Here is a 72,089-nt window from a genome sequence, read left to right on the forward strand (position 1 = left end):
TAATACGACAACGAGACCTCCTTGACATTTGTCAGACGTTGAAACGATATCCAGAAATTTGTCACCCCAGGCGTGCCCGCCTAAATGTAGCTAGCAGTTAAGGTGTGGGATTGTCATTCCCGAATAGATCTATTCACAAATTCCTCGCTCTCCCTCCAGGAGACTCTGGTTACACTTCCGGGGAGGATTTACTGATCATACATAAAGGGTAGTGACTATCTCACAAACTAGTACTAAACTATTCACAGGGTTCTCATACGGTATCGACATACAGAAGATTATGAAACATAATACAACGAATATAGCTACATACAATGAAATTATCTGACAATACATTCAAATGTTACGGAGATAAACTGAATCAGACATAGTTTATCTAATAACTTTATATAGATATCAGTATATGATAAAACGAACTATAAAGAATCCCAAATTATTCCCATAATAATTTGATTAGTTTGGTTATTTCCTTAACTAAAATTACATTCAGTTGTAATTGATAAATCATTCCTTATGCTCAGCATAATACATAAGGAGTAAAAGAGTTTATAAGTTTGTCAGATATATTTGAAACATATCAATATTATGATTTGAAAACAGTTATAGTTTGCTTGTATTCCCCCCTGAAAACATTGAAAAACACAGAAAAAGGCGTAGGGGTATGAACTCACCGAACGAGAAATGTGACGATTTGGATGTTAAGAGTTGATCCGAGGCTTGTAAACACACGAGGTTCCTAAGTATAATGTGAAGATACACATTTGTATCTAATTAGGACTTAGATTGATTATTGGATAGGGACAATTGCTTCTAGTCGCGAAAACACTCCGATACAAGTGTTTGGAGGGACCCGGGTGGCGTTTAAGGACATGTAATGATGCGAGGGACTTAGGAAATGAGTTTACTCCCAAAGAGTAAACTTCTAAATGGTGTTTACGGCCTAAACACCCATTCCCCATGAGTTTACGACCGTAAACTCATGGTGGGTCGTTTATGGTGCAATTTGGACTTCAAACATTTAGGGGACAATTTCTAGATTTGGTTTAAGGGTTCGGAATAAATTTTAAACACCAAAATGACACATTTTAGGGAGTTTACGGCCTAGCATGGTCTCATGGCCGTAAACTCCTATAAATCCATGAAAAGTTGTGTTTTTGGATTCCAAACTAATCACATGTGATTGCTAAAATTGTTTCAAGACCTTATATGCATTTGCTTGAAGTTTCGAAGGGGTTTTTGGAGTTTACGGCCAATGAGACCCCTCTCATGGCTGTAAACTCTCTTAGAGAGTGATTCCGTGTGTTTTAAAGCCAAAAACTTGTTTGAAAGGACTTCTAAAATTCCCTTAAAGCCTTGAAATGAATTTGGGACACATTATGTTACACCCCGAAAATCGAAGGCGGAAACATTTCCGGGGTTGACTCCACGTTGAGTATCAAATCCAATGCACATAGTAAGTAAAGTAAAACAACCATTACATTACATAATAAAGTTTTACAGTTGTTTCAAAAGTAAAGTGTGTACAATTGTGATACATAGTATATATGAACAATACAAAATGAGTCTTCTGAGAACTCCGTCTTCACATAAAAGGATCTTCGGGTACCTGTCTAACTCGGACCTGAGAATACAAGCGTTTTGAAAATCAGCATAAAGCTGGTGAGTTCATAAGCGGTTAGTTTTTCTGAAAATGTACGAGTTCCTTTGTTTTCCTGAAAAGTAGTTATCCAAGAAAATCCCATATTTTCTTATGTAAAGTTAGTTTCCAAATCCGAAAGTAAAGTAAACGATGTTTAATTAAAACATGATTGTTCTTGTGAAATGTAATTCATTTGTTTAACTTATTACACTTCTCTAATTTTGTACTACTATTACTCAGGAAGAACCCCATGTTCTCCTGACTGTGTGTGTGTGAACTGTTACTAGTTTCTGACTATGTTCGGTGTCCTTCCCAGGAAAACCCCATGTTTCCCTGACTGTGTGTATATCTTTACTAGTTTTATTTATGTTCAGTGTTCTCCCCAGGAAAACCCCATGTTTCCCTGACTGTGTGTGTGTCTTTACTGGTTATGGTTATGTTCAGTGTTCTTCCCAGGAAAACCCCACGTTTTCCTGACTGTGTGTGTATCTGCAATCCCTAAATGTACATTAGCTTTACTACGTACATAAAGCTAGTAAATGAATCTGAAACGTTAATAATCTAGATTGCGAGTCCTTAACCATACTCAGACTAGATATGACTCGAACCGTGGTCAATATCCTTTTTATGACTCTCGTCACCCTTGAACCTTTCGATTCGGCTGTAGCTAGCAGCCAGGTGTGGGATTGTCAGTCCCGTATAGATCTATACACTCAAGCCACGCTCTCCTACGAACGGAGATTCTGGTTACAGGGTTAGTCCTCCACTATCTCGTGCCATGGAAGTGTTACAAGGATGTGTCTCCAATCATTAAGATTACTCTTTACTTTTCGACTAGGAAAGTAGTATTTATAACTGACTTTATTCTACGTACTTGTCCTTTACACTCGAGCCTATGTGTTTTATTAAGGACATTACACTCGAGCCTAGGTGTTATTTAATGATGGATGTCCTTTTACACTCGACCCTAGGTGTATTATTAAGGACATTACACTCGAATCTAGGTGTATTTATCTATCACACTCGAGCCTAGGTGTATTGTTAAGGACATATAGATGTTTCATGTTTTCTAATGGAGTCTGTCTTTTACACTCGAACCTTAGTGTTTTATTACAGACATTACAATGGTTTATGTATTCTATCAGTTTAAATGTGAACAATCAATTATCAAGTACACAATATAACAGTGTATAATAAGAATTGAAAATCGGGTTAAAAACAAACAACTCTGCAAGTTAAAACGGTTTGTTTAAAAGGTTTTCAATTCTTAAAGTGTACAATTATGAAACCATTTAATTGAAATCATGTTATTGAGTACAAGATATACTTGTACTTTTGCTTGTATTCCCCCCTGAAAACATTGAAAAACCATTGAAAAAGGGTAGGGGTATGAACTCACTGGACGTGGAAATGTGTCGATTTTGGGTGCGAAACGTCGAATCGAGGCCTGATAACACGCGAGGTTCCTATGTAAAATGAAATGGCATACAAATATATCTAATTAGATTTACAACTCTAATTAGATATGAAGTTACACTCCAACGAACGAAAACACCTCAAAACGGGTGTTTGGCGTGACCCGGGTGACATCTACAGACGGGAATTGAAGCGTGGGACTTGGGATTCGAGTTTACTCCCAAAAGTAAACTCCCTAATGATGTTTACGGCCTAAACACCCATTCCCCATGAGTTTACGGCCGTAAACTCATAGAGGGGTGGTTTATGGTGTTTAATGGCTCACTAATGGGTATGGACACTTGGAAATGCTTGGAATAATTTTAACTAAGGCTTGGATTGAATTAAAATCATCAAATACAACACTTAAGGGAGTTTACGGCCTAGGCATGGGTTCTATGGCCATAAACTCACATATCTCATAGAATAAGTGTTGTTAAGGTGTTAAAATTAATCACATGTGATTCTAAAAATTCCCACAAGCCTAGAAATGAGTTTGGGGCACCAATTGACACCATTTTAAGAGTTTACGGCCATGAGACATGTTCTATGGCCGTAAACTCTCAAATGTGGGATTTTGATGTGTTTAAAGTCCTTAAACTATTTTTGGTTGGTTCTATGATTTATTCCAAGGCTTTTGGTGGTGTTGGATGGCTTTCTAACACCTTAGAATTGATTTTATACCCATTTATAAGGAGTTTACGGCCCAAGCATATGCCTTGGCCGTAAACTCACATAAATCCCCCAAAAATTATGTTTAAGGTGCCCAAATGCTAAAACCAATATTCTATAATTCATATCTAAGCCTTGTTTGAGGTTTGGAAGGGTTTAAGGGCATGAAAACCCCATTTATATGAGTTTACGGCCCAAGCACATGCCTTGGCCATAAACTCCTTCAAACCTCACAAAATCCATGTTTTAAATGTTTAGAGTCCAAATCTTGAAGCCATTTAGCCATATCTAAGTCCCAAACTTGTCAAGGAGGGGTTTTGTTGCTCCAAAAACCCTCTTTATGTGAGTTTACGGCCTAGGACTGTTCTAGGGCCGTAAACTCATGTTAATGGTCCTATCCCATGGTTTGAACTCGAATTTGAGGGCTAAAGATGTTGCATAACAAATTAGGGAAGGTACCTTGGTGATTTGAAGCCCTAAACTTGAGATTTTGACCCTAAAATCTAGTTTGAGGAGAGAGGTTGGAGTGATAGTTGTAAAATGGAGCAAAAGCTTCAAAATGGAGACTTGAGTCACTTTAAATAGTGTCCAAGTTCGGGACATGGTTGAATTCTACCCGATACCGGCGTTAGACGAGGCTTTTGGTCGTACCCGGCCAAATTGCCGTAACCCGATATGGTTGGTTCTAAAAATGTTCCGATCATTAATATGAGACGTTAGAATGAGTTCTAAGGGTATTAACACACTTATTAAGTCATAAAATAAAAATCACATTAACGACTTAATAAAAGGTCGGAAACGGAAACAAAATCGGAAACGGCGATTTGATGATCGGAACGAGTCGCGAAAAGGGTTACAATCAAGGATATGAATTTCGGGTTGTTACACATTATGACACACTTTTTGGAGTTTACGGCCATGGAACACATGCTATGGCCGTAAACTCTTAAATGAAAGGGTTTTGATGTGTTTAAGGCCCTTAAACTATTTTTGGTTGGTCCTATGATTTATTCCAAGGCTTTTGGTGGTGTTGGATGGCTTTCTAACACCTTAGGAATGAATTTGCACCATGTTTCATGGAGTTTACGGCCCAAGCACAAGCCTTGGCCGTAAACTCACAATAATACCTCAAAAATTATGTTTCAAGTGTCCAAATGCTAATACCAATATTCTATAATTCATATCTAAGCCATATTAGTGATTTGGAAGGGTTTAAGGTCATGAAAACCCCTTATACATGAGTTTACGGCCCAAGCAAGTGCCTTGGCCGTAAACTCCTTCAAAATTCCTCAAAATACATGTTTTAAATGTTATATGTCCATTCCATGAAGCCATCTAGCCATATCCAAGGTCCAAATGTGTTTAGGAAGGGTTTTTGTGCTCCAAAACCCATTATATATGAGTTTACGGACTAAGAGGGTTCCAGGGCCGTAAACTCATGAATGATGTCTTAATCCATTCTTTGAACTCGAATTTGAAGGCTAATAAGGTTACATCACAAGCTAGGGAAAGTACCTTATAGACTTGAGGCCTTAAATTTGAGTTTTGGACCCTTAATCTTGGATTTTAGGAGAGAGGTTAGAGAGAGAGTAGAGAGAGGAAGAAAAAGCTTCAAATTAGTGCTTAAACACGTTTCTATAGGTCCTAAAACTTGGATATGGTGGAATTCTACCCAATACCGGCCTTAAACGAAGCTTTAGGTCGCACCCGATTAAGTTTCCGTCACCCGGCGGGGACGTTTTTAAAACTTATGAAATAAATATCTTGGGCTAATTACATGAGTTCCTAAGTGGTTTAGACACTCATTAAATTAAAATGAACATATAAGTTTAAATAATTTAACCCAAAGTGAAAACGGAACGAATTTGGTAACGGCGAATTTTTCGGGTAGAACGGGTTTTGGCGATGAACAACTTCGGGTTGTTACAGGTAGTGGTATGAACTCACCGGACTCGGAAATGCGTCGATTTTGGATACTAAACGTTGGTTCGGGGTTTGATTACTCGCGATGTCCCTATGCGAAATGAAATAATGTCCATATATATTCAATTAGGGATACATTCACTAATTACATGGAACATTACACTCCAACGAGGTGAAACACCTCAAAACAAGCATTTGGAGTGACACGGGTGACATCTTCGGACGTGTAATGGCACTAGGGACTTGGAACTTGAGTTTACTCCCCAAGAGTAAACATTTTAAAGAGTTTACAGCCACATAACACACTCACACATGAGTTTACGGCCGTAAACTTATGTTGGTGTGATTTTGAGTGTTTAATGGCTTAAATGGACATGGGGATTGTTGGAATGGATTTCTAAAATGCCTTGGAATGGATTACATGGAATTATATCACTTAAAAGGGAGTTTACGGCCACACCATAAGAGTTTACGGCCGTAAACTCACCCATGGCCAAGAAAAATTGATTTAAGCTACAAAGGATAATCACATGTGATTCTAGTTAATTTTCCAAGCCTTGTTATGAATTTAGAACACCTTTAAACATACTTTTAGGAGTTTATGGCCTAGAGGCATGTCTTATGGCCGTAAACTCTCTTATACTCATGAAAAATTAGTTTTTGATGCTTAAAAACAATCACATGTGATTCTAGAAATTTATGCAAGCCATTAGAGTGTATTTGATGCATCATTAACAAGGTTTTATGAGTTTACGGCCAAGGGTATGTTCCTAGGCCGTAAACTCCTATAAATGACATTTTTGATTTGTTTCAAACCCTTAAACTATTTTTAGATGCATCTAGATTTTACTACAAGGCCATTGGTTGAGTTTCAAAGCATTTTGACATGTTTAAAGGCACTTAATCCCCAATTTAATGGAGTTTACAGCCCAAGCACATTCCTTGGCCGTAAACTCTTTTTTGTCCCATATAATTCATGTTTTAGATGTTTCAAGTCCCGATTAGAAAGCCCTAAGGTCATATCTAAGTCCCAACTATGATTTGGAAGGGTAATTTGGCTCAAAAACCCCATTTTTAGGAGTTTAAGGCCCAAGCTTGATCCTTGGCCGTAAACTCATGTTCTTGGTCCCAAAACATAATTTAAACATCAATTTGAAGGCTAAAGAGGTTAAATAACAAGTTAGGGGTGTTACCTCTTTGATTGGAAGCCTGAAATCTTTGTTTTGGACCTTTGATTATGGATGAGGAGAGAGGTAGTGACACTTCTATGAGAAAATGGCCAAAGGCTTCAAATGGAGGCTTAAGACACGTTTTATAGTGTCTAAGTTTTGGACACGGTGGAATTCTACCTGATACCGGCGTTAAACGAGGCTTTTGGTCGTACCCGATTAGGTTGCCGTAACCCGATACGGTAAATTCTAGAAATATTCCGATCACTAAGGTTGGGTGTTAACATGATTTCTAAATGTATTAAGACACCCATTAAGTCATTTTAAATACATACTAGTTATTGACTTAATTATACGGAAGATCGGAAATCAAATTTGGAAACGACGTTTGGTTGCGTGAATTGTACTATGAAAGAGTTACAAGAGATGATACGGAAATTTCGGGTTGTTACATTATCCCCCCGTTAAAGGGAATTTCGTCCCGAAATTCAAGGTTTAAACACTAGACAAGATACAAATCATGGATCTGGAAAGAGTTGTGGATACTTCTGTTTCATTGAATCTTCCCGTTCCCAAGTGAATTCCGGTCCCCGCTTGGCATTCCAGCGAACCTTCACTAACGGGATGCAACTTTGTTTTGTACGTTTGACTTCTTGATCCATGATTTCGATCGGTTCCTCAACAAAGTTGAGGTTTTCATTGATCTTAATCTCGTCTATGGGAATCGTTAGGGTTTCATCGGATAAGCACTTTTTGAGATTTGAAACATGGAAGACAGGATGAATGTTACTGAGTTCGTGAGGTAAACAAAGTTTATAGGCAACTGGACCGATCCTGGAGAGGATCTCGAAGGGTCCAATGTACCTTGGATTAAGTTTCCCACGCTTACGAAAGCGTACAGTGCCTTTCCAGGGCGAGACTTTCAATAGGACACAGTCTCCAACCTGGAATTGTAGTGGTTTCCGATGATTATCAGCGTAACTCTTTTGGCGATCACGTGAAGCTTTCAATCGGTTACGGATTTGAATGATCTTTTTGGTGGTTTCGCGGATGATTTCAAGACCAGTGAGAGCACTATCGGGGACTCGACTCCTGGCTAACTGTGTATCCCCCACCTCGGCCCAGCACAGAGGGGATCTGCACTTACGACCGTATAGGGCTTGAAACGGAGCAGCCCTAATGCTGGTGTGGTAACTGTTGTTGTATGAGAATTCGATCAAGGATAGATGTGTGTCCCACGACTTTCCAAAGTCAATGACACATGCCCTAAGCATGTCCTCCAGGGTTTGGATTGTTCTCTCACTCTATCCATCGGTCTGGGAATGATACGCTGTGCTCATATCTAGTTTGGTTCCAAGGGCTTGTTGAAGGGACTGCCAGAATCTGGAGGTAAACCTGCTATCTCGATCAGAGATAATGGATACAGGTACACCGTGCAGATGTACTACCTCCTGAATGTAGATTCGTGCGAGTCTTTCCATCTTGTATGACTCTTTGATCGGAATGAAGTGAGCGGATTTTGTTAAACGATCGACAATTACCCAAATGGTATCATACCCACTAGAACACTTGGGCAGTTTGGTGATGAAGTCCATGGTAATCATCTCCCATTTCCACTCGGGGATATCGGGCTGTTGGAGCAGACCTGAGGGTTTCTGATGTTCAACTTTGACTTTGGCGCAAGTCAGACACTTGCCCACGAATGTAGCTATCTCAGCTTTCATGTTTGGTCACCAGTATTGCTTCTTGAGATCCAGGTACATCTTGTCAGAACCTGGGTGAACAGAGTATTTGGTTCTGTGCGCTTCCTCCATGACTATTTCCCTGAATCCTCCGGACTTGGGAATCCAGATTCGATCCATGAAACAGTGAACTCTATCACCTCTGATCTCATGTTTCTTTTCCATTCCTCTCAAGGTTTCATTCGACATGTTCTCGGGTTTGAGGGCTGTTAACTGAGCTTCTCGGATTTGCATGGGTAAGTTGGAATGGATGGTCATCGTTTGGTTCTTCACTTTGTGGCATGCACTATCCTTTCGGCTAAGGGCATCTGCTACCACATTGGCCTTGCCGGGGTGGTAACGGATTTCACACTCATAATCACTGAGTAGTTCTACCCATCGCCGTTGCCTCATGTTTAAGTCTTTCTGATTAAAGACGTGCTGCAGGCACTTGTGATCAGTGAAGATTGTGCACTTGGTTCCGTAGAGATAATGTCTCCAAATCTTCAATGCAAAGTAGCTCCTAGTTCCAAGTAATGTGTAGTATAGTTGACCTCATGTGCTTTCAACTGTCTTGAGGCATAAGCAATCACCTTTCCTCTTTGCATAAGCACACAGCCTAAACCTTGATTAGACGCATCGCAGTAGACAACGAAGTCCTCTGTTCCTTCGGGCAAAGACAGAACAGGCGCGCTACATAGGGCTCTCTTCAACGTTTGGAATGCAGTTTCTTGTTTATCACTCCAACAAAAGGGTACACCTTTTTGTGTTAGAGTGGTTAAAGGTTTGACGATTTTGGAAAAGTTCTGAATGAATCGTCGATAGTAGCTGGCAAGACCCAAGAATTGACGAATTTCTGTGGGTGTCTTCGGTGCTGACCAATTCTCTATCGCTTTAATCTTGGAAGGATCTACGTGAATACCCTCCTCGCTTACTACGTGACCAAGGAAAATTACCTTCCGTATCCAGAACTCGCACTTGGAAAATTTCGCGTAAAGCTTTTCGGATCTGAGGGTCTCCAACACTAACCTCAAGTGTTGCTTGTGGTCTTCTTCGCTTCGGGAGTAGACTAGGATGTCGTCAATGAACACAATGACGAATTTGTCTAAGAAGGGACAGCACACCCGGTTCATCAGGTCCATGAACACAGCCGGTGCATTGGTTATACCGAAGGGCATCACTACAAACTCATAGTGTCCATACCGAGTCCTAAAAGCTGTTTTGAAAACATCATTTTCCCGGACTCGTAACTGATGGTACCCTGACCGAAGGTCTATCTTTGAAAAGTAGCTGGCTCCCTGGAGTTGATCGAAGAGGTCATCAATTCGTGGAAGAGGATATCGGTTCTTAACGGTCAACTTGTTCAGTTCTCGGTAGTCAATACACATTCGAAAGGATCCATCTTTCTTCTTGACAAACAGTACCGGAGCTCCCCAGGGTGAGGAACTTGGTCTAATGAATCCTTTACTGAGCAACTCATTGAGTTGACTAGATAACTCCTGCATTTCTGCCGGAGCTAATCAATACGGAGACTTTGCTACGGGGGTAGCTCCAGGAATTAGGTCTATACGAAACTCGACCTGACGTTCGGGAGGAATTCCTGGAAGCTCTTCGAGAAACACATCAGGAAAGTTACAGACTTCGGGGATGCTCGCGAGGTCTCTAACTTCTTGTTTCTCGTTGATCACATGGGCTAAGAATGCAATGCACTCCTTTCGTAGGAGCTTTCGAGCTTTGATGCAAGAAATGATACGAAGATTGGAACTGGGTTTATCGCCATAGATTATGAGAGTTTGATCCGAAGGAAGATTGAGACGGATGGCTTTTTCGTAACAAAGAATATCAGCATGATTGGGACTCAACCAATCAATGCCAATGATGACATCAAAGCTCTTAATGGAAACGGGCATGAGATCTATAGGGAATGAGTGGTCGTTTAGAGTAAGCGTACAGCCTATGAATACATCGTTAGCGCTTTCTTTCTCACCGTTAGCCATCTCGACAGTAAATGTTTCAGTTAGTGGTTGAGGATTAGGTTTTAGATTATGTTTGAATGCATGACTAACAAAACTCCTTTCAGCACCCGAATCGAAAAGAATACTAGCATATGAGTTTTCGAGAAGGAACGTACCCGAAACAACAGTGGGATCAGCGACTGCTTCCTCCCGTCCCATGGTTAGAACCCTTCCAGTGTTATCAGCAGTTGACTTCTTGGGATAGTTCCTTTTAAAGTGCCCAACTTCTCCACAGTTGTAGCAGGCTTGACTAACACCTGCTCCAGATGATTGGTTGGCCGATTAGGTAGGACTTTTGCAGAATCGAACTGTGTGCCCTTTCTTACCACAGTTGGTACAGGATAGTTCTCGGCAGGGACCAGGATGATGATGGTATTTACACTTGTTACACAGAGGAAGATTACCAGCATATTTATTGGTAGGAGTTGGAGCTATGGATCCCACGACAGAAGCAACAGCAACAGGGGCAGTAGCAACATGAACCGCCACAATCTGCTATTACTTGGAAGATCCTTGAGAAGATTGACCCTTCTTCTTCTTCCAGAATTTTCTCTTTTCGCCACTCCTTTGAGTCGGCTCAGAAGTTGTAGTGATTTCCTTAACGTCATCGTTGTGATCAATCAGGGTTTGAGCTAAAGTCTTGGCACTATCATAGGTATCCGGACGGGTAGCCAAGACATGACTCTTTGTTGGTTGGGATAACCCCCAAATGAACCTTTCGATCTTTTTGTTTTCAGGAGTGACTAATCCCGGGTAGAGAAGTGCGAGATCATCGAATCGGGAAGTGTATGCAACAATTTCGGAACCTTTCATCTTCAGGTTCCAGAGCTCGTGCTCTAGTTTCTGCATTTCACCACGGGGGCAGTACTCAGCAATGAGGAGTTCTTTCATGGCTTCCCAGCCCATGGCATTGGCTACGGGTAAGGTTAGAGATTTGACCCGGCCATTCCTCCAAGTCAAGGCTGTATCAACGAAGGTACAAGCCGCAAATTTAACCTTATTAGATTCCGCGCAAGCACAGATTTCGAAAATGGATTCGATTTTCTCGAACCATCGGGATAAAGAGATGACACCTCCAACGCCATTGAAGGATGTTGGTTTCACGTTCATGAAATCCTTATAGGAACCCCCTCTTTGGTGTCCCTGGCTATCTTCGGGGTTCTGAGATTGGGGACCACCTCCTGAACCACTAGGGTTCATTTGTGACATGGCTACCACCATTGCAGCTGTCATGACCGTCTGGAGTGACGCTAGGTCAAATTGGGGAGGAGGTGGCGGCGAAGAAGGATTGTTGTTGTTCTTTGAGTTGGGTCTCTTTCTGGGAGGCATCTTGATCTAATAAGATCAAGAAAGAGAGGATGGTAAGTCCTTTACATTGAATCGATGGATATGGCATTTATATGATTTGAATAAGCGATAAAGCAGGAAAAAGTTATCGAAACAGCTAATTTATCGCTAAGAATAATCACAGAAAGCCACTCGAATAAGGATTTCTACAGAGGATTGGAATCGAGAAATACTCCCATAGTATTTCATGAATTGATTACGACAACGGTTCGATATTTGGGATATTAGGGTAAGTTTTAGGCATGCCGTATACCACAGTTACTCCCAAGCACATGTTCGCTGTGTCTCGAATGAATATAGTTGGCAGGCTATATTGACCCTAGACACGACTACATAACTGCCCACGTTTAACCATAGTACACAACACCCAATTACTTATGTTCTGTTCTACTTGCGGTTACGGATGATGACGGTTCGGTATACTTGTATACTTTTGAAAATACTTGTAGTTTGAAGATACTTTTAATTCAGAGCACTTAGGCCCTTTAGTGTTTATAGTTTTATACCATGTAAGGTTTGGTATACTTCATTCACTATAAACAAGGGCTCTGATACCAATCTGTCACACCCCGAAAACCGAAGGCGGAAACATTTCTGGGGTTGACTCCACGTTGAGTATCAAATCCAATGCACATAGTAAGTAAAGTAAAACAACCATTACATTACATAAGAAAAGTTTTACAGTTGTTTCAAAAGTAAAGTTTGTACAGTTGTGATACATACTATATATATAAAAAAACTGAAACGGGTCTTCATGTACTCCGTCTTCTGATCAAAAGGGATCTTCGGGTACCTGTTCTAACGCTGACCTGAGAACACAACTTGTTTAAAAATTAGCATAAAGCTGGTGAGTTAATAAGCAGTCTTTGTTTGTGAAAATGTTTCAAGTTTCCTTTTTGTTTCTGAAATGTTATGTATACCAAGAAAATCCCGTATTTTCTTAATAGTTGGTTGTTGTTTCACAAATGTAAAGTATAGTAAGTTTGTACACTGAAAACATGTCTGCTCATATGAAAATGTATAATTTGGTTATCCGACTTGTTAAACTGTTCTGTTTACTTATCATGTATTCCCAGGAAAGTCCCATACTTTCCTTATTGTATATTACTAATTGTAAAAGATGTAATGTTATCCAGTTTGTTACTCTTTCTAGTTATGTAAGTGCTACCCAGGAAAGCCCCATGCTTTCCTGCTTATTGATTTTCAATGTGAACGATGTAAAAGATGTAAAAGATGTAAACGTGGTTAGATTTCATGCTTTCCCCCAGGAAAGTCCCATACTTTCCTGAATGTTAATTACCGTACGTGAAAGATGTAAAAGATGTAAAAGATGTATACAATGGTTCATTATTACTATAAGTAAATCTCTGTTATCCTAATTACGAGTTCCATAACCATACAATAGACTAAAACCTGTGGCAATAAGTAGTCCACATGTGGCAATAAGTAGTCCACATACTTATGACTTTCGTCACCCTTGAACCATTTCGGTTCGGCTGTAGCTAGCAGCCAGGTGTGGGGTAGTCAGCCCCGTATAGATCATACACTCAAGTCACGCTCTCTAAATACCAGAGATTCTGGTTACGGGTGTAGTCCTCCACTCGCGTATCTCTGTGGAGTGTTCGCCGAGGACGTGTCTCCAATCATACAGGATTAACAAATTTACTAGTAACAACGTGATAGTCCTCTACTCGTGTATATATGTGGAGTGTTACCGAGGACAAAACAGTGTACAGGTATTATATTCAAATGTCTAATGTCATGCTTTTAACTGATATAGTGTGGAAAACCATTTGTGAAATATATGTAAAACATAACAGTTTAAAGACCTATTTCACAAATATATGTTACGTGATCTGCCTGTACAAATGGTTATCAGTTGTGGTAATCAGTAATAAAAGCATATGAAATATGACACACACATTTGAAAACATGTTTTGAGTACAAGAATTCCCTTGTACTTTGCTTGTGTTCCCCCCTGAAAACAGTGAAAACAGTGAAAAAGGGTAGGGGTATGAACTCACCGGACTCGGAAATGCGTCGGTTTTGGATACTAAATGTTGGTTCAGGGTTTGATTACTCGCGATGTCCCTATGTGAAATGAAATAATGTCCATATATATTCAATTAGGGATACATTCACTAATTACATGGAACATTACACTCCAACGAGGTTAAACACCTCAAAACGAGCGTTTGGAGTGATCCGGGTGACATCTTCGGACGTGTAATGGCACTAGGGACTTGGGACTTGAGTTTACTCCCCAAGAGTAAACATTTTAAAGAGTTTACAGCCACATAACACACTCATACATGAGTTTACGGCCGTAAACTCATGTTGGTGTGATTTTGAGTGTTTAATGGCTTAAATGGACATGGGGATTGTTGGAATGGATTTCTAAAATGCCTTGGAATGGATTACATGGAATTATATCAATTAAAAGGGAGTTTACGGCCACACCATAAGAGTTTACGGCCGTAAACTCACCCATGGACAAGAAAATTTGATTTAAGCTACAAAGGATAATCACATGTGATTCTAGTTAATTTTCCAAGCCTTGTTATGAATTTAGAACACCTTTAAACATACTTTTAGGAGTTTACGGCCTAGAGGCATGTTCTATGGCCGTAAACTCACTTATACCCATGAAAAGTTAGTTTTTGATGCTTAAAAACAATCACTTGTGATTCTAGAAATTTATGCAAGCCATTAGAGTGTATTTGATGCATCATTAATAAGGTTTTATGATTTTACAGCCAAGGGTATGTTCCTAGGCCGTAAACTCCTATAAATGACATTTTTGATGTGTTTCAAACCCTTAAACTATTTTTAGATGCATCTAGATTTTACTACAAGGCCATTGGTTGAGTTTCAAAGCATTTTGACATGTTTAAAGGCACTTAATCCCCAATTTAATGGAGTTTACGGCCCAAGCACATGCCTTGGCCGTAAACTCTTGTTTGTTCCATATAATTCATGTTTTAGATGTTTCAAGTCCCGATTAGCAAGCCTTAAGGTCATATCTAAGTCCCAACTATGATTTGGAAGGGTAATTTGGCTCAAAACCCCCATTTTTAGGAGTTTACGGCCCAAGCTTGATCCTTGGCCGTAAACTCATGTTCTTGGTCCCAAAACATAATTTAAACATCAATTTGAAGGCTAAAGAGGTTGAATAACAAGTTAGGGGTGTTACCTCTTTGATTGGAAGCCTTAAATCTTTGTTTTGGACCTTTGATTATGGATGAGGAGAGAGGTTGTGAGAGTTTTATGAGAAAATGGCCAAAGGCTTCAAATGGAGGCTTAAGACACATTTTATAGTGTCTAAGTTTTGGACACGGTTGAATTCTACCTGATACCGGCGTTAAACGAGGCTTTTGGTCGTACCCGATTAGGTTGCCGTAACCCGATACGGTAAATTCTAGAAATATTCCGATCACTAAGGTTGGGTGTTAAAATGATTTCTAAATGTATTAAGACACCCATTAAGTCATTTTAAATACATATCAGTTAATGACTTAATTAAACGGAAGATCGGAAATCGAATTTGGAAACGATGTTTGGTTGCGTGAATTGTACTATGAAAGAGTTACAAGAGATGTTACGGAAATTTCGGGTTGTTACACTACGTGTCCCTTACCTCGGCCCAACATAGAGAGGATCTGCACTTGTGGCTGTAGAGGGCTTCGAACAGGGCAACCTTGATACTGGTGTGGTTTTGTGTATTATACGAGAATTCGATCAAAGGCAAATGTGTATCCAACGACTTTCCAAAATCGATGACACATGCTCTAAGCATGTCTTCCAGGGTTTGGATAGTTCTCTCACTTTGTCCATCTGACTGAGGATGATAGGCCGTGCTCATGTCTAGTTTAGTTCCAAGAGCCTTTTGGAGAGACTGCCAAAATCGGGAGGTACACCTGCTATCTCTATCAGAGATAATGGACAGAGGTACACCATGTAGTTGAACTATCTCTTGAATGTAGATACACGCAAGTCTTTCCATCTTGAACGACCCTTTAATCGGAAGGAAGTGAGCGGACTTTGTCAGACGATCGACAATTACCCAAATGGTATCGTACCCACTCGGACACTTGGGTAACATGGTGATGAAATACTTGGTAATCATCTCCTATTTCCACTCAGGTATCTCGGGCTACTGGTGTAGACCCAAGGGTTTCTGGTACTCGACTTTTACCTTGGCGCAATTCAGGCACTTGCCCACGAAGGTTGCTATCTCGACTTTCATGTTCGGCCACTAGTATTGTTTCTTGAGATCCAGGTACATCTTGTCCAAACCTGGGTGAACAGAGTATTTGGTCTTGTGAGCTTCATGAGGACGTCTCTGAAACCTCTGAACTTTGGGGTAAAGATTCTATCCATGAAACAGTAAACTCTGTCACCTCTGATCTCAAGTTTCTTCTCCATTCCTCTCAAGGCTTCAATCAATACGTTTTCTGGCTTTAGTGCTTCCAACTGAGCTTCTCGGATCTGCGCGGATAAGTGAGAATGGATGGTCATTGTCAATGTCTTCGCCTTGCGACTTGAACTCTCCTTTTGACTCAAGGCATCTGCTACCACATTGGCCTTACCGGGATGGTAGCGGATTTCGCGCTCATAATCATTGAGTAGTTCTACCCATCGTCGCTGCCTCATGTTTAAGTCTTTCTGATTGAAGATGTGTTGCAGACTTTTATGGTCAGTGAAGATCGTGCACTTAGTTCTGTAGAGATAATGTCCCCAAATCTTCAATGCGAAGATCACTGCTCCGAACTCCAGGTCAGGAGCCGTATAGTTGACTTCGTGTGCCTTTAGCTGTCTCGAGGCATAAGCAATAACTTTTCCTCTCTGCATAAGCACACAACCTAATCCTTGATTGGATGCATCGCAATAAACTAGAAGTCTTCTGTCCCTTTGGGCAAGGACGGGATGGGTGCGCTGCACAAGGCTTGATTTAATGTTTGGAACACAGTCTCTTGCTTTTCACTCCAACAAAAGGGTACGCCTTTTTGTGTCAGAGTGGTTAGGGGTTTGGTGACTCTAGAAAAATTATGGATGAACCTGCGATAGTAGCCAACGAGACCCAAGAATTGACGGATTTATGTGGGTATCTTCGGTGCTGACCAATTCTCTATCGCCTTGATCTTGGGTCCACGTGTATACCCTCCTTGCTTCCCACGTGACCAAGGAAAGCTACCTTCCGAATCCAGAACTCGCACTTAGAGAACTTTGCGTACAGTTTCTCCATCCTAAGTGTTTCCAACACTAACCTCAAGTGTTGTTTGTGATCTTCTTCGCTTCGGGAATAGATAAGTATGTCGTCAATGAATACGATGACGAACTTGTCCAGGAAAGGATGACACACTCGGTTCATCAGGTCCATGAACACAGTCTGTGCATTGGTTAGACCGAAGGGGATTACTACGAACTCGTAGTGTCCATATCGAGTCCTGAATGTTGTCTTGGAAACATCATTCTCGTGGACTCAAAGCTGATGGTACCCTGATCTGAGGTCTATCTTTGAGAAGTAACTGACTCCCTGAAGTTGATCGAAGAGGTCGTCTATTCGAGGAGAGGATAGCGGTTTTTGACTATCAATTTATTCAGCTCACGGTAGTCGATACACATCCGGAAGGATCCATCTTTCTACTTTACAAACAATACCTGAGCTCCCCAGGGTGAGGAACTCGGTCTGATGAACCCTTTGTCGAGCAGCTCATTAAGCTGACTGGATAACTCCTGCATTTCTGCTAGAGCTAAGTGATACGGAGATTTGGCTATGGGGGTTGCTCCAAGAATTAGGTCGATGCGAAACTCAACCTGTCGTTCAGGAGGAATTCCCGAGAGTTCTTTGGGAAAGACATCGAGAAAGTTGCAGACTTCGGGGATGCTCTCGAGGTCTTTAACTTCTTGGTTCTCGTTAATGACATGGGCTAGGTGCTTGGCACTCCTTCCGCAGAAGCTTTTGAGCTTTGATGCAAGATATGATACGAAGACTGGAACTGAGTTTATCGCCATAGATTATGAGAGTATGGCCAGAGGGGAGATTGAGACGGATGGCTTTTTCATAACAAAGGATATCAGCATGATTGGGACTCAACCAATCCATGCCAATAATAACATCAAAGCTCTTAATGGAAATTTGCATTAGGTTGATGTGGAAGGAATGATCGTTTAGGGTAAGGGTACAACCCATGAATATGTCTCTAGCGTTTTCTTTCTCTCCCTTAGCCATCTCGACGGTAAATATTTTGATTAATCGTTGGAGATTTCTTTTAAGAAGACGTTTGAATGAATGGCTAACAAAACTACGTTCAGCACCAGAATCGAAAAGGATACTAGCATAAGAGTTGTCGAGGAGGAATGTACCCGAGACAACGGTGGGGTCGGTGACTGCCTCTTCTCGTCCCACAGCTAGAACTCTCCCAGTGTTGCCCGTTGTAGCCGCCTTGGGGCAGTTTCTCTTGAAATGCACAACTTCCCCACATCCGTAGCAGGCCTGACCGATACCCGCTCCGAAAGATTGTTCTGTTGATTGGGTTGGTTTTCTGCAGTTTTGAGCAAGGTGACCCTTCTTGCCACAGCTGTTGCAGAGTCTTTCCCGACAGCGCCCGGGAGTACGATGATGATAGATGCACTTACTGCACCAAGGAAGAGTACCAGTATATCCAATGGTAGGAGTCTGAGTTGTGGATCCTTGTGAACCTTGGGCCTTCCGTTTGTTCCTGAATTTCTTTTTACTACCACCACTACTTTTAACCGGCTCGAAAGTGGTGACCTTCTCATCAGGATTCTCTTCATGATCTATCAGGGTTTGCACCAAACATTTTGCATTCTCAAACGTTGTGACAACCCGAAGTTGTTCCATCGCCGCAACCCGTTCCGTCCGTAAAACTCATCTTAAGCGAATTGTTCGATTTTGTTTTCGGATTAGGTCATTTAAGTTAAGACTTTTATTCTGACCTCGTAAGTATCCAAACAACGTTAGAAACACATGAAAACGCCCCAAACTAGTAATTACAAAAATTTTAGTTTCGGCTATATCGGGTTACGACAATTTAATCGGGTGCGACCAAAAGCCTCGGTTAACGTTAGTATCGGGTAGAATTCGACCGTGTATCAAATCAAAACCATATTTAAAGTGGTTTAAGCCTCATTTGAAGCCTTTTCACTCTCTCTCTAACCTCTCTCCTCAATCCAAGATCTAGGTCCAAAAATCACTCATTTGAAGCTTCAAATCACCAAGGTAACTATCCTAGCTTCTAGAATAACATCCTTAGCCTTCATTTTCATGCTCAAATCATGGAATAGGACCATAAACATGTTCTTATGGCCCTGGAACACTCTTGGGCCGTGAACACACATAAAGGGGGGTTTTTGAGCCTTAAAACCCTTCCAAACCACCATTGGAGCTTAGATATGGCTTAAGGTCTTATTGGATTGGACTTAGAACACCTTAAACTCATCATTTGGGGAGTAAACATGAGTTTACTACCCAAGAAGATGCTTGGGCCGTAAACACCCTTTCATGGGTAGTAAACTCCTTTTTAGGTGTTAAAATGCCATGTACACACCTCCTAAGCCTTGAACTAATAACTAGAAGCAACCACAAACAAATTAGAAGCCTTAAACTTGATGAAAACCCTTCCTTTAAGAGTTCACGGCCATAAACCCCCCAAGAATGGGTTCTTGGGCCGTAAACTCCTATAAATGGGTTAAATGGTGCCCTAAATTCACCCCTTGGCTTGTAAAAATGAGTTGAATCACATGTGATTAACCTAGGACCTTCAAAGCACATAAGAATTTAGTGGGTGGGAGTTTACGGCCGTAAACTCATCAAATGGTCCATATGATTGATTTAATCCCTTTCTAATGTCCTAGAACCAAACCTAGCATCATCCCTCAAATGATATAAGACCATTTAGCACTTAAGAACACCACCCATGATTTTACGGCCGTAAAATCATGGGGACATGGTGTTTAGGGCCTAAAAATCTTCTAATAGTTTACTCTTGAAGAGTAAACTCCATGCCCAAGTCATATAGTCCATAAAAGTCACCCGGGTCACTTCAAACACTTAATTTGAAGTGTTTTCGCGTCTTGGAGTGTATAATCATATCTGATTAGTGATTTAAAGTCTAATTAGATACATTTTTGTATCATTTTATATTACATAGGAACCTCGCACGTTTTCAAGCCTCGATCCGACGTTTAGCATCCTAGTCGACACGTTCCTCGTCCGGTGAGTTCATACCCCTACCTTTTTTCAATGTTTTTCAATGTTTTCAAGGGGGGGGGGTGGAATACAAGCAAAAGTACAAGAATATCTTGTGCTTAAACTTATTATTTCAATTGAAATGTTTCATATTCCACTTGCTTTTAATAATTAAAACCGTATTAACCAACAATTTGACTTGGAGAGTTAGTTTACAAACTGATTTCATATCTTATTATATAATGCTATATTATATATTTCACAAATGATTTTCCACTTATTTATTGTTAAAAGCAATAGATTAGTACATTTGTTTTGTCCTCGGTAACACTCCACAGAGATACGCGAGTGGAGGATCGTTTTTGTAAATAGAATTTAAAACAGGATATTTCCGCATTATTACTTGTAGATTTGTTATTCCTATAAATTGGAGACACGTCCTCGGAGAACACTCCACAGAGATACGCGAGTGGAGGACCGCCTCTGTAACCAGAATCTCTATGTGAGGGAGCGTGACTTGAGTGTATAGATCTATACAGCGCTGACTACCCCCCACCTGGTTGCTAGCTACAGCCGAACCAAAAGGTTCAAGGGTGACAAAAGTCATAAATGATACTGGCCTTCCTTTGCCATATCTAGTCTATAGTCTGGTTATAGAACTCGATAACAGAGATTTACTTATTAGTAATAATGGATATAGTAAATTAATAACCTTAAGAATTAGTTTACTATGTTGATAAGTTTTATATACGTGTTAAAACTAACATACATTTCACAAGGATAATCAGGCTTTCAGTATACATCTTTTACATTACATTTCGGATTGGTAAACTAACATACACTTCACAAGGATAATCAGGTTTTTAGTATACCTCTTTTACATTACATTTCGGATTGGTAATCTAACATACACTTCACAAGGATAATCAGGTTTTCAGTATACATCTTTTACATTACATTTCGGATTGGTAAACTAACATACACTTCACAAGGATAATCCAGTTTTCAGTATACATCTTTTACATTACATTTCGGATTGGTAACCAACTTTTAGGAAAATATAGGATTTTCCTGGGGTAATAACTATTCATAACCAGAATTGTGTAACACAACAGAAAACTAAATATTACTTTTAAGAAAATATGGGATTTTGTTGGATAACCACTTTTCAGAAAACAAAAGGAATCTTGTTCATTTTCATAAAACAAACCGCTTATGAACTCACCAGCTTTATGCTGATTTTTAAAATGCTTATATTCTCAGGTTCTCCTTAGACAGATATCCCGCGTTCTTTTGCAGAAGACGGAGCATATGAAAGTCACGTCTTTCTTTTGTTTAAACTTATGTATCTATGAAATGTAATATTTTGTATTTTACTTCGCTTACTATGTACATTGGTTATGATACTTAACATGAAGTCACCTCCGCCCCAGAACGTTTCCGCCCTCGGTTTCGGGGTGTGACAGATTCGTATCAGAGCCCTTGTTTATAGTGAACTAAGTATACCAAACCTTACATGGTATAAGACTATAAACATTAAGGGGCCTAAGTGCTCTGAACTAAAAGTATACTTTAAAATACATGTATTTTCAAAATTATACAAGTATACCTAACCGCCGAGATCCATAACTACAAGTAGAACAAAACATAAGTAAATGGGTGTTGTACGTTGTGGTTAAACTTGGGTAGTTATTGTTGGGTTTTGAGCATTCTAACACTCCTAAGTGTACATGCAACCCTAAATACCTTGGATCTATGTTTTCTCTATTATACATGCAAATAAGAGCATCGAAGGTATTATCCTAATCTAGCATACAAAACAATGAGTGTAACAAGATAGAATACATACCTCTTTGATGTAGAAAGTCTTCATGAAGCTTGAGTGCCTAGCCCCAATAGTGTGGAAGCCTCAAATGGAATCACAATCATCAAAACACTTAGAATAACTTGAAAGAGTTCTTCACTTCATGAAATCGGCTAGCCCTCTTCTTCACTTTCTAATGTGATTCTAGTGTCCGATTTTTGTCAAGAATATGATCTTTATATAGTGTTACAATTAGGGTAAATCCTTAATTGTCATGGCTTTCCATTTCCTTGGATCCATGGGTTCAAATAGACCATGGAGCATCCATGGACCATCCTATGGGTTTTAGCCCAACTTGATTATCCATGGAGCATTAGCCCACTATATAAGTATGGATGATTTACACAATCAACCCATATATTTAATTAGTCTTCTTTTGATCACTTAATTAATCCTAGATTAATTCTTGATCAATACTAATTAAATAATCTTATTATTCTTATTATTAATATACTAGAACTTATAATATATTAATAACCATAAGTGTCTTATTTCTCTCATTATAGTCTATCCAAGTGCATGATGCCATGCAACCCAAATGGACCATGCCGGGTCGGGTCAAGTCTTACCAATTATAGTTATGGACTTAGACATTAATCCAACAGTCTCCCACTTGGATAAGTCTAAAACTATTTATTGCGTATGACTTCAGGAACCAACTGGCAATCGTAGCTCTCAAAAGCTTCTGTCGAACTCTGACCTTGTAGATGAACTCTGATCTTGTCAATGACTTATCCATTAAATAAGGGATCATATAATCCTCTGTTCTCATGATATCAGCCGGACAAATACATGGAACAACGTCGAACTTATTGTCCAGCAGTTTGTTTCCTAATTTTCGATTTGTTTGACAAAGAACTTAATCGAACACATCAATTTAGTTCTGACCGGCCAGTACATAGGTCACAACAAAATCATCGAGGGGCCCAGATATCGCTTCTATTTCTAGAAGGAACAGATAAACTTCGACTCATATACTTGTTCTACTACTTGTTGAATTGTACACAAAGGCACGTTTTATAACATCAAGTTACTGATGCGTTTACGTGCAATCAATGCACAACCAACTCATAGGTAACAACTCATATCTCTAGGTTTGAAGATTTATATGATATTATCGTCTCACGATCACTCGAGATAAATTCCATGAAGTGATACAAGTGAGCATGGGTTTATTCCAATACTTATAACTTATGAGCACTCATGAATGTTGTAGCAACCATTGCCATGACTAAACCCATTTAGCCATCTACAAACCCGATTCATGACAGTCTTGATTCATACCTACTTCCAACATATGAACGACTGTGGAGTGTTTAAATAACTTAGTCATTCGAAAAGAATAACCTAGCTATTTTGGAAGTCAAAACATGCAAAGTGAAACACAATAATAATCGAATCCAATATGGTCTCAGAACCCTTTTGAATATAAATAAAACCACCTTTTATTTATCACCATATTGATTACACATTATTCAATGTTTCAAATAATCAACTTAAGACTTGAATAAAAACAACAGTCGTCCCATGCTCCTAGCATGTACACTTTGTTTTTCTAAACAATAGTTATGCCATACCCCAAGTATGCACACTATGTTTGTCTATGATCCTTACATTGTGATGTAGATCAATTGAACATGATTCCAATGATACTCATTTCATAATCCCAAATCCTTATTGTAAATGCAAGAATTCCAAATTCATGTCATTTACTGAAATCTGTTAGATTCTAAACTTATATGCATTAATCCTCTTGTAATGATTATGCACGAAGTCAGAAAGACTTGACAACAACCATTACAGAGTATTCCAAAGGAGATCAGCTCCTTGGGAACATCCTTCTTGCATTAAGTTTCCTAATCTTACATAGATTGAATAATTTCTAACTTTGAAACATTTCTAGATCCCATTTTGACTATCACTTCTGAACAAGAGTTGCCTCCTTACAGATTATGTCAATATGGTCCTTCCAGAATTATCATTATACTTCCAATTGTCCTTGAGAAACCAATCTTTGGTAAACCTTATATTATCCTCGACAATTGTTTAATCACTTAAGTCATATCAAGTTCTAGACTTTTCCCTTCTAAATGCCTTAAGCATTTGGAAAATTTAGAAAAGATGAATATTATAGCATGTGAAATCGATCCTATATCCGAAGCATATGGGACACGATTCATGATGTTTGACATAAAGACATGATACTAGACCAGTCTTTTGCTACAATATTTTTTATTTGCCAAGTTTTTCAAAATTTAACTATGAAGAGGGATGCCATAATCATAATCGAATTTTGAAAATGCAATATATATAGAATTTCTTCAAGTTGAACCATTCCAACACAAAATTCATATATATTCTTGATTAAAGATGATTAAAATCTCAATCTAAGCTTTAGAATTGAAATGAAGTATAATTTCCTCTCCCTTAATTATAGCAAAACAACTTTTCAACCCCTGTAACTTCACGAAATGAAACTTTGTTTTCTATAATTAACATTGCTATCTTGAAATACTAATCATAATAATCATGCTCCCACTAACATGATGATTATTAGCATAACACTTATGCTCCCACTAACTCTGACATATTTCCAGAAATCTGCTGGACTTCTGGAATTTAGATTCATACACCCTTTCTTAGATAGCTCACATGTGTGTCTAAACAATTTTCAAAACTATGAAAAGGGATGTCGTAATCATAGTCTCAATTGCTTAGGCATTTGCCATTTCTCACAAGTCCATGTTAGCGTGCCGGTTAACCACACGCGCTCCACTAACGACTTTTGAAAATGCAAATAACACAATTGCTATCTACGTAAAATCTACTTAGTGAAAGCGTTTCCTCACCATCATTTTCATGAATCGGAGAGAAACCTTATGACACTTAGATTTTATAGTGTATGAGTTCCTATCCATGCAAATTTGTCAAAACCATAATCACAAGATAAGGTTAGTGACAAATTTAGCCTAACATGGATTAAACTTATTCAATCTTATTTTCTTGTCACCTTGGTAGCACTAGGCCCACCAATGCTTCCAAGTTGAACTCTGATAACTCACATGCAAATTCAGCTTATTTGAAGTAGGTACAGAAATAAGAATTATGTCAACACGATAGGTTACAAACCTTAAGTCGTGTGCTAGTGATAAATTACAGGTTTCACTCTTGATTAAATCTTGAAACTCTTTCAGGATCTTTAAGGCTCCCACTGTCCTCTTGACATATAAGTTTCCCTAGTCAAGAACCATTCCTTGATAAAACAAATATTCAAGGGATAGTGTGGATTCTTATCAAGACTAACACTTCACACAATTGGTCTTAGTTGGTCTTTGTCTCATCCAAGACATCACAACTTACCAATCTCAAATGTACAAGAGTAGAAGCATTTCACACTACATTTGATAAGTGTTTTAAACCTTACTTTATGTCACTCAATGTTACAATCTTGGAGTATGACTCTAAGAATTGTTTTGGAACGAAGTATGACTCATCTCCTTGATCTTAACCAATCCAACAATTCATGACCTCTCTTCTTAGCCATAACAATGCACTAAGACGTCCTTAGAGTATGAATTTGTGATATGGTTTCTAAATCATTAAGATGATCATAAAACTGATACTAAAGTACTCTCCCGTCTTTTCAGATTTGAGAAACTTTTATCCTTCTGCCTAATTTAATTCTTCTTATTCGCTCTGCCATACATTGGAACCTTTCCAATGTTACAGAATTATACTTAACCGTATAAGTATAATCATATTTACTAATCTTTAGTAAATCATGACAAATCAATCTTTGTGGTGGACCTTGACCAGTGCACACCCAGTCTACCTAATTCCTTAGTCCTTCAATTGACTCACATATACATGTGATCAAAGAATTAGTCTTAATATTTCAAAGATGAAAATTCTCATTCATCATACAATACAACTTGTATGATTCCAAGTTTCTGTCCAATTGAAACTTGGGTGATGAAAAACTTTCTTCATTTGGTAAATTCAGACACTACCACAAATGAAAGAATCAAATCCATTTTCCAATATTGCTATTACTAGAAACATATAAGCAACAATTTTCCACAGATGCCATTGTAAGGATATTTTTAAAATAAATAAAATTAAAACCCCTTTTTTTCTTTTATTTTAAAAACTTTGCGGAAAAACTTATCCTTACAATCCACATGAAAACCTTGTTGTTATCTATTCACAAGCAATATATTATAACTCTTAAGCAACAGCTCAAAATTCTGATTACCGAACCATGCGATCGAAACCCATCTTCGCAATTAAAATCAGCATATACTTCTTTAAGCTTCCTATCTTTTCTTTGATTCTTAAAAGACATCAGCATGTGACCCATTCACATTATGTAATAAGAATCTCCAAATAGAAACTTAATAGAGTTAGACAGTGGACCTTACCCGAAGTAGAGTCAACCTCTTGACTTGATCAACCTTATGACCTTTCAGGTGAATAGGGCAGCTTCGCAACCAATGCCCCTTCCTTTGGCAACAAAACACATAGACCCTTTGGTAATGGCACATGAGACTATCTCAGACTTAGCCTTTCTCTTTATCATATGGTCAACCGAGTTGACTATGGCCGATCCCTTTCCATTGGGAAGAGAAATGCTTTTCTAGATATCCAAAGCTACCATTGCCAATGTCCATTTAAGATTTGGGAAGTTGATCTTCTAATAAAATTTGCTTTACTAGTGTTCCAAATCATTGCTGATTCCGCAACACAAAGCAAATAGATAAGATCATTAAGGCTCGTGTCATAGTCTGTCTCATAGTAGTCCCAAAGAGAGTCGCTATGTTACTAAGAAAGTGATTGAACATCCAACTTTCACGAGACTTTGACACCCAACTCTCCCGGCTTGTCAATATGTGACTTTATCTCCAAGATGTGACCACACCAAGACCTTTACTTGCCAATAGGGCTCGAGTGACTTTAAACTTTTCAAGAACTTGTGGATGAGGGAGAATAATTTGGAGGAGATAGAGGAAGTGAAGCATGATGTTGAGGAACATCATCTTCAAGAGATTTGGGAAGATCATAAATGTCTAAACCAGACATGTTTTGGGAGATATTCAAGATAGTTGATTTAAAGTCCTTAATATGACACCCAATATGAAATATTAAGGCTAGGACCCAACACAATATTTTATAATTTGGAAGACGGATGCCGTAATCCAAGCTATAAAATATTTGAAGGTAGGCGAATGACGATTCACCAATTTCCACCATGAAAAACAAAATAATTTATTAGGTTTTAATTGGATTTGAAATTCCTAGATCTTTTGAGATTCATTAAACTTTTCAATGGCATGTTTCAATCTCGAGTGTGCCCTCTCAAACTTTGTGACTGGGATGCCGAGGATCACAAAACAAGGTGTGAATAACCATACCAATTCACTTGGTACCCTTAATATTATCACCTAATCAATGTGTCGGTTAACCACACACGCTCCATTGATCTATGACAAACATTAAGTCACCCTTCGTGGTCCTTACTAGTCCAAGTTAGTGTGTCGGTTCACACGCTCCACCAACGACTTGGTAAGGTACAAAGTGTGAATTCCATGGGCTAGCACCAAATTCACATTTTTCCTAAAGTAACTAAGATTGGGAATTATTAAGATTTTAGTTACTTAGTATTTATCATTAATACTTTTAATGAAGGGAGAATTTAAAGTCATTGTCCTACCCGTTCGGCTAACGACCCTCCACCAGTCAAGCAAGCGGTGGGTGAGAGTGGACACCCATTAAGTCGCCATTTTATAGGCAACAACCTTATAACCACCTTATAGACCGGTTTCGTGAATGAGGCCTACTAACGGTAAAACGACTTGTTCTTATACACATATATAATAATTAACCATTAATGTTATAAATAGTATAAGTGTTGAATTTTAACTCTTTTAAAATTCTAAGGGCTAACTTGGAATTAAAGTATTCATAAGTGAAAACTTTTCAAATTCCAAAACTTGAGGGCAAGTTTTGAAACTATTCAAAACTAATTAATTCCATAACTTATGTGTTTAAAGTAGTTTTAATCCAAAAAACTCTTCAAGTTCCATAACTTATGGAAGACTTTAAACTAATAAGAGAATTAACTTTTCTTTATTTTTTTATAACTTATGGAATTAATTAAGGTTACACTTTATTTATTTATTTATTTATTAATGAAGTGACTCTTGAACTTCCATAACTTGAGGACAAGTTATGGAGTCATAAAAAAAATTCAATGACACAAGACTCTTCATTTTGTAACCATTACCAACTTTTATGAGTTTTATGAGTCTTTAATGTGACTATTCATGTAACTTGAGGACAAGTTACACAAACACATTTTATACTCAACTCTTAGATTAAAATGGATTGAAAGCAACTATTTCAATTAACTTTTCTATTAATCTAAGCAACTCATAAGAACAAGATAATTCATATCAAACATCTTCATGTAATTAGTCTAAACCTTAAAGTAATACAAAACATGAATCTATTGACAATTATCTTTGAAAATGGATTAGCATGAACATTACCACATTAAAAAACAATTTTATAAGTTCAAAAACAACTTAGGGTAATGTTCCTAGTCCATTTCTAGCCAAAAACCTCGAAAATATGCTGTCTGGGGTCCAACTCGTCGAGTGCATGAACCAACTCGGCGAGTTGGATCGTTTTGATCAATTTTTAGGCATGGACTCGCCGAGTCCCTTGATGGACTCGCCGAGTCTAATGATCAAACAGCAACACTTTCGATTTTTTTTAAGTAGTTTTGCAGGTATAACAAGAAAACAAGCCTAGGCTCTGATACCACTATTGGGTTTTGAGCATTCTAACACTCCTAAGTGTACATGCAACCCTAAATACCTTGGATCTATGTTTTCTCTATTATACATGCAAATAAGAACATCCAAGGTATTATCCTAATCTAGCATACAAAACAATGAGTGTAACAAGATAGAATACATACCTGTTTGATGTAGAAAGTCTTCATGAAGCTTGAGTGCCTAGCCCCAATAGTGTGGAAGCCTCAAATGGAATCACAATCATCAAAACCCTTAGAATAACTTGAGATAGTTCTACACTTCATGAAATCGGCTAGCCCTCTTCTTCACTTTCTAATGTGATTCTAGTGTCCGATTTTTGTCAAGAATAAGATCTTTATATAGTGTTACAATTAGGGTAAATCCTTAATTGTCATGGCTTTCCATTTCCTTGGATCCATGGGTTCAAATACACCATGGAGCATCCATGGACCATCCTATGGGTTTTAGTCCAACTTGATTATCCATGGAGCATTAGCCCACTATATAAGTATGGATGATTTACACAATCAACCCATATATTTAATTAGTCTTCTTTTGATCACTTAATTAATCCTAGATTAATTCTTGATCAATACTAATTAAATAATCTTATTATTCTTATTATTAATATACTAGAACTTATAATATATTAATAACCATAAGTGTCCTATTTCTCTCATTATAGTCTATCCAAGTGCATGATGGTATGCAACCCAAATGGACCATGCCGGGTCGGGTCAAGTCTTACCAATTATAGTTATGGACTTAGACATTAATCCAACAGTTATGTAGTCGTGTCTAGGGTCAATATAACCTAACAACTATATTTATTCGAGACATGGCCAACATGTGCCTGGGAGTGACTGTGGTGTTCGGCATGCCTAAAACTTACCCAAATACCCCAAACAACGAGTCGTCATCGCAGTGAATTATGAAATACTATGGGAATATTTCTAGATCCAACCCTGTTGTAGAAAATCCTCATTCGAGCGTTGCCCCTCGATCATTCCTTTAGCGATAATTTATCTGCCTTGATAATTCATTCCTGCTTTATTGCTTAATAGAATTATATGTCTGTCATAAAAGGATATCCCTAGTTTCATATCTCTTGATTTAATGCAGAGGACTTACCATCCTCTTTTTCCTAATCAATTTAGATCGAAATGTCTTCAAAGAAAGGACCCTATACAAGGAACAACAGCCCTCCGTCGCCACCTCCTTGTCAATTCGACCCTGTGATGTTCCAGTTGGCTATTTCTGCCGTAGTGACGGCTACAATGACGCTATTGTACCCTGACAGGTTCGATGGACCAAGAAGTAACACCTACCCCCAAAACCATGAAAATGTTCAGGAGCATCAGAATGAAGGTGATAAGAGTAAGAAGGTTATTTGGAAAAAGTGAAAGGGTCAGAGTTCCCAAGGACCCTCCAAGAGGCATGAAACTATGGCAGTTTAAGCTACCACTACTCATGTTGTTGTGTCTATAACTCAAGTACCTACCACTAAGTATGTTGGTAATCACCCTTGGTGCAACAGGTGCGATTATCACCATCATATCCCTGACCCATGTCATTAGTTGATCTGCAAAAAATGTGGCATAAAGGGCCACACCGCTCGAAACTGCAAAACACCAGCCCAACTAATCAATCAAGCTTCCGGATCGAGTACCGAACAGGCCTGCTATGGTTGTGTAGAAATCGGGCATTTTAAGTGAAACTGCATAAAAGCAGCAACCACCAACAACATCAGCAACGCCGAGATGGTTTTAGCTATGAAGCAAGAGGAGGCAGCCGCTGATTCCACCATCGTCGCGGGTACATTTCCTCTCGACAATTCTTATGCTCGCATCCTTTTCGAATCTAGTGTGAAGAAAGTTTTATTAGTCATTCATTCAAATATCTTTGTAAACATAGCCCTCGTCTAATAACTAAAACATTTACCATCAAGATGGTTACCGGTGAGAATGAGTGCACTAACGACTTATCCCCAAGCTGTATCCTTACCTTGAGTAATCATTCTTTCCTCATTAACCTGATGTCAGTTTCAATAAAGAGCTTTGATGTTATCTTTGGCATGTATCAATTGAGTCCTGATCATACTGATACACTTTGTTATGAAAAAGCTATTCGTCTCAATCTCCCCTCTGACCGGACCCTCATGATATATGGTGTCAAGCTTAGCTCAAATCATCGCATCATTTCCTGTATCAAAGCTCGAAAACATCTGCAAAAGGAGTGTCAGGTATTCTTAGTCCATGCAATCAGCGAGAAACAAGAAGTTAAAGACCTCTAGAGCATCCCCGAAAACTGTAATATTCCTGATATCTTCCCGAAGAGCTCCTGGGAATTCCTCCTGAACGTCAAGTCGAGTCTTGTAACAACTTAATTCCTGGAACCACCCCCGTAACCAAATCTCCGTACCATTTTGCTCCAACAAAAATGCAGGAGTATTCCAGTCGGCTTAATAAGTTGATTGTCAAAACCGATATCCTCTTTCCTTAATTAGATGACTTCTTCGATAAAATTCAGGGAGCTAGCTACTCCTCGAAGATAGATCTTAGGTCAAGACATCATCAGCTACAAATTCGCGAGGATAATGTTAGTTCGTATTGATATCATTCGGTCAAACCATTTTCCCTTGGTCATGTAGTGAGTGATGAAGACATACGCGTGAATCCTCCTAAGGTCGAAGCAATAGAAAATTGGTCGGCATCGAAGACACCCATAGAAAACCTGTCAATTCTTGGGTTTTGCCAACTGTTATCGCAGACCCATTCAGAAATTTCTTCCAAAATCATCAAATCCTTAACCACTCCGACACATAAAGGTGTACCCTTTTTGTTGGAGTAAAAAGTGAGATACATCATTCCAAGCATTGAAGTAAGACTTATGCATTACACCTAACCTGTCCCTGCCAGAAGAAACAGAGGACTTCATTGTCCTTTGCAGTATATCCAATCAGAGTTTAGATCATGTGCTTAGGTAAGAAGGAAAAGTTGTTGTTCACGCTTAAAGACAAACAAGAAGCACACAAAGTTAACTATACAACTCACGACTTGGAATTTGGAGCAGCAGTCCCTACACTGAAGAATTAGAGAGATGATCTCTATGGAACCAAGTATGCGGATTTCACTAACCTTAAGAGACTACAACATAGCTTCGATCAGAAAGACATGAACATGAGGCGCCCTTAACCGAAAGGAAAGCTTAGACAGCAAGACTAAGACATTGACAATGACTATCTGTACCGGTTTACTCGCTCAGACCTGAGAAGCCTAGTCAAAAACCCTCGAGACTGTTCTAGCAGCCTAGATACCTGAATGGGAATGGTAAATAACCAATATGGATTTCACCATCAAGTTACCCAGTTTTCCCGAGTAAGTATGATACCATTTGGAAATGGTCGATCCTTCGATAAAATCCGCTCACTTCCTTCCGATCAGAGAATCATTCAAGATGGAAAGACTCATGCGAACCCATATCCAGGAAGTAGTCCGACTGTATAGTATACCTGCGTCCATTATCTTTGGTTGAGATAGCAGGTTTACCTCAAGATTTAGTCAGATTCCTTCAGAAAACTCACGGAACCAAGCTAGACATGAGTACAACTTATCATCCTCAGACAATTGGATAGAGTGAGAGAGTTATTCAGGCCATGGAAGACATGTTGGGAGCATGTGTCATAAATTACTAAGCGACTTGGGATACCCCTTTACCTTTGATCGAGCCCTTGTATAATAACAGTTATCGCACCAGTATCCAAACTGCACCATTTGGAACCCCCTACAGTTAAAAGTACAGATTCCCTTGTGTTAGGCCAAGGTAGGAGACACGCAGCTAGCCAAGAGTCGATTCCCTGGTAGTACCCTCACTGGTTCTGAAATCATCCGCGAAACCATCAAGGAGATCATCCAGACCCGAGAACAATTGAAAACTTCACTAGATCGATAGGATAATTACGCTAATATACAACGGAAACCTCTGGAATTCCAGGCTGGAGATCGTGTCCTGTTAATGGTCTCGCCCTGGAAAGATAGGATACACTATGGAAAGCAAGGAAAGCTTAACTCGTGGTACATTAGACCCTTCGATATCTTTGTTAGGAATCGATCCGGTAGCCTTCAAACTCCGAGTACCTTCAGAACTTAGCAACGTTCATCATGTATTTTGCGCCTCTATTCTTAATGAATACCCATATGATAAAACCATAGAAATCCATCCTGATGTGATCGAGAACCTAAACTTCTGGGACGAACAAATTAAGATCATAGACCGAGAGACCAAACATACGAGACAAAGTCGCATCCTGATAGTGAAGGTTCGCTGGATTGTCGAGCGGAAACCTGAAATCACTAGGGAACGTAAAAGATTCGACGAAACAATATATATCCGCACCCCTCTTTCCATAACTTATATCTTAATCTTTGAATTTCGGGATGAAATTCCCTCTAACGGGGGGATAATGTGACAAGCCGAAGTTGTTCCATCACCGCAACTTGTTCCGTCCGTAAAACTCGTCTTAAGCGAATTGTTCTGATTTCGTTTTTGGATTAAGTCATTTAAGTTAAGACTTTTATTTTGACCTCGTAAGTATCCAAACACGTTAGAAACACATGAAAACACCCCAAACTAGTAATTAGAAAAATTTTAGTTTTGGCCATAGCGGGTTACGACAATTTAATCGGGTGCGACCAAAAGGCTCGGTTAACGTTAGTATCGGGTAGAATTCCACCGTGCATCAAATCCAAACCATATTTAAAGTGGTCTAAGCCTCATTTGAAGCATTTTCTCTCTCTCTCTCTCTCTCTCTCTCTCTGACCTCTCTCCGCAATCCAAGATCTAGGTCCAAAAATCACTCATTTCAAGCTTCAAATCACCAAGGTAACTATCCTAGCATCTAGTATAACATCCTTAGCCTTCATTCTCGTTCTCAAATCATGGAATAGGACCATAAACATGTGTTTATAGCCCTGGAACACTCTTGGGCCGTGAACACATATAAAGGGGGTGGGGGGGGGGGTTTAAGCCTTAAAACCCTTCCAAACCACCATTGGAGCTTAGATATGGCTTAAGGACTTATTGGATTGGACTTAGAACACTTAAACTTATCATTTGGGGAGTAAACATGAGTTTACTGCCCAAGAAGATGCTTTGGCTGTAAACACCCTTTCATGGGTAGTAAACTCCTTTTTAGGTGTTAAAATGCCATTCACACACCTCCTAAGCCTTGAACTAATAACTAGAAGCAACCACAAACGAATTAGAAGCCTTAAACTTGATGAAAACCCTTCCTTTAAGAGTTCATGGCCGTAAACCCCCCACGAATGGGTTCTTGGGCCGTAAACTCTTGTAAATGGGTTAAATGGTGCCCTAAATTCACCCCTTGGCTTGTAAAAATGAGTTGAATCACATGTGATTAACCTAGGACCTTCAAAGCACATAAGAATTTTGTGGGTGAGAGTTTACGGCCGTAAACTCATAGTTTACTACCGTAAACTCATCAAATGGTCCATATGATTGATTTAATCCCTTTCTAATGTCCTAGAACCAAACTTAGCATCATCCCTCAAATGATATAAGACCATTTAGCACTTAAGAACACCACCCATGATTTCATGGCCGTAAAATCATGGGGATGTGGTGTTTAGGGCCTAAAAATCTTCTTAGAGTTTACTCTTCCATACCCAAGTCATATATGTCCATAAAAGTCAACCGGGTCACTCCAAACACTTAATTTGAAGTGTTTTCGCGTGTTGGAGTGGATAATCGTATCTGATTAGTGATTTAAAGTCTAATTAGATACATTTGTGTATCATTTTATATTACATAGGAACCTCGCACGTTTTCAAGGCTCGATCCAACGTTTAGCATCCTAGTCGACACCTTCCTCGTCCGGTGAGTTCATACCCCTACCCTTTTTCAATGTTTTTCAATGTTTTCAAGGGGGGGGGGGGGGGAATACAAGCAAAAGTACAAGAATATCTTGTGCTTAAACTTATTATTTCAATTGAAATGTTTCATATTCCACTTGCTTTTAACAATTAAAACCGTATTAACCAACTGTTTGACTTGGAGAGTTAGTTTACAAACTGATTTCATATCTTATTATATAATGCTATATTATATATTTCACAAATGATTTTCCACTTATTTATTATTAAAAGCAGTAGATTAGTACATTTGTTTTCTCCTCGGTAACACTCCACAGAGATACGCGAGTGGAGGATCGTCTTTGTAAATAGAATTTAAAACAGGATATTTCCGCATTATTACTTGTAAATTTGTTATTCCTATAAATTGGAGACACGTCCTCGGAGAACACTCCACAGAGATACGCGAGTGGAGGACTGCCTCTGTAACCAGAATCTCTATGTGAGGGAGCGTGACTTAAGTGTATAGATCTATACGGTGCTAACTACCCCGCACCTGGTTGCTAGCTACAGCTGAACCAAAAGGTTCAAGGGTGACAAAAGTCATAAATGATACTGGCCTTCCTTTTCCATATCTAGTCTATAGTCTGGTTATAGAACTCGCAATTTGGATAACAGAGATTTACTTATTAGTAATAATGGATATGGTAAATTAATAACCTTAAGAATTAGTTTACTATGTTGATAAGTTTTATATACGTGTTAAAACTAACATACATTTCACAAGGATAATGAGGCTTTCAGTATACATCTTTTACATTACATTTCGGATTGGTAAACTAACATACACTTCACAAGGATAATCAGGTTTTTAGTATACATCTTTTACATTACATTTCGGATTGGTAAACTAACATACACTTCACAAGGATAATCAGGTTTTCAGTATACATCTTTTACATTACATTTCCGATTGGTAAACTAACATACACTTCACAAGGATAATCCGGTTTTCAGTATACATCTTTTACATTACATTTCGGATTGGTAACCAACTTTTAGGAAAATATAGGATTTTCCTGGGGTAATAACTATTCATAACCAGAATTGTGTAACATAACAGAAAACTAAACATTACTTTTAAGAAAATATGGGATTTTCTTGGATAACCACTTTTCAGAAAACAAAAGGAATCTTGTTCATTTTCATAAAACAAACCGCTTATGAACTCACCAGCTTTATGCTGATTTTTAAATTGCTTGTATTCTCAGGTTCTCCTTAGACAGATATCCCGTGTTCTTTTGCAGAAGACGGAGCGCATGAAAGTCACGTCTTTCATTTGTTTAAACTTATGTATCTATGAAACTTGTATTACTTTACTTTCAAACTGATGTAATGAATCTATGTAATGTAATGTTTTGTGTTTTACTTCGCTTACTATGTACATTGGTTATGATACTTAACATGAAGTCACCTCCGCCTCGAAATGTTTCCGCCCTGGGTTTCGGGGTGTGACAAACGTGTCTGGCTTTGCAGCCAAAACATTCCCTTTGGTCGGCTGGGTCAGCCCCTAAATAAACCTCTCAATCTTTTTACTTTCCGGGGTAACCATTCCCGGATAGTGAAGTGTCAGGTCTTCGAATCTAGAGGTGTAAGCGGTTATGTCGGAACCCTTCATCGTTAGATTCCAAAGTTCATGCTCCAATTTCTGTATTTCGCCCCGTGGGTAGTATTCGGAAAGCAGAAGATCCTTCATGGCTTCCCAACCCATAGCTGTGACAACCCGAAACTTCTAACCATGTAATTGATCTATGTTTCAGCACTAAAACTTGAGTTTATTATCTTTTGTTACATCTTGTGGTTCCATATGGGTGCTCTAGACTTAGTATAACCTAGATATAAGTCCTAGGAAGGGTTGGAAAGTGCTTTAGTATCACAAAATCGGGCCAAACACACCAAATAAGGTGTGTGTGGCCACACACTTGTGTGTGCGGCCACACACCTGTGTGAACGGCTGCACACCCAACCGCACTCATCCTCAACCTCACACTCAAACTCTTATATGGATGGATACCCCTCATTCATTCATTTAGATGTTCTCTTCCCTCTCTCTACTTTCTCTCTCTAAATCACCAACCAAGAACACTTAGAAGGCTTCATAATCGTGATCTATTTCATCTTCAAGTTAAGTATAGTGGTAAACACTTGAATTCCAAGCTTAAAACTCATTATGTTCATCATATTCATCATCCCATGAACATGTACAGCCGCACACCTTCATATGGGGGCAGCATACCTTCAAATCTCCTAAGTGTGAAAAGCAAACACTTCAAATTCATCATACAGACTCAAATGAGGAGTGTACGGCCGCACACTCCTGTGTACGGCCACACACACCCTCTGTACGACCGCACACTCTTGTGTACTGCCTCACACACACTCCTGGCCGCACACTCATTTTGAAGGCCATACACTCATTTTAATGCCCACGTTTGGCCCTAAGCTTGCATAAATCTTTAAGCCTGGATCCTAGGGTACTTATTCTTAGTAATTTGAAGCCTTAAAGGTGTTTTCCCATCATGTTTAGTCATCAAACACCTTAATTCTAACTCATCTATGTGTCGTCACATGAATAATAGGGGCCATAGACGTTCAGGGCATCTGTCAACACTCGAACCCTACATTAAGCGGTGAGTTCATACCCTACTCTTTTTCACCGTTTTTAACTATTTTTAAGGGGGGGGGGGGGGGGGGGGCACACAAGCAAAGTACAAGATGTTTCTTGTACTCAAAACTTGTTTTCATGTGTGTGTTTCACATTTTATATGCTTTTAACACTGATCGTTACAACCGATAGCCGTTTCAACATGCAGATCACGTAAACATATATTTGTGAAATGAAATTTTAAACTGTTATGTTTTACATATATTTCACAAATGATTTTCCACATTTATCAGTTACATGCATGACATTAGAACTTTTGAACATAATATATGTACACTGTTTTGTCCTCGGTAACACTCCACATATATACACGAGTGGAGGACTATCATATTATTACTAGTAAATTTGTTAATCCTGTATGATTGGAGATACGTCCTCGGCGAACACTCCACAGAGATACGCGAGTGGAGGACTAGACCCGTAACCAGAATCTCTGGGATTTAGAGAGCGTGACTTGAGTGTATAGATCTATACGGGGCTGACTACCGCACACCTGGCTGCTAGCTACAGCCGAACCGAAAGGTTCAAGGGTGACGAAAGTGATAAGGTGATGTGGACTACTTATTGCCATGTCTAGTCTATCGTATGGTTATGGAACTCGCAATTTGGATAACAGAGATTTACTAAATGGTAATAATGAACAAGTAATTATGTTTACTTTACCTACATTAGTTTTATATACGTGTTAAAATTAATACCACTCACAAGAACAACCAGGTTTTCAGTATACATCTTTCACATTAGTAATCAACATTTAGGAAAATATGGGATTTTCCTGGGGTAATACTCTTACATAACTAGATTCGTATAACATATTTTAGACAACTAAACTTTACAATTTACAAGGGTGAACATGTTTTCAGTATACATCTGTTACTTTACACTTTGGATTTGATAACCAACCTTATTAAGAAAATATGGGATTTTCTTGGTGTGTGTAACATTTTCAGAAACAGAAAGGAAACTCAAACATTTTCATAAAACAAAAACCGCTTATGAACTCACCAACATTGTGCTGATTTTCAAACCGCTTGTGTTCTCAGGTCAGCATTAGAACAGGTATCCGAAGATCATTTTGTTCCAGGTTGGAGTGCGCAGAAGATCAGTTCATTTTGTTATTATATACTATGTATCACAACTGTATAACTTTACTATTGTAACAACTGCAAAACTTTTCAATATGTAATGTATGGTTGTTTGACATTACTTACTATGTGCATTGGATTTGATACTCAACATGGAGTCAACCCCGGAAATGTTTCCGCCTTTGGTTTTCGGGGTGTGACAGATTGGTATCAGAGCCCTTGTTTATAGTGAATAAAGTATACCAAACCTTACATGGTATAAAACTATAAACACTAAAGGGCCTAAGTGCTCTGAATTAAAAGTATCATCAAACTATAAGTATTTTCAAAAGTATACAAGTATACCGAACCGTTGAGATCTGTAAATACAAGTAGAATAAAACATACGTAAATGGGTGTTGCATACGGTGGTTAAACCTGGACAGTTATGTAGTCGTGTCTAGGATCAATATAGCATGGCCAACTATATTCATTCGAGACACGTCCAACATGTGTTTGGGAGTGATTGTGGTATGCGGCATGTCTAAAACTTACCATAATATCACAAACATCGAGCCAGTGTCGTCGCGAATCATGAAATACTATGGGAGTATTTCTCGAGCCAATCCTTTGTAGAAATCCTCGTTCACGTATAAATCCTTGATCATTCCGTTAGCGATAGTTTACCTGCTTTGATAGCTCTTTCCTGTTTTATCGCTTATTCGATATATATATCTTTCATATCTATCGATTCGATTCAGAGAACTTAGCATCCTCTATTTTCTTGATCTTATTAGATGCCTCCAAGAAAGAGACCCAGCTCCAAGACCAACAATCCTCCTCCGCCACCACCTCCTCCTGAACTTGATCATGTGATGTTCCAGGCAGCTGTTACTACCGCAGTAGCAGCCGCCATGTCTCAAATGAACCCCGGTGGTTCAGAAGGTGGTCCCCAACCCCAAAACCAAGAAAATAGCCAAGGACACCGAAAGGAGGGTTCCTATAACGATTTCATGAACGCAAAACCTACATCTTTCAATGGCACTGGAGGTGTCATTTCCCTTTCCCGATGGTTCGAGAAAATCGAATCCATCTTTGAAATCTGTGCTTGTTCGGAATCTGATAAAGTAAAATTCACAGCCTGTACCTTCATTGATAAAGCTCTGACTTGGTGGAATGGCCGAGTCAAATCCTTGACCCTACCTGTAGCCAATGCCATGGGTTGGGAAGCCATGAAAGAACTCCTGTTAGCTGAGTACTGCCCTAGGGGTGAAATGCAGAAGTTAGAGCACGAGCTCTGGAACCTGAAGATGAAGGGTTCCGATATTGTCGCATACACTTCAAGATTTGATGACCTGGCACTACTCTGTCCGGGATTGGTTACCCCGGAGAGTAAGAAGATAGAGAAGTTCATCTGGGGGCTAACCCAGCCAACTAAGGGAAACGTTTTAGCTGCACGTCCGGATACCTATGATAGTGCCAAGAGCTTAGCCCAAACCCTAATTGATAATAGTGATGATGTCGAAGAAGCCACCACCACTCCTGAGCAGACCAAGAATAGTGGTGAGAAAAGGAAGTTTTGGAAGAAGAAGAAGGGCCAATCTTCTCAAGGATCCTTAAAGAAACAACAGACTGTAGCAGTCCATGCTGCTACTGTCCCCATTGCTGCTACTTTTGTTGTGGGATCTACCGCTCAAACATCTATTAGCAAATATGCTGGTAATCTTCCCCTGTGTGACAAGTGCAAATACCACCACAACCCGGGCCCCTGACGTAAACTGTCATGTACCAATTGTGGTAAGAAGGGGCACACAGTGCGATTCTGCAAAGCACCAGTCCAGTCAGCCAATCAATCTTCTGGAGTAGGTGTTGGTCAAGCCTGCTATAACTGTGGAGAGGTTGGGCACTTTAAAAGGAATTGCCTTAAGAAATCAACAGCTGATAATACTAGGAGAGTCCTAGTCATAGGACGGGAAGAAGCAGTCGTCGATCCCACTGTAGTCTCGGGTACGTTCCTTCTCGACAACTCATATGCTAGTATTCTTTTCGATTCGGGTGCTGAAAGAAGCTTTGTTAGTCATTCGTTCAAACATAACCTAAAACATAATCCTCACCCTTTAACTGAAACGTTTACTGTCGAGATGGCTAATGGTGAGAAAGAAAACGCTAATGACATATTCATAGGTTGTACCCTTACCTTGAACGATCATTCATTTCCCATCGACCTTATGCCAGTCTCTATTAAGAGCTTTGATGTTATCATTGGCAAGGATTGGTTGAGTCCCAATCATGCTGATATTCTTTGCTACGAAAAAGCCATCCGTCTCTGATCCATGCATGGATCATGAAAGCCCAAAATGTGATGGATTAGTGATTACTAGTGGGCTAGAAGGTGGTTTGGGCTCAATGGTTGGGTTGTGCATGGTAACCCACAAATTGAATTAAGGTTGCATGAAGACTAGGGCAACATTTTTAAGGCTTCATAAGTGCTAAAAACGTTACTATTTGCTTTATAAAGCCTCCTAGCCGTTTTTGACACTCTTTGGTGGATTAGGGTTACACTTTAATGCTTATGATGACTCCTTAATGAAGCATAGCCGTTTTTTTTTCATTCACAAGTCTCATGGACGTTTTTTTTGTGTTCTTTCAAGAGTTACCTTAATTTCTATTTACTAGTTTTAATGAATAATTGGTTGGTTGGCTTGTAACCACCAAATTTGTAATAAAGGCTTCATATAAAGCCAAATTATGCATGGAAAAAGTAAGTGTGACAATCGTCAATCTTGAGTCAAGTCAAGTCATCAAGTCAAGCCGGTCAACTCTATTAAACCTTGTGTATTAGGGTTAGTGTTATGTTCGTATTGTATAACTTGCTATGTTAATGGGAAAACATCACAGGAGAAAAGTTTGTGTTAAAAATTTCCTAAGCCTTCGTACTAATCAATGAATTAAACTGATGAAAACCGTGTTGCATACTCATCGGGAATGTGTAATATGCTTCAATCTGAATATGACAGCATTTATTTATTTTTCCAATTTGCATAACTTTTTTTTATTGATTTAATAAAGTTGCATACCAAATTGTTAGGCTGTTACGATTTCACCACCTAAAATATGTATATTTGTATTATAATATATTATCTTGTTAGTATTTCATGAATGCAATCAATAACACTGCTTTGAATGCGAAGTTGGATTTAGCTTTGCTATAAGTTTCAATCGATTTTGAAATTGAGTATTGTTCGCATTTGTATGAGTGTAGTCGATGAATCGATAAAGCAAGAACATATGAGTTTTGATTCGCAATTGGATTGATGATTGAGGGATGATTCGTGAAGAAAAACGCGAAGTCAAGGACTATGAAATTGTTGTTTGCAAGAATTTAAAAACTCGATTGTGGAGTTGTTGATGCTCATTTTGCGAAAGTAAAACAATCGAGTGTTTGCATCTATGAATCAATTTGAAGTCAATTGGGTTAATATTCGCATATGGGTTCAACATATGAATTTTTGATTTCGCAAGTTTAGAGTTCAAGAACTAAACTGTGTTCGCATCTGGAATGAAAATTTTGTGAATCGCATTTGATTAATTAGGTTAAAATGCGAAGGTGATTAATGCGAAGGGATGCGAAGGGTGTAAGAATGAAGATGCGAAGTATTTCACAGTAGAATGCGAATTGGGGAAGAAAACAGAAGATTTCAAATATTGTCCCTGGAGTTTCGCATTTTTGGAAATAAATACTCAACTTCGCAAATGGGGGTCATAAAATGATGAAATTGCAGAATTTTTAAAGAGATACACACACATAGACAACCACACATATATTTAGAAAATTAAACTAAAAGATGATAAATTACAGATTATAGCATTGTTCTTTGAGAATAAATTACTAAAAATGGGATATAGACAATTATAAGACATTGTTCTTGACTTTTGAGTCCAAAGACGTATGATCCGAACTTTAATTGTGAAATCGTCCTTGATTGAGTCAATTTCCTTTATAGGAGTAATATATTCCATTGTACCTTGCAAGTTAAAAAAAAAAAAAAAAATCAAAGTCACAAGCAACCACCCCACACCCACTCTATGACCAGCCATACCTCCCCACCTTACCTATGTCACTTCAATGTTCCCTTACACTCAATTTACCCTCCTTCCCACGTTTTTAGAGCTGGAACAAACATCCTCTCTCCTCATTTCTCTCAATTGCCCTCATTTCACTAAGTATCAAACACCACTTTTCTCTCAAACTTTTCCCACTCAAATTTCGAGATTCAAGGCTGGTTTTCAAGTGTTCTTCCACTCTTAGTAAGTAAAATTCATCCTCCTTATGATTATTTCACTTCATTCTACTCAAATCGTGAATATCTTACACAAACTCCCTAACTATGATGTTAGATTCTCGAAAACCTTCAAGGCATCTCCAAGTGTTCTTGAATTAAACACTTCCATTCTTCAACAATCATCTACTGAAATCACTCAAGGTGAGTTCATACCCCTACATTTTCATGATTTCTCAAGTTTTCAGGGGGTGAATACAAGTTAAAACACTAAGAACCTATCAAAAGTTTTCTAACAGCCTTCATCAGAAAAGTTCAACTCCATTCACGGACTGTTTTGGGCATCTTAAACATTTTTGTTTTCAAAACTGTACAAGGTGCAAATAGTTCGAGTTTTTAGCTTTAAAATGGCTACTTGCACATCTCCATACGATTTTTCTACAATTTATGGTGATTTTTACAAAACTGCCTATCATTTCAAACAACAATCCGGACCAGTCTGTGATTTTGGACTTTTTCACCCAAGTTAGAGGTCATTATAAATTGAGATAAAATTTATGAGCAAACTAGACACATTTTGTGAACTCTCAGAATTTACGGATCTAGTTTTCGACTTCGTATGATTTTTCTATGATTTTTCCAAATACAGGGCAGAATGGCTAAAGTTAGCCAACAGCATGTAAATATCATAACACTTTGTATTATGTTGAACAAAGTGTATAATCATAAGTTCTAATATTTGAATGTGTTTCCATGTTAGTTTATCATTATGAACTGGAATTAAGACATTCATATTAAATATTAAATATTATTCATTCATTTTGGAACACGTATTATTAGACTATAAAAGGTATAGTTTGATAAATTCACAATACTAATACATTTTCATAAAAGAATTCATACATATTACAAACATTTTAGATAAACTATAATAGGTATAGTTTATATTCACACACATTTCAAGTAAACTTGTTAACCTATGTTGTGAGACTCTCTCTCTCTCTCTCTCCCCGTACGTCCGAGTGCGGGATATAATTCCTGGTAGTTATAATCAGAATCTCCTTGAGGGAGAACGTGATACTTGTATATAGATCTATATTGGGTTTGACACCCCACACCTTGCTGCTAGCTACAGTGGGACCTGCAGGTCTACGGGTGACAAATGTCATTTCATTTTCGCGACGCCTGAGAAACGTTGTGGCAGGTTCACATAGTCACAGTATGATTATAGCGACTCACTTAGGGAGACAACAATTCATAAAGTTTACGGGGTTGCATAAAAACCAAAGTAGGTTTTAGGTTGATAAAATAAATTTACTTTCCATTTCATTTTAAACTCACAACATTCCTACTAAGAAACGATGATTTCTCATACATTCTAGTCTTTGGTTGTAAGGCTACATTTCTCGGATTCCAAGGAAAATATCGGATTTTTCTGAAACAACGCGACATTTACATGTGAAAGACTTCTAATAAGATTATTAATAAAAGCTTATGAACTCACCAACCCTTGTGTTGACACTTTTCAAACAACTTGTATTCACAGGAAAACATTAATCAGGTTACCAAGTGCTTTTGAGGATGGGACGTTGAGGCGTCAAACTTTTCATATTTTGACAACATATTGTAATTGATTTTGAAACATGTAATTCATACAAGTGATGTAACTTTTTCAATCATATATATGTTGGTTGTGTTTGCTTGAATTACTATTGAAATTGTGGTTATGATGCTATACATGAAGTCCTCCACCCCCGGACGTTTCCGCCATCCTTGGTTTGGGGGTGTGACAGATTGGTATCAGAGCACGGTTTATAGTGAATTGAGTATGTCAACCACATAAGATATACAAACTATAAACACATTTGGGACTAAAAGTCTCTGATTCTTAAAGTGATTTAAAGAGTTGTACTTTTAGAAAACAAATAATTTCTTGTTTTAAAGTATACTTGCATGCATTCTATACTAGCATGGTGTCATAACTTAGGAGAACATAAATTGAAAGAGGAGGAGTCGAACATTATTAATACGCCTTAGCATGTGTAATCAGTTCTGGGAAGGATATAGCCTGATCAACTATATCCGTCCAAGAAGTGACTTACGCACATTAAGGAATAGTCGTAATGAGCGACAAATCTGAAAACCTAATAACACTCCATAAAGAACATGCTAAGAACCAAATATAAACATTTAAAAATACTATAGGAGTATTTGTACGTTTCTATAGCGCCAAATTATTATTTTCCGATACATACTTCTTAACCCCGTTTCTCGTGCAGACGACATGGCAGGATTTCACATACCCGGGGACCCCTACTTTCCCAATCAGGGAAACGCGGGATGGATTGAAGATGAGCCCGAGGAGAATCCCGAAGAGGAACCCGAGGAAGATCCCGAAGAGGATCCCGAGGAAGATCCCGAAGAGGATCCCGAGGAAGATCCCGAAGAGGATCCCGAGGAGGAGCCCGAGGAGGAAGACGAACAAGAAGAAGAAGAGGAAGAAGAGGAAGACAACCAAGAAGAAGAGGAAGAAGAGGAAGAAGAGGAAGAAGAGGAAGGTGATGAGGTAGTCATGGTTGGGAACGAAGCGGAGGAACCACCAGAAGTATTCAACCCTCCCTACATCGCGAGGGTACCCGCGCACCGTTTTGGTTACAATGGACCTGAACCCCCTTGGGTAACAATGATCGAAAGATGGAGCCGACAACAACGCCAACGGTCACCATATGGCTACCAACGAGGTTACTATGATCTCACTCATGGTGGACCGGCTGATAGGGCTCTCCCCGTCACGATACAACGAATGACAAGAATGGATGATCGTGGTAGGACAACGACAGATCAGGTCCGGGAGTTAAGTGCCATTGTACAGTCTACTACGGATCGCACCAGAAACCTGGAACGAGACTCCCACCACCGAGACCAACTCATTAGAGACCTTCTCGCGGCTCAAGCAGAAACAAGAGAGTATCGGGAAAGATACATGGCACTCGAAGAGAGAATGGTTGCAGCCGAACGCAAATTGGCGGAACTACAGGGCGCATCGACATCATCGCAGCCTCCGTCAAAGAAGGGTCGTAGTGATTAGAACGTGTTGCTATTCTCCCGTCTTGGTAGTAGGATTTTATGAGTACGCGTTGGTGCTACTCCTTGTATGTAGGCCGACCCTGCGACTATGTGATTACACTATTCAAAGGGCTTTTGTAATGCCAAAAACTACCTTTTGTAACGAGGTAATGTAGACCCTTATGAGGTCAAACTTTTCCCTCTAAGCGTTATGTACTAAAAGTTATCAATGAAATTTGGCATGTATTTTAATTATTGAATGTTGGACACTATACATCATAACCCGATCACACAAACAATTACAAATAATAAAGTTATGATAAAATACAAGAGGGATGAAACCAGTATCACTCGACTCGTTATCACTATTGAAGTCTTACCGACTAGTCATTTTTTTTTATGACAGAACCATGCCACCAAGGAGAAGACCAAGGCCTTCCAACAACCCAGTGCCGCCTCCACCACCACCTCCACAGTTTGATCCTGCAATGTTCCAGGCTGCAGTGACGGCAGCCGTGGCGGCAGCAATGTCGCAAATGGGAACCCATGGTTCCGGCGGTTCTGGATCCGGAGCTACCAATTCCATTCATGGGGACAGCACGGGGCGTACGAGGGAGTGCACTTACAAAGACTTCACGAATGGCAAACCCGATCCTTTCAACGGAAGCGGGGGCGTCATCACACTGGTGCAATGGTTCGAAAGGACCGAGGCAGTTTTTGAAATCTGTGCTTGTCCCGAAGCGAGCAAGGTCAAGTATGCGGCATTCACTTTCACTGGAAAAGCACTCACTTGGTGGAATGGCCGAGTTAAGTCACTTAATCCTGCAGTAGCTAACACGATCAGCTGGGAGGATTTGAAAGCTCTAATGTTGAAGGAATACTGCCCGAGGGGCGAAATACAAAAACTTGAAGAAGAACTTTGGAACCTCAGGATGACAGGCACTGATCTTGAAACTTATACTGCCCGCTTCAACGACCTAGCACTCCTCTGTCCAACAATGGTCACTCCAGAAGAGAAGAAGGTGGAACGATATCTCTGGGGCCTATCATCCCAGATTCAAGATAGTGTCTTGGCCTCGAAACCCACTACCTTTGAGAGTGCCAAGGAATTGGCACAACAACTCATAGATCACAGGGCTAGCCGTGGTACCGTGATAACCACCACCGACCGAACAAAAGGAGGGAACAACAAGAGGAAGTTCTGGGGAAATAAAAGGAAACAACCAATTCAGGACCCCGCCAAAAAGCAACCGATTGTTGCTGTTCGCGCCGCCACTACTGCTGCCGCTCCAGCGCCACCGAAACAGTATACAGGAACTCTTCCCAAGTGCAACAAGTGTAACTACCACCATAACGGTGCTTGTCGTGAGTTACACTGCAATAACTGTAACAAAAAGGGGCACACTGCACGATTCTGTAGAACGACTACCCAACCCGCCACACAAGTCACTACGACCGCCAACACTGGAGCAAGCCAAGCCTGCTATGGGTGTGGTGAAACGAGACACTTCAGGAGGAACTGCCCCAAGGCACGAGCCCCTAATGCTGGGGGTGTAGGGAGAGTCCTAACTTTAGGGCAGGGAGAAGCAGTCAAGGATCCCTCTGTGGTTACTGGTACGTTCCTCCTCAATAACTCTTATGCATGCGTACTTTTCGATAGTGGGGCAGAAAGAAGTTTCATAAGTCACCAATTCAAACATATACTTAAGCAAAATTCTCAACCACTAGAAGATTCTTACATCGTAGAAATGGCAAATGGAAAGGTTGAGCGCGCTAATGATATTTACATAGGGTGTACTCTCACTCTAGACAACCATTTGTTCAAAGTCGACCTTATGCCGGTCACCATAAAAAGCTTCGATATAATCATTGGTATGGATTGGCTAAGCCTTCATCGTGCCGACATTCTATGTTACGAAAGGGCCGTCCGCCTCAATCTGCCGAATGGCAACGTTCTCACCGTTTATGGCAATAAACCTAGTGCGAACCTACAAATCATCTCTTGTGTTAAAACCCAAAAGTACCTCCGAAAGCAATACCATGTTTTCTTAGCCCACATCGTAGATAAGAAACAGGAGGTGAAGGACATCAAAGAAATTCCAGAAGTATGCAACTTCCCTGATGTTTTCCCAGACGATCTGCCTGGTGTACCACTCGCACGACAAGTCGAATTTCGGATCGACTTAATCCCAGGAGCTACCCCCGTCGCCAGGGCTCCATATCGCTTAGCACCGGCAGAAATGCAAGAACTATCCAGCCAGTTGAATGAACTATTGAGCAAAGGGTTCATCAGGCCAAGCTTCTCGCCCTGGGGAGCACCAGTCTTATTTGTAAAGAAGAAGGATGGGTCTTTTCGCATGTGCATAGACTATCGAGAACTAAACAAACTCACTATCAAGAACCGTTATCCCCTACCCCGAATCGATGACCTCTTCGACCAGCTCCAAGGAGCCAGCTACTTTTCAAAAATCGACCTGAGGTCGGGCTATCATCAACTGCGAGTTCAAGAAGAGGATATCCCCAAGACGGCATTCAGAACTCGCTATGGGCACTATGAGTTTGTAGTGATGCCATTCGGGTTAACTAACGCGCCCGCGGTGTTCATGGATTTGATGAATCGAGTGTGTCGACCCTTCTTGGATAAATTCGTCATCGTATTCATCGACGATATCCTGGTCTATTCGAGGAGCGAAGAAGAGCACAGACATCACCTACGACTAGTTCTGGAGGTTTTAAGGACCGAAAAGCTTTACGCTAAATTCTCAAAGTGTGAATTTTGGCTCCGAGAAGTAGGATTCCTTGGCCACGTAGTAAGCAAAGAAGGAATACATGTGGACCCCTCGAAGATCAAAGCAATCGAAGATTGGTCAACACCTACAACGCCGACAGAAATCCGACAGTTTTTAGGACTCGCAGGCTACTATCGAAGATTCATACAAAACTTCTCCAAAATCGCTAAGCCTCTCACCACCTTGACTCAGAAAGGGGTGGTGTTCGAATGGGAAGATAAACAAGAAGCCGCCTTCCAGACACTAAAGCAAGCCCTATGCAGCGCACCAGTCTTGTCTCTTCCAGAAGGAACTGATGATTTTGTGGTGTATTGCGATGCTTCAAATCAAGGCCTCGGCTGTGTGCTCATGCAAAGGGGAAAAGTCATCGCTTATGCATCAAGACAACTGAAGACACATGAAGTTAATTACACAACCCACGACCTTGAATTGGGAGTTGTGGTGTTCGCCCTGAAGATTTGGAGGCACTACCTCTACGGCACCAAGTGCACCATCTTCACTGATCACAAAAGTCTTCAACACATTCTCAATCAGAAAGAACTAAACATGCGCCAAAGAAGATGGGTGGAATTACTGAATGACTACGAATGTGAAATTCGCTACCACCCAGGCAAGGCTAATGTAGTAGCCGATGCCTTAAGCAGGAAAGAATACTCGGGTCGCCGAGTAAAATCCCTAGCCATGACCATCCACTCCCAACTGGCCACTCAGATCAAGGACGCCCAATTTGAAGCCCTGAAACCAGAAAACGTGGCAAGCGAAGCACTAAGGGGGATGGATAAGAACTTGGAAGTCAGAGGGGATGGAGCTCGTTATCTCATGAATCGAATCTGGACACCGAAGTTCGGTGGATACCGAGACGTTGTAATGGATGAGGCCCACAAGACTCGATACTCCATTCATCCGGGGTCAGATAAGATGTATCTAGACCTCAAAAGGTTATACTGGTGGCCAAACATGAAGGCTGAAATTGCTACTTATGTGAGCAAGTGCCTCACTTGCGCCAAGGTCAAGGTGGAATATCAGAAGCCATCAGGACTACTTCAGCAACCAGATATACCCGAGTGGAAGTGGGAGCGAATAACCATGGACTTCGTAACCAAACTGCCTAAGACATCAGGTAGGATGGATACCATATGGGTGGTTGTGGACAGATTGACCAAGTCCGCGCACTTCCTGCCAATAAAGGAAACAGACAAGATGGAAAAGTTGACCAGGACGTACATTAAGGAGATCGTACGACTACATGGTGTACCAACATCCATTATCTCGGATCGAGATAGTAGATTCACCTCGCGTTTCTGGCAGTCCCTACAAAAGTCTCTGGGAACCAGGTTAGACATGAGTACAGCCTACCATCCACAAACGGACGGACAAAGCGAGAGAACCATCCAGACGTTGGAAGACATGCTGAGAGCCTGTGTGATAGATTTTGGTAAGGCATGGGATACCCATCTACCGCTTATCGAATTCTCTTATAATAACAGTTATCACACTAGCATTGGAGTCGCCCCATTCGAAGCTCTCTACGGCCGCAAGTGTAGGTCGCCACTGTGTTGGGCCGAAGTTGGAGATACTCAGCTAGCCAGAGGGCAAGTCCCTGATAGCACCCTTACGGGGCCGGAAATCATAAGGGAAACCACAGAAAAGATCATTCAAATTCGGGAAAGACTAAAAGCGTCTCGTGACCGACAAAAGAGTTACGCGGATAAGCGACGCAAACCTTTAGAATTCCAGGTCGGAGACCGGGTACTACTAAAAGTTTCCCCCTGGAAAGGGGTGATACGTTTCGGTAAACGGGGGAAACTAAACCCAAGGTACATCGGTCCGTTCGAGATCCTTGCTAGGATTGGTCCGGTGGCGTACAAACTCCGACTACCACAAGAACTTAGTAATGTGCACCCTATCTTCCACGTGTCCAACTTAAAGAAGTGTCTGTCTGACGAGACACTCGTAATACCACTCGAAGAAATCAAAGTTAATGAGAATCTCCACTTTGTGGAGGAACCCGTCGAGATCATGGATCGAGAGATCAAGAGAACAAAACAAAGTCGCATTCCCATAGTGAAGGTTCGTTGGAACGCGAAACGAGGGCCTGAGTTTACCTGGGAACGTGAAGATCAAATGAAGCAAAAGTATCCACATCTTTTCCCAAACCCTTGAAGTCCCAGCCGAATTTAAATTTCGGGACGAAATTCCCTCTAACGGGGGGAAGATGTGACAATCGTCAATCTTGAGTCAAGTCAAGTCATCAAGTCAAGCCGGTCAACTCTATTAAACCTTGTGTATTAGGGTTAGTGTTATGTTCGTATTGTATAACTTGCTATGTTAATGGGAAAACATCACAGGAGAAAAGTTTGTGTTAAAAATTTCCTAAGCCTTCGTACTAATCAATGAATTAAACTGATGAAAACCGTGTTGCATACTCATCGGGAATGTGTAATATGCTTCAATCTGAATATGACAGCATTTATTTATTTTTCCACTTTGCATAACTTTTTTTTATTGATTTAATAAAGTTGCATACCAAATTTTTAGGCTGTTACGATTTCACCACCTAAAATATGTATATTTGTATTATAATATATTATCTTGTTAGTATTTCATGAATACAATCAATAACACTGCTTTGAATGCGAAGTTGGATTTAGCTTTGCTATAAGTTTCAATCGATTTTGAAATTGAGTATTGTTCGCATTTGTATGAGTGTAGTCGATGAATCGATAAAGCAAGAACATATGAGTTTTGATTCGCAATTGGATTGATGATTGAGGGATGATTCGTGAAGAAAAACGCGAAGTCAAGGACTATGAAATTGTTGTTTGCAAGAATTTAAAAACTCGATTGTGGAGTTGTTGATGCTCATTTTGCGAAAGTAAAACAATCGAGTGTTTGCATCTATGAATCAATTTGAAGTCAATTGGGTTAATATTCGCATATGGGTTCAACATATGAATTTTTGATTTCGCAAGTTTAGAGTTCAAGAACTAAACTGTGTTCGCATCTGGAATGAAAATTTTGTGAATCGCATTTGATTAATTAGGTTAAAATGCGAAGGTGATTAATGCGAAGGGATGCGAAGGGTGTAAGAATGAAGATGCGAAGTATTTCACAGTAGAATGCGAATTGGGGAAGAAAACAGAAGATTTCAAATATTGTCCCTGGAGTTTCGCATTTTTGGAAATAAATACTCAACTTCGCAAATGGGGGTCATAAAATGATGAAATTGCAGAATTTTTAAAGAGATACACACACATAGACAACCACACATATATTTAGAAAATTAAACTAAAAGATGATAAATTACAGATTATAGCATTGTTCTTTGAGAATAAATTACTAAAAATGGGATATAGACAATTATAAGACATTGTTCTTGACTTTTGAGTCCAAAGACGTATGATCCGAACTTTAATTGTGAAATCGTCCTTGATTGAGTCAATTTCCTTTATAGGAGTAATATATTCCATTGTACCTTGCAAGTTAAAAAAAAAAAAAAAAAATCAAAGTCACAAGCAACCACCCCACACCCACTCTATGACCAGCCATACCTCCCCACCTTACCTATGTCACTTCAATGTTCCCTTACACTCAATTTACCCTCCTTCCCACGTTTTTAGAGCTGGAACAAACATCCTCTCTCCTCATTTCTCTCAATTGCCCTCATTTCACTAAGTATCAAACACCACTTTTCTCTCAAACTTTTCCCACTCAAATTTCGAGATTCAAGGCTGGTTTTCAAGTGTTCTTCCACTCTTAGTAAGTAAAATTCATCCTCCTTATGATTATTTCACTTCATTCTACTCAAATCGTGAATATCTTACACAAACTCCCTAACTATGATGTTAGATTCTCGAAAACCTTCAAGGCATCTCCAAGTGTTCTTGAATTAAACACTTCCATTCTTCAACAATCATCTACTGAAATCACTCAAGGTGAGTTCATACCCCTACATTTTCATGATTTCTCAAGTTTTCAGGGGGTGAATACAAGTTAAAACACTAAGAACCTATCAAAAGTTTTCTAACAGCCTTCATCAGAAAAGTTCAACTCCATTCACGGACTGTTTTGGGCATCTTAAACATTTTTGTTTTCAAAACTGTACAAGGTGCAAATAATTCGAGTTTTTAGCTTTAAAATGGCTACTTGCACATCTCCATACGATTTTTCTACAATTTATGGTGATTTTTACAAAACTGCCTATCATTTCAAACAACAATCCGGACCAGTCTGTGATTTTGGACTTTTTCACCCAAGTTAGAGGTCATTATAAATTGAGATAAAATTTATGAGCAAACTAGACACATTTTGTGAACTCTCAGAATTTACGGATCTAGTTTTCGACTTCGTATGATTTTTCTATGATTTTTCCAAATACAGGGCAGAATGGCTAAAGTTAGCCAACAGCATGTAAATATCATAACACTTTGTATTATGTTGAACAAAGTGTATAATCATAAGTTCTAATATTTGAATGTGTTTCCATGTTAGTTTATCATTATGAACTGGAATTAAGACATTCATATTAAATATTAAATATTATTCATTCATTTTGGAACACGTATTATTAGACTATAAAAGGTATAGTTTGATAAATTCACAATACTAATACATTTTCATAAAAGAATTCATACATATTACAAACATTTTAGATAAACTATAATAGGTATAGTTTATATTCACACACATTTCAAGTAAACTTGTTAACCTATGTTGTGAGACTCTCTCTCTCTCTCTCTCCCCCGTACGTCCGAGTGCGGGATATAATTCCTGGTAGTTATAATCAGAATCTCCTTGAGGGAGAACGTGATACTTGTATATAGATCTATATTGGGTTTGACACCCCACACCTTGCTGCTAGCTACAGTGGGACCTGCAGGTCTACGGGTGACAAATGTCATTTCATTTTCGCGACGCCTGAGAAACGTTGTGGCAGGTTCACATAGTCACAGTATGATTATAGCGACTCACTTAGGGAGACAACAATTCATAAAGTTTACGGGGTTGCATAAAAACCAAAGTAGGTTTTAGGTTGATAAAATAAATTTACTTTCCATTTCATTTTAAACTCACAACATTCCTACTAAGAAACGATGATTTCTCATACATTCTAGTCTTTGGTTGTAAGGCTACATTTTTCGGATTCCAAGGAAAATATCGGATTTTTCTGAAACAACGCGACATTTACATGTGAAAGACTTCTAATAAGATTATTAATAAAAGCTTATGAACTCACCAACCCTTGTGTTGACACTTTTCAAACAACTTGTATTCACAGGAAAACATTAATCAGGTTACCAAGTGCTTTTGAGGATGGGACGTTGAGGCGTCAAACTTTTCATATTTTGACAACATATTGTAATTGATTTTGAAACATGTAATTCATACAAGTGATGTAACTTTTTCAATCATATATATGTTGGTTGTGTTTGCTTGAATTACTATTGAAATTGTGGTTATGATGCTATACATGAAGTCCTCCACCCCCGGACGTTTCCGCCATCCTTGGTTTGGGGGTGTGACAGTAAGCCACGAATTTTAATCAAAGAACCATTATTTTCACTTTGAATTATTGTTATAATTCTCAAATTATCTTGTTGGGACGTGTTCTTGACTTGATACGAACTCAATCCAATAGGTATTGGATTGTTTTCATCGGTATACAACTTAATAGGTCTTGAGTTGTTACTATACTAATCTATATATTTCTTTCCATTCATATATCATTTGTGGTTGCTATTCTCTCTTAATTTACCTAAACACTACCCTACTCACTAAATCAAGCCCATACACGCATCATAAGTGGTATCAGAGCGCAGAATGGATTTTGATGATCCAGAGTTCCTACAAAATCTTCGAGAAGCATTAAGAAACATCCAAGAAGGTGGAAATCGAATGCAACCCCGCCGTGGTGAACATAGGGTTGTGGAAGAATTCAAGGTGTCTGAATTGCCTGAATTTGTTGGTGGAACTGATCCTGAACGCTACTTGGAGTGGGAAAGGTAGATTGAAAGAATGTTCAAGTACAAAGAAGTGGATGACGAAAAAAGCTGCAAGTATGCCATTCTTAAGCTAAGTGGTGGTGCTTCATTGTGGTTTGAAGGGCTTAAGGCCAAGAGAACCCGTGAAGGCAAAGAAAAATAAATTTCTTGGCTTTCTCTAAAACGAAAGCTAAGAAAGAGATATGTTCCTTCTACTCATAGAATGGCCACTTACAAGAAGATTGCTAATTTGAGGCAAGGAAAAATGAGTGTTGGAGAATACATTGATGAATTTGAGAAGTTGTCCTTGATGGGGATATTGAAGAAATTGAAGAACAAAAAATGACTCGTTTTCTAAAAGGGTTGAACTACAACATTGCCAATGTTGTGGAGTTATATCCTTATGCTGATTTTGGAACTCTTTGTGGTTTGTGTTTGAAGTTGGAGGGGCAAGCCAAAGCACGTTATGGTGGGAGTTCAAGTTCTCGAAAGTCCCAAGTCAAAGTCGTGGTCCAAGCCCGAGTCTAGCAATAGACAAAATTCTGTTTCTACTCCTTCTGGTTCTAGTAGTGTTCCCGTTGCTCCTAAACTTACTAGTGGTACCAAAGAAACTAGTTTGGTGAAAATTAGATGTTTCAAGTGTCAAGGTTTTGGTCATTACCAAAATGCTTGTCCAAACAAAAGGGTGGTGACTTTAAGGGAGGCCATTGAATGTCGTGAAGAGTTGGAGGAAGAAGAGAGGTTGGCGGGTATTTTTTATGATACACAACAAGAAGAGGAAGAAGAGGAGGAGGTAGAGTATGAAGCACTGGTGTATGATACAGTTTTGGTGCTTAGAACCCTTAAAACTCAAGGGGTTCAAACCGTGGCTGATGTGGATCAACGAGACCAATTGTTTCACACCAAATGTTTGGTTAGAGACAAGTGGTGTAGTTTGATTATTGATGGTGGAAGTTGTACTAATGTTGCTTCTAATGAAATGGTGACCAAATTGGGTTTGTCTACTACAAACCACCAAAACCATATGTTCTTCATTGGTTGGATGATGGAAGCAAGATAAAGGTGACAAAACAGGTTAGAGTTAGTCTAACTATGGGGTCTTATGAAGATGAAGTGTTGTGTGATGTTATTCCTATGGATGCATGTCATATTTTGTTGGGGCATCCTTGGCAATTTGATAGGGACGTGTTACATAGAGGGAGGAGCAATGAATATGAGTTGAAACACAATAATAAAAAACCTAATCTTTCTATGTTTACTAGTGAAAGGGAGGTGGAGCAAGTTCTTGACAAAGGTGATGTTATTTACATGCTTGTGGCCAAAGAGCATGCAAAGGTGGAGAAGATGGTGCATGGAGAAAACACTATTGCTGATTTGCTTTTGGAGTTTCAAGATGTGTTTCCAAGCGAATTACCACCGGGTTTGCCTCCAATCCGCGGTATCGAACACCAAATTGACCTTATTCCGGGTGCTCCTTTGCCTAATAAAGCTGCCTATAGATGTAATCTGGAGGTGACAAAAGATTTGCAAAAACAAATTGATGAACTCATGAAAATGGGTTATGTTCGTGAAAGCCTAAGTCCTTGTGCTGTTCCAGTTTTGTTGGTTCCAAAAAAAGATGGTTCTTGGAGGATGTGTGTTGATAGTAGGGCTGTTAATAACATCACCATAAAATACCGATTTCCTATTCCTAGAGTTGATGATTTGTTGGACGAGTTGCATGGTTCTATTGTGTTCTTAAAAATTGATTTGAGAAGTGGTTACCATCAAATTCGTATGCGTGAAGGGGGTGAATGGAAAACAGCCTTTAAACCTAAACATGGCTTGTGTAAATGGACCGTGATGCCTTTCGGTCTAACTAACGCACCTAGCACTTTCATGCGACTAATGAATGAAGTGCTAAAATCTTTTTTGGGTAGGTTTGTGGTTGTGTACGTTGATGATATCTTGGTATATAGCAAGAGCTTCGAGGATCATTTGGTGCACTTAAAATAGGTTTTCGAGACGCTTAGAGCTCAAAAACTCTATGGAAAGCAAGAAAAATGTTCGTTTTTAGTGGAAGAAGTGGCATTTTTGGGTTTTGTGGTTTCAAAAAATAACGTGTCCGTAGACCCATCCAAAACTGAAGCAATCAAGTCATGGCCTATTCCTACTAACATTTCTGAAGTTAGATCATTTCATGGTCTTGCTTCTTTCTATAGAAGATTTGTTCGTGATTTTAGCACCATTGCAAGTCCCATGACAGGTTGTTTGAAGAAAGGAGTCTTTGCATGGGGAGAAGAAGCTCAAAAGGCATTTGAGAAACTCAAGGCATTATTGTGTGATGCTCCTATTTTGGCTCTTCCAGATTTTTCTCAACCATTTGAAGTGGAGTGTGATGCAAGTGGAGTTGGTATTGGGGCTGTTTTGATCCAATCCAAACGTCCTATTGCTTATTTTTCTGAAAAGTTGGGTGGTGCTCGTTTGAATTATTGCACTTATGATAAGGAGTTTTATGCTATTGTTCGTGCTTTAGATCATTGGAGTCATTATTTGCGTGCAAATCATTTTATTTTGCATTCTGATCATGAATCCTTGAAGTACATCAATGGGCAAAAAAATTTGAGCACAAGACATGCAAAGTGGGTGGAGTTCTTGCAATCCTTTCATTTTTCATGCAAATACAAGGATGGCAAAAGCAATGTGGTGGCTGATGCACTCTCGAGGTGTTACTCATTATTGGTGACTTTGGATGTTCAGTTCTTGGGATTTGAAACTCTAAAGTACCATTATCAATCTGATATGGACTTTGGAGATATGTTTTTGAAATGTGCATGTGGTCCTAATGGTGAATTTGTGATTCAAGATGGCTTTCTATTCAAAGGCAATCGCCTTTGTGTCCCAAAACATGCAATACGGGAGTTGTTGATTCGTGAAGCTCATGGCGGTGGTTTGGCTGGTCATTTTGGCATTACCAAAACTTTGCAGGTGCTTAAGGAACATTTCTTTTGGCCGAAGATGTTGGGGGATGTAACCAACATAGTGGGCAAGTGTGTTACATGTCATATGGCGAAAACAACTTTTAAGCATGGTGTTTACACTCCTTTGCCGGTTCCTATTCATCCTTCGGAATATGTGTCCATGGATTTCATTATGGCTTTGCCTAGAACTCAAAGGGGGAAGGATTCCATTATGGTGGTGGTGGATAGGTTTTCAAAAATGGCTCACTTTATGCCATGTCATAAAACCAATGATGCATCTAATGTGGCTGATTTATATTTTAAAGAGGTGGTTCGTTTGCATGGTGTTCCTAAAACAATTGTTTCTGATAGGGATTCCAAATTTCTAAGTTACTTTTGGAACACTTTATGGAGGAAAGTGGGTACTAAGTTACTTTTTAGTACATCCCATCATCCACAAACGGATGGGCAAACGGAGGTTACTAATAGAACTTTGGGTGCTTTGTTGAGAGGGTTGGTTAGCAAAACTCAAAAAGATTGGGACATCAAACTTGCACATGCTGAATTTGCCTATAATCGTTCTCCTACTTATGCTACAGGTCACTCTCCTTTTGAGGTGGTGGATGGTGTGAATCCTTACATGTCTTTGGATTTGATTCCATTGCCAAATAATGAATTGGTTCACAAGGATGCTAATGACAAGTTGAAGGCCATGATGAAACTACACCAACAAGTTCGTGAGAAGATTGAAGCTATGAATGAGTTGTACAAACAGAAGTCAAACAAGCATAGGAAACCACGTGTGTTTCAAGATGGTGACTTGGTGTGGGTGCATATGATGAAAGAACATTTTCCTAAAAAAAGGAAAAACAAGTTATTGCCAAGAGCCGAAGGTCCTTATAAAGTGGTGTCGCGTGTCAATGATAATGCTTACAAGGTAGATTTAGGAGGAGACCATGGAGTGCATGCTACCTTTAATGTGGGAGATCATTCACCTTATCTTGATGATGATGGACTTGATGAATTGAGGTCAATTCCTTTCAAAGGGGGAGGGGATGATCCATGCATGGATCATGAAAGCCCAAAATGTGATGGATTAGTGATTACTAGTGGGCTAGAAGGTGGTTTGGGCTCAATGGTTGGGTTGTGCATGGTAACCCACAAATTGAATTAAGGTTGCATGAAGACTAGGGCAACATTTTTAAGGCTTTATAAGTGCTAAAAACGTTACTATTCGCTTCATAAAGCCTCCTAGCCGTTTTTGACACTCTTTGGTGGATTAGGGTTACACTTTAATGCTTATGATGACTCCTTAATGCTTCTTATGGCTCCTTAATGAAGCATAGCCATTTTTTTCATTCACAAGTCTCATGGACGTTTTTTTGTGTTCTTTCAAGAGTTACCTTAATTTCTATTTACTAGTTTTAGTGAATAATTGGTTGGTTGGCTTGTAACCACCAAATTTGTAATAAAGGCTTCATATAAAGCCAAATTATGCATGGAAAAAGTAAGGCACGAATTTTAATCAAAGAACCATTATTTTCACTTTGAATTATTGTTATAATTCTCAAATTATCTTGTTGGGACGTGTTCTTGACTTGATACGAACTCAATCCAATAGGTCTTGGATTGTTTTCATCGGTATACAACTTAATAGGTCTTGAGTTGTTACTATACTAATCTATCTATTTCTTTCCATTCACATATCATTTGTGGTTGCTATTCTCTATTAATTTACCTAAACACTACCCTAATCACTAAATCAAGCCCATACACGCATCAGTCTCAACCTTCCTTCGGGCCAGACTATCGTAATTTATGGTGATAAACTCAGTTCCAATCTTCGTATCATTTCCTGCATCAAAGCTCAAAAGCTCCTGCGAAAGGAGTGCTTTGCATTCTTAGCCCATGTAATGAACGAGAAACAGAAAGTTAAAGACCTCACGAGCATCCCCAAAGTCTGTAACTTTCCTGATGTATTTCCCGAAGGGACAGAGGACTTCATTGTCTACTGCGATGCGTCTAATCAAGGCTTAGGCTGTGTACTTATGCAAAGAGGAAGAGTAATTGCTTATGCCTCTAGACAGTTGAAAGCACATGAGGTCAACTATACCACACATGACTTGGAATTAGGAGTCGTAATCTTTGCATTGAAAATTTGGAGACATTACCTCTACGGAACCAAGTGTACACAATCTTCATTGATCATAAGAGCCTGCAGCACATCCTTCATCAGAAAGACTTGAACATGAGACAACAGAGATGGGTAGAACTACTCAGTGATTATGAGTGTGAAATCCATTACCATCCCGGCAAGGCCAATGTGGTAGCAGATGCTCTTAGCCAAAAAGAGAGTTCGAGTCGAAAAGTGCAGACCCTGACGATGACCATCCATTCTAACTTATCCATGCAAATTCAAGAAGCCCAGTTAGAAGCCCTCAAACCTGAGAACGTGTCAATCGAAAGCATGAGGGGAATAGAAAAGAAACTTTAGATCAGAGGTGACGGAGTCTACTGCTTCATGGATCGAATCTGGATTCCAAAGTCCGGAGGATTCAGGGAGATTATCATGGAGGAAGCGCACAAGACCAGATACTCTGTTCACCCGGGTTCAGACAAGATGTACCTAGATCTCAAGAAACAATACTGGTGGCCAAACATGAAAGCTGAGATAGCTACATTCGTGGGCAAGTGCTTGACTTGCGCTAAGGTGAAAGTCGAATATCAGAAACCCTCGGGTCTGCTCCAGCAGCCTGAGATACCCGAATGGAAATGGGAGATGATTACCATGGATTTTATCACCAAGTTACCCAAGTGTTCGAGTGGGTATGATACCATTTGGATAATTTTCGATCGTCTGACAAAGTCCGCTCACTTCATTCCGATCAAAGAATCATTCAAGATGGAAAGACCCGTGAGAATTTACATCTAAGAGGTAGTTCGACTGCACGGTGTACCTGTGTCCATTATCTCTGATCGAGATAGTAGGTTTACCTCTAGATTTTGGCAGTCACTCCAGAAGGCTCTTGGGACCAAATTAGACATGAGCACAACGTATCATCCTCAGACCGATGGAAAAAGTGAGAGAACAATCCAAACCCTGGAGGACATGCTTAGAGCATGTGTCATTGATTTTGGAAATTCATGGGACATACATTTACCTTTGGTTGAATTCTCGTACAACAATAGTTACCACACCAGCATCAAGGCTGCTCCATTTGAGGCCCTCTATGGTCGGAAGTGCAGATCCCCTCTGTGCTGGGCTGAGGTAGGAGACACACAGCTGGCCAAGAGTTGATTTCCCGACAGTGCTCTCACTGGTCCTGAAATCATCCGTGAAACCACCGAGAAAATCATCCAGATCCAAGAACGATTGAAAGCTTCACGAGATCGCCAAAAGAGTTATGCTGATAATCATTGGAAACCTTTGGAATTCCAGGTTGGAGACCGTGTCCTATTGAAGGTCTCGCCCTGGAAAGGTACGGTACGCTTTGGAAAGCGTGGGAAACTTAACCCTAGGTACATTGGACCCTTCAAGATCCTCGCTAGGACCGACCCAGTAGCCTATAAACTCCGATTACCCCATGAACTCAGAAACATTCATCCCGTCTTTCACATCTCTAATCTTAAGAAATGTTTATCCGACGAAACTGTTGTGATCCCTCTTGATGAAATCGAGATCAATGAGAACCTGAACTTTGTGGAAGAACCAATTGAAATCATGGATCGAGAGATCAAACGCACGAAACAAAGTCGCATCTCGATAGTGAAGGTTCGCTGGAATGCCAAGCAAGGACCGGAAATCACTTGGGAGAGTGAAGACTCAATGAGACAGAAGTATCCGCATCTCTTTCCAAATCCATGATTTGTATCTTAACTCAGAATTTCGGGACGAAATTCCCTTTAACGGGGGGATAATGTGACAACCCGAAACTTCTAACCATGTAATTGATCTGTGTTTCAGCGCTAAACCTTGAGTTCATTATCTTTTGTTACATCTTGTGGTTCCATATGGGTGCTCTAGACTTAGTATAACCTGGATATAAGTCCTAGGAAGGGTTGGAAAGTGCTTTAGTATCACAAAATCGGGCCAAACACACCAAATAAGGTGTGTGCGGCCACACACCTGTGTGTACGGCCGCACACCCAACCGCACTCATCCTCAACCTCACACTCAAACTCTTATATGGATGGATACCCCTCATTCATTCATTTAGATGTTCTCTTCCCTCTCTCTACTTTCTCTCTCTAAATCACCAACCAAGAACACTTAGAAGGCTTCATAATCGTGATCTATTTCATCTTCAAGTTAAGTATAGTGGTAAACACTTGAATTCCAAGCTTAAAACTCATTATGTTCATCATATTCATCATCCCATGAAGGTGTACAGCCGCACACCTTCATATGGGGGCAGCATACCTTCAAATCTCCTAAGTGTGAAGAGCAAACACTTCAAATTCATCATACGGAGTCAAATGAGGAGTGTACGACCGCACACTCCTGTGTACGGCCACACACACCCTCTGTACGGCCGCACACTCTTATGTGCTACCTCACACACACTCCTGGCCGCACACCCCAGCCGCACACTCATTTTCAAGGCCATACACTCATTTTAATGCCCACATTTGGCCCTAAACTTGCATAAATCTTTAAGCCTGGATCCCAGAGTACTTATTCTTAGTAATTCCAAGCCCTAAGGGTGTTTTCCCATCATGTTTAGTCATGAAACACCTTAATTCTAACTCATCTATGTGTCGTCACATGCATAATAGGAGCCATAGACGTTCAGGGCATCCGTCGACACTCGAACCCTACATTAAGCGGTGAGTTCATACCCCTACTCTTTTTCACTGTTTTTAACTGTTTTTAAGGGGCGGAACACAAGCAAAGTACAAGAGGTTTCTTGTACTCAAAACTTGTTTTCATGTGTGTGTTTCACATTTTATATGCTTTTAACACTGATCGTTACAACCGATAGCCGTTTCAACATGCAGATCACGTAAACATATATTTGTGAAATGAAATTTTAAACTGTTATGTTTTACATATATTTCACAAATGATTTTCCACATTTATCAGTTAGAAGCATGACATTAGAACTTTTGAACATAATATATGTACACTGTTTTGTCCTCGGTAACACTCCACATATATACATGAGTGGAGGACTATCATATTATTACTAGTAAATTTGTTAATCCTGTATGATTGGAGACACTGTCACACCCCGAAAACCGAAGGCGGAAACATTTCCGTGGTTGACTCCACGTTGAGTATCAAATCCAATGGACATAGTAAAGTAGTAATCACAAAACATTACATTACATAATATTGTTTACATCTGTTTGCAAGTAAAGTTGTACAAGTGTTTTACATATGTAATATGAACAAAAGTAAAGACGTGTCTTCGGAATGCTCCGTCTTCTCCAAAAGGTTGCGATGTACCTGTCTAACTCTGACCTGAGAATACAAGCAGTTTGAAAATCAGCATAAAGCTGGTGTGTTCATAAGCGGTTTAGTTTTGAAAAGAACGAGTTTCCTTTGCTTTCTAAAAAAGTTGTTGTTCAAGAAAAACCCTTATTTTCTTATGAAAACAGTTTGGTTATCCTTTGTTACAATTTCGAAAACGATTGGTTATGTCATTCCAGGAAAATCCCATATTTTCCTTGTTTTAGTTATTCGTTTGTTACTTTATCCGTTTATGTGTTGTACTATCCAGGAAAATCCCATATTTTCCTATGTGTTGAGTTGTCTATTTGTATCTAGGTTCGTTACTGGTTGTTATGTTATCCCAGGAAAATCCCATATTTTCCTATGTGTTGAGTTGTCTATTTGTATCTAGGTTCGTTACTGGTTGTTATGTTATCCCAGGAAAATCCCATATTTTCCTATGTGTGGTGGTTGGTTCTTAGTTCTGATTTCGAAGTACTAGTAATTACCATGTAAATAGTATTAGTTACGTGTTCTAAACCCTTAGTTATTCTACATTCGAATGTGTGACAACCCCAAATATATTGCCGTTACAAACCCTACTTTCACTAACGGAATGCGTCACTATATATATATATTATTTTCGGTAATGTTTGGAGTCGCCAATAAACAAATATCTAGTTATTCATATGTCCCGATATTATCATAAGTATTTATAACTTGTAAATGTTAACCCCGTTTAACTAAATAGAGTTATATTACTTTCCAACCACTTCACTCGGGTAAAAAGTTTAACCCCGGTAAACTTTAGCATCGGGTAGCCGTGTATCGGGTACAATATCCGAGACATATATAAACAAATGGACACTACAATTGAACTCTTTTACCACACCTTCACCTCTCTCTCACTACTTTCTCTCTCTAGACCTGAAATCGACCCCAAATCCGCGAATTTTCGGCTTCCAAACGTAAGGACTCATTCCCTATCTTAATCTAAACATACTTCACTGTATTTAGAGGCCAAAATCATGGAAAAAAGGGACCAAAAAGGAGTTTACGGCCTAAGAAGCCCCTTAGGCCGTAAACCCCTAAAAACTTGCCAAAAACCTCATTTTTCCTTCCTTTAAGCTTATGGACTAATTAAGACATATACCTAGGAGAGTTTGGACATTAAAACACAAGGATTTGAAGCTTAAAAAGGAGTTTACAGCCCAAGCTTATGCTTAGGCCGTAAACACCCTAAACACCCCAAAAACCTTGTTAAAAGCCCCAAAAACTCATCTAGGGTGTTTGGTAATTTAGTCTTGACACTAGAGAATGTTTAAATGCATCAAACAACATCATTTGAGGACAAAAAGAGGAGTTTACGGCCAAGGCTAAGCTTGGGCCGTAAACACCCACGTTTTTGTGTCAAACAAGTCCCAAAACTTATCTAATGCATGTAAGGAATTTAGCTAAGGCCCTTGGATGTGTGTTGTACCATTTAACTTCCCATTTTGAGGCCAAAAGAAGTGTTTACGGCCAAGGATATTCTTGGGCTGTAAACTCCCCAATTTTCACGCCAAAATGTCCCAAAACTCCATCTAAGGCCTTCTAGAATTTATCTAAGGTGAATGAGAGTGTGTTGTACCATTTAAACATCCATTTTGAGGGATTAAATGGAGTTTACAGCCCAAGAACAAGTCTTGGCCGTAAACTCCCCAAAATGTCACAAAATGAGGGTTTAATCCCTCCATGTTAATCCAAGACACATACCATTAAATTAAGGAAGTGAAATAAGGCCTTAAACATACATTTTGGAAGACCACATGAGTTTACGGCCAAGCCTAGGGGGCTTACAGCCGTAAACTCCCAAGGAGTGGCCTTTGGGCCGTAAAATCCAAGGGAGTGAGCTCATGGACCCTCCCTTAAATCCTTCTTAGCCTTAAATCACTCCCGGGAAACCCTTCTAGGCCCTAAAACCCCAAATTGATGCTAGAATGCCTCAATACTTAAACGGAAAGCATAAAATGATTAATTTCTTGTAAAACACATATTTTCATATGACATTAGGGTCCTAAAGGGTGTACAAGTCATTGTTTGGAACAAAACGCTCAACCGACACTTTTACCCGATTTACCCGATTCACCCGATTTACGCAAATTCAGGTGAGTTCATACCCCTTTAATGAACCTTTCAAATGATTTATATGTTTTAGGGGGGAGATACAAGTTGAATATACATGTTTATGAAAAGTTATACAAGACAAATTTTCATATTACAGAATTAATCACATGTGATTTACTACCTGTAGTTCAAATCACATGTGATTTATCACTATGCCTTATAAATCAATCATTTGTTTTCAAAGCTATTTTGAATAGATAAACAAGTTTTAAATGTCTCTTTTGTACAATACTTTTATTTTGTAATCACACTAATATATTTATATAAGTAAGACTTGAAGGACTTAGGACCGATAGCTCGCCTTATTTCCTATTCTTGTTTGATTGTGGGCTTAGGGTAGTGGTTATCCGTCCGACTGTCGTTGATTTCTTAGTTATATATCTCGTATATTAGTACGGATTACGAGTACTTCTTATTTCATTAGATGCCTAAATCACTAACCTGACTAGAACCACATACACTAAGTTAACTATAATAGGTATACTTAAGGTCTCTATCCCTTGTTTTTTTAACTACTACTCTACAATATTATAATTCTCTCTATTATGAAACTATACACTAATAAAAGAATACAATACAAGTTATACAAAAGACTACTCCACTATAATACAAGAGAAAGTACAAATCATAAGATAACTCACCTACCCACTACGAGATACTCTATTCGCTACACACTACGCCCGAAGCTTTCCGATGGGAAGATGACATTATATGTATAGATCTATACAGAGCAGACGCTATTACATCCCGACTGATAACTTCAGTCCGAGCCGCACAGGTCCAGGGATACCTTTACTCCACTACACTATACATGACCGGGAAGGTCATGGGGGTCTGCTATTATAACTCACACTATTGGCAACATACAAGAAATACACTATAACCGTACTAAAATGCTAATCAAAAGATAAAGTTAATATCCCGAAGTAAACAAGTATCTAATACTAAAGGAAGCTGCACCACTATTATTTACTTCAAGTATAACTTACCATACTGCTTTACTTATTGGTGAGTCACTATTATACTTCTACGATAAATGGTTTTCAAAGATGGAAATATCACATTTCTTAAAGGTTTTCACTTACTATACATTTCTGGAAAATATAGGATTTTCTAGGTTTTACCACTACTTATGACTATAAACTTCAGCTTTTATACTAATGATTCTAATGCTTTTTATATGAGAACTCACACTAAACTCTTATGAACTCACCAGCTTTATGCTGATATTCTCTTCAAAATAACTTGTATCTTCAGGTCAAAGATAGACAGGTACCACTGCAGCATTTTTGGAGAAGATGGAGCATGCAAGACCCATCTCTTATTTTTGTTTACTTTTGGTGTTTGTTGAACATTACAAAACACACTTGTAAATACACTTACTATGTAAATGAAATGGTTGTATGTTTCTTGTTTTTACTATTATGCAATTGTGATGATACCGTAGACTACGTCATCCACTCCGAAACGTATTCCACCGTTATCAGTTTTGGGGTGTGACAGAATGACTATTATCTACTAACTTAGTTGTATTTTCGAAGTTTTGGAATCACACGGAAGTGTACATTACAGTGTTTTGGAAGTTCTGTTGAGTTCCAAAAGAGTATATTAGTTGTGTATTCGAAGCTCTGTCGACATTCTGAGGCAGATATATTTGAAAGTTAGTAGAGGTCCAGAGGCGTATTTTTGTATTAAATTCGAAACTCTGGTGACACTCAAGGAGTACACTAACTGTATATTTGAAGTCTCAGTGTCAACCAAAGGCATTATTTCGCATTCGTAGTCATAGTTGTATTCGTACTCGTATTCGTATTTGTTTCGTATTTGTATTCGTTTCGTATTCGTATTCGTATTCGTATTCGTATGCGTATTCGTTTCGTATTCGTATTTGTATTCGTATTTGTATTCGTACTAGGTTACATTCGTATTCGTATTTGTACTACGTTACATTCGTATTCGTATTCGTACTAGGTTACATTCGTATTCGTATTCGTACTAGGTTACATTCGTATTCGTATTCGTACTAGGTTACATTCGTATTCGTATTCGTACTAGGTTACATTTGTATTCGTATTCGTACTAGGTTACATTCGTATTCGTTTTCATACTAGGTTAGTATAATTTCTTATTTAAAGAGAATATAGTTATAACACTTTTAAAAGAAATCTCTATTTAACCTGCAATTCGAAACGTCAGTTATCACAAATCTTTGGAAATCAAGACATTTGATAAGTAAAACCATTGAGTTGAAAATCAGTTTAAGTACAAAGTACACTTGTACTTTTTGCTTGTATTCCCCCCTGAAAACATTGAAAACACGGAAAAAGGGTAGGGGTATGAACTCACCGGACTAGGAAATGCGACAGTTTCGGACAGTAAATGTTGGTTCGGGGCTTGATTACTTGCGATGTCCCTATGTAAAATGTAATAATGTCCATATATATCTAATTAGATTTACAATGACTAATTATACGGAACATTACACTCCAACAAGGTTAAACACCTCAAAACGAGTGTTTGGAGTGACCCGGGTGACATCTTCGGACGGGAATTGAAGCGAGGGACTTGGGATTTGAGTTTACTCCTCAAGAGTAAACTCCCTAATGATTTACGGCCTAAACACCCATTCCCCATGAGTTTACGGCCGTAAACTCATGGTGGGGTGGTTTATGGTGTTCAATGGGTCACAAATGGATATGGACACTTGGAAATGCTTGGAATAATTTTACCTAAGGCTTGGATTGAATTAAAATCATCAAATACAACACTTACAGGAGTTTACGGCCTAAGCATGGGGTCTATGGCCTTAAACTCTCATATCCTCTTGAATAAGTGTTTTTAAGGTCTTAAAATTAGTCACATGTGATTCTAAAAATTCCCACAAGCCTAGAAATGAATTTTGGGCACCATTTGACACACTTTTAGGAGTTTACGACCATGGGAGTGACTAGCATGTGCCTAAGCTTGGTTGTGGTGTTACAACAAGTCTAAAACTTACCAACACTACCACAATAACGTTAGCATAAGAATACTATAGGAGTATTCTGTACCTCTAAAAACATACATCTGTGAGAACTAAAAATGGTCGTTACTGATGGAACAATAGTTGCTAAATGGATACTTTCCGGTTACATGTGATTAGGGCGTTATTGACTTAGAATCTGTGATCTTTGCTCTACTTCATGTTCCTTGTTTGGTTGTGGATTTAGAGTTAGGGTCACTTATTCGACGGACTATCCTGCCCCAGTCACATGTAATTAGTATGCATTATGCAAGTATTGGTCTAACTCGTGATGATCATCTTATAAGTAATTTAGGTTAGTGCGCCAATTAATCTTCTTTTCCCTTTTCTCGCATAGATATCATGGCTGGCTTCCACCCTCCTGGCGACCCGTACTACCCAAACCAGGGCAATGGAGGATGGCTCAGCGAAGAGTCGGACGATGATCACCCAATCCCGCTGGATGATCACCGAGCATAAGGCTTTCCGGATAACTCTGACTCCGAGCCAGAAGTTAATAACCTACCTCCCGGAACTCCGAACCCTAACCCCCGTCCGACATTTTAGAGTCCCACTCCTATGTGGGCCATATCCTTGCACAGATGGAGCGAGGAGCAGGTCAGCCCATGCCATACGATGGAGACCGAAGCTTCTACAACATAAACGAAGGAGGATCAGCGGATCGGGTTCTGCCCATCATGATCCGAAGGATTGCCAGGAATGTCGAGCAAGGTCAAGCTGCTATAGGTCGAGTTGTAGAAGTGGATGCCAACTCGAATCTTAACACGGTTCGCATCCGTCAACTCGAAGAAACCATGGATAGGACAGTGAGGACCAACGAGGCTCTGCAGCATCAGCTGGCTGCATCCCGAGCCAAAGTTAGGGAACTCCGACCACGCCAAAGGATTCATGATCGACAACTTCAAGAAGTTATGTGTAACAACCCGAAATTTCCGCTTCATTTTAATGTAACTCTTTCGCGCAACCGATCGTCGTCCCGATTTCCGATTTCTCAGTTTAATTAAGTCATTAATTAGTACACATTTAAAATGACTTAATAGGTGTCTTAATACATTTAGAAATCATTTTAACACTCAACTCTAGTGATCGGAATAATTCTAGAATTTACCGTATCGGGTTACGGTAACTCAATCGGGTATGACCAAAAACCCCGTCTAATGCCAGTATCGGGTAGAATTCCACCGTGTCCAAAACCTAAACACTATATAAACGTGTTTAAGACTTCATTTGAAGCCTTTGGCCAATTTCTCACTAAACTCTTACAACCTCTCTCCTCAAGCTAGAATTAAGGTCCAAATCACAAGTTTAAGGCTTCAAATCTTTAAGGTAACCTCCCTAACATGTTATTCAACACCTTTAGCCTTCAAATTGATGAATTAATTGAGTTTTAGGGCCAAGAACATGAGTTTACGGCCAAGGAACAAGCTTGGGCCGTAAACTCCATTTAATGGGGTTTTAAGCCCTTAAACTCCTTCCTAAACTCAACTGGACTATAGATATGGCTATGGGACTTCAAGATATGGACTTAGGACATTTAAAACTATGATTTTGAGCCATTTAAAGGAGTTTACGGCCAAGGCATAATCTTAGGCTGTAAACTCAAGTAAAAGGGGTTTTTCATGCCCTAAAACCCTTCCAAATCACTCCTATGGCTTAGATATGAATTGTAGGACCTTGGTTTTAGCATTTGGACACTTGAAACATGAATTTTGTGGGAATTACGTGAGTTTACGGCCAAGGATAGTGCTTGGGCCGTAAACTCCCCAAAATGTGACATAAACCCAATTCTAAAGTGTTAGAAAGCCATCCAACACCACCAAAAGACTTGGAATAAATCAAGGGACCAACCAAAAATGCTTTAAGGGTCTAAAACACATGATTTGTGGGACTTATAAGGGTTTACGGCCAAGGCTTGTTCTTAGGCCATAAACTCCAAAACTTTTGGTGTTAGAATGCAAACTAAACACCCCTAAAGCCTTTAGATGAATTTTAGAAGCCCTTCTATACAAGTTTTAGACCTTGAAACACTTTGTATGACCCTACATTAGAGTTTACGGCCATGAGGAGGGTCTCATGGGCCGTAAACTCCATAACACCCCTCAAATGTCACATAAAAATCATACTAGGTCTTGGAATAATCTTATGAATCACATGTGATTGGTTTTAACAACATTAGACACCCATTTCATGAAGATTAAGGAGTTTACGGCCAGGAGCCTATACTGGGCCGTAAACTCCCATAAAATAAGCATTTTGATGATTTAAATTCAGTCCAAGTGTTCCAAGACAATTTAGAAAATCCATTCTAGCAACCTCTAGGTCCATTTGAGCCCTTAAACCCTCAAACCCACACCAACATGAGTTTACGGCCGTAAACTCATGTGTGAGTGTGTTTCATGGTTGTAAACTCATTTAAATGTTTACTTATGGAGAGTAAACTCATGTCCCAAGTCCCTAGTGCCATTACAAGTCCAAAGATGTCACCCGGGTCACTCCAAACGCTCGTTTTGAGGTGTTTAACCTCATTGGAGTGTAATGTTCCATATGATTAGTGAATGTATCTCTAATTGTATATATATATGGACATTATATCATTTTACATAGGGTCATCGCGAGTAATCAAACCCCGAACTGACGTCTAGCATTCAAAACCAACACGTTTTCGAGTCCGGTGAGTTCATACCCCTACCCTTTTTCACTGTTTTCAGGGGGGAACACAAGCAAAGTACAAGGGAATTCTTGTACTCAAAACATGTTTTCAAATGTGTATTTCACATTTCGTATGCTTTTATAACTGATTACCGCAACTGATAACAGATCGAATCTACAGATCACGTAACATATATTTGTGAAATAAGTCTTTAAACTAGTATATTTTACATGTATTTCACAAATGGTTTTTCCACATTTTATCAGTTAAAAGCATGACATTAAAACATTTGAATATAATACCTGTACACTGTTTTGTCCTTGGTAACACTCCACGTACATACGCGAGTGGAGGACTTTCATATTATTACTAGTAAATTTGTTATTCCGGTACGATTGGAGACACGTCCTCGGAGAACACTCCATCTGGATTACGCGAGTGGAGGACTACACCCATAACCAGAATCTCTGGTATTTAGATCTATACGGGGCTGACTACCCCACACCTGGCTGTTAGCTACAGCCGAACCGAAATGGTTCAAGGGTGACGAAAGTCATAAGTATGTGGACGACTTATTGCCACATGTGGACTACTTATTGCCACAGGTTTCAGTCTATTGTATGGTTATGGAACTTGTAATTAGGATAACAGAGATTTACTTACAGTAATAATGGATTACTTCATACATCGTTTACATCTTTTACATCTTTCACGTACTGTAGCTAACATTCAGGAAAGTATGGGACTTTCCTGGGGAAAAACATGGAACCTAACTACATTTACATCTTTTACATCTTTAACATCGTTTACATAAGATACATACATACAGGAAAGCATGGGACTTTCCTGGGTAACACTTACATAACTTGAAAGAGTCACAGAATGGATAACATTACATCTTTTACAATTTGTAACATACAATAAGGAAAGTATGGGACTTTCCTGGTAACACATGATAAGTAAACAGAACAGTTTAACCAGTCAGATAACCAACTATACATTTTCACATGAGTAAACATGTTTCCAGTATACAAACTTACTATACTTTACATTTGTGAAACACTAACCAACTTTTAAGAAAATACGGGATTTTCTTGGTGTACATAACATTTCAGAAACAGAAAGGAAACCGATACATTTCCATAAAACAAAATCGCTTATGAACTCACCAGCTTTATGCTGATTTTCAAACCGCTTGTGTTCTCAGGTCAGCGTTAGAACAGGTACCCGAAGATCCTTTTGCATGAAGACGGTGTACATGAAGACCC

This window comes from Lactuca saligna, chromosome 5 (assembly GCF_052625555.1).
Source record: "Lactuca saligna cultivar CGN05327 chromosome 5, ASM5262555v1, whole genome shotgun sequence".
In the NCBI taxonomy this organism is placed as follows: Eukaryota; Viridiplantae; Streptophyta; class Magnoliopsida; order Asterales; family Asteraceae; genus Lactuca; species Lactuca saligna.